Source organism: Triturus cristatus, chromosome 11 (assembly GCF_964204655.1).
Source record: "Triturus cristatus chromosome 11, aTriCri1.1, whole genome shotgun sequence".
NCBI lineage: Eukaryota > Metazoa > Chordata > Amphibia > Caudata > Salamandridae > Triturus > Triturus cristatus.
Window position 1 is genome coordinate 874,989,880 of NC_140594.1, and position 72,089 is coordinate 875,061,968.

Here is a 72,089-nt window from a genome sequence, read left to right on the forward strand (position 1 = left end):
ATATGCAATAATCTGTCAATTTATGGAAAAACAGATGGATAAATAAGTAATTGAAAGTAGGGATAAATGAATGAATTAATGGATGAGTAAAGAGGACAGTGAGTACATAGATGGCTACACAAAAGGGTAAGAGTGAATGGATAGGCGAATGAGTGCATTGATTGATGGACTGAAAGGTATTGAGTAAGCACATGGACATATTGATGACTGGAAGGCATGCCTAGCCTGCAGAGTAAAATGCAAGAGAAATACTTCTGTAACCCACCCATTATCATTTTGGCTTACCATTCACAGCTTTAGTTTTGTGGAAGTACATACGGATTGGTCGGCACAATATGACACAGATTGCTATCATGACATCAGTACACCATAGATTGCCATCACAGATAATACAATTACAATTTGTTCCGAGCAGGGAGTCCCAAAATATTCCTTGACCAGGGCCCCAAAAATCCTTAAGATGGCACTGCTTGGCTGTGCTCCAGTGAAGCAGTCCAGCCCAAACTGCCAGGTCAGGTCCTCTCTGAACCGGAAAACAAGCAACCCATTATTAGGGCTCATTGGTCAAGTGTAGCTTGGCTCAAGTGGCACAGCGTGCCCGGGATCCATTTCTGGACATGCCTGCCCAACGTATGGCACCACACTGAAGTAAACATAAAAGTGATGAATGGAATACTTGACATAAGCTCAGCCACTGGTAACTACTCAAGGGTGAACCCAGTTCATTGTTATTTTACTCACCATGACTCCTCAGATGAGACCCTGCCATATGCAAATCAGCCTTGATCCTGCTTCAGTGGAAACTGCCTAGCCCAGACTGCTATTCCAGGTACCCCTAAAGTGCAGACCTTCCACTGATGGTAAGAGGTAGGATCTAGCGGGGGCATCACATGCAGGGAAATCATCTAGACATTAGGTTAGTCTGCTGCTATTTATTCCCTGCCTATTCTTGTTGCAGCACTCTACCCCCTCAGACCTCATTCGAATCTATGTATGCAAAGGGGCACACAATGAAAAACAGACAAGTACGCAGCTTCTTTTCTTTCTCCTGGCTTTTATGTGCAGAGGCTGGAAGAATGAAAATGAAAGATACATTTCTGAGTACACCACTCTTTTCTCCTTATCCAGACACAGACGGTTTGGAGGTTGAAGGATTGCGAGTAAAGACTGCACGCTCCTTGACCTAAGAAAGGTCCTTTCTTGTTATTTTTCATAAATCCCTGATGTTTAAATTACTTACAATCGATTGGCCCAGCTGTCACCTTCAACAGTTTATCCTTTTGAGATGTTCAACTAGAAAACGATGGGAATCTGTGCCATTTCAGGAAAACACATGGGATTTGATGCCGCATAAGCGTGGTTAAAATATCTATCATACCCTTACTCCTCTAACCGTACTGGGCACTCTACGACTTGACAAATTGCAGCACTTTCTTTAGCACAGAGGCGATGATCCTCTGATGAATCCTTCTCCGTCAATAAGAGGATGAAAATTAGGGTGACCAAACACCACGTTAGCTGTCCAATGAGGACCATCAACTGACAGCCAACTCACAAGTTAGAAATCAAATTTAGGTACACCACTCTTTTAACATACTCTATAAATTAGGAATAGCAACAGGAAGACCCAGCCTCCCAAAGAAGATAAGTAAAGTGAGGATTATGCAAATCAAAAGCTCTGCAATAGCAACACAAAACAGGAGAAGTAACACCTGATGTTGTGTTACAGGTCCGTGATTCTTACTACAACGCATTTAAATCTTTAGTCACAGTCTAAATAATCATAGACTCATATAGATATTTGATTAAATTTGGTTATTGTATTATAGATGCAAAGTTCATAGCAACAAGCAATTTCTTAAGAAGTTCAGTTAAGATATAACAGCTTTTATACCAGTGCCAAGTATTTAAACAGGCGTTCGAGTCATCACTAGCCACAGAGTTACAGAGTCCCACCACCATTAAGGCATAAGGATAGTCTGTTGTCTAACAGCTCACATTTTAAGAAATGGGGAAAGGTTCAGTTTAGAGTTCATTAAGGGTAATTCCATCAGCATACACAAGATTTAAAGAAATGGCAAAATAGGAATTGACTCAGTAAAGAAGGTTCAGTCCATCAACTACCGACTGTAACATTACCTGGGCAGTCCAAAAGCAATGAAGAGTTCAGAATTGATCACCATAGCATCCTCTTGTGTGGGGAGAGAAAAAGACAAGTAAACGTTGCCCCTCCTTTGCAGTTTCTTCTTTTAAAAGGTGTTTAAGTTTGTCCCAGTGAGGTGGCATCACACCACCATCGAAAGACTATCACATGTCCATAGTCACATAGTGCCACCTAAGACACTCGCAACATCAAGATGGTTTCCTGTGCTATTCATGGGAAACAAAAGCTTGGGATTTTATTCAGCCTAGTATTAATTAAAAAGGTACAAAGTAGTCTGCCTACTGAATGCGATAGCTGAAATTCTCTTCCCACAGGAACATTTCACGGTGCATGTTGAAGAAACATTCAGGAATGTCGGGTTGTAAGCATATACAGGACAAATAAGCAACATTTCACTCGTAGTAAAACGATCTTTGCATTAAATCAGGGGAAAGGTCAGCACTAGAGAAAAATAATTTTAAAATAGGGCTTTAAGTTAACATTGCACATTTAAACAAAATGAGCTTTGACTTCACTTCAATATAATAAAATGAAATCAATTCAAATAAAGAATTTATAAACTTTCCCAAATTATTATTACATAGAAATGGCTAACGTTAGAAATATCCTACAACTAACAAATTTGCTTTTAGTATTTCATAAACTATAAAGTTTCTAGTAGTAAAATATCAAGTTTGTATTTTATTGCCATACAATTTTGCACCCACTTTTCTAACTGGTGCACGTTGACAGGAAACATCCAAAAACACTAGGCTACTTTACTTCAACATCAACATTTTATTGGTATACGTTAATAAGCGACATGTGCATACGAAAATCATTAGTTCAACTTCATTTGTGTGTATTAGTATTCACTTGTATGTGTGTTTTCTTCATCTCACGTTTTAAAGCACGCTTTTACTGTGCTTCTACTACACTTGTCTCAGTTTCATGTGTCACTGTGTCTAACATGTGCAACGTGTACTTTTAACTTTATGTGTCTTCTGTGTTGTGTTTATGATTTTTAAAATCATGCTGCATCAAAGGAGAACAAGGAAAGGGGCTGGAGCCCTGAGCATTGGAAAATAACAACTCACTGCATTTTCCTCCTATTGTAGGTGAATATTTTACGTTGATAAATATATTTTCTTTTGTTATTGTTGAACAAGTTGGTCAGAAATCAGATGTCATCAGCCTCCCTCAAACCCACCACCTGTAAATCTCTCTACTGGCTCACTTCACCCTATAATTAAGAAAAGGACCCACAGAAACCTTTTACATCCAACCCATTTAAGATGAATCAATCCTAAAAGGTATTGTTTTCACCCTTTGCCATAGACAAGGTAAGAATACAAATTAACTTTAGGTCAAGTTCGTGCTTTGACACGTCTAGTGAAATGTATCCGTTATCATTGGTCTCCTCTTCCCCATCATGATATATATATTGTATTGAATACTCACTGGAGCTCTTAAAGTAATTCTGATATATCTATCCTTTTAAAACTCTTGTATCTGATCATCTTCACTTGTAGCATATTCTTCTGTTCTATGATGCAGTCATTATGACATAAATTGATGATGCATCTTCATTCTTCTAGGAGTGGCAACAGCAGAGTACTCTGTTCATTTCTAAATGACCACCTTTCTGGAAGATGAAGGATATGATGGTTTGTGATTTGATTTACGGTAAGTTAACTTGTAGAGAATGTCATGTGCAGTGAAAGATATGGTATTATTCTGGTGGCCAGTTGCCAAATCAAGGCTGGACTGATCAAATTCACTTTATTTAGGCCTTCTTGTGAAGCTTGTCACATGGCCCTAAAAGACTCAAGATATCATTGTAGCACTGTAGCTTGCTATTTGCCTTTAGGGCTTGCCTGTTGGTTCTTATAGTGGAAGGTGGGGATGGAATTCTAATGGCGTCCTGGAATTGGGAAGAGGCGGTTGGATTGTGATGGTGTGGAGGCTGGTGGTGTTCCTAGCTGCTGTAGGGTCAAGTGCTGTAGATTCAACATCTAAGGTCTTTGAATTCAACCTACTGAGAAATGGTGAATTATTGTACTACAATTAGGCAATGAGTGAATGATCCTATGGACCACCATTAATGTGTTCAGAAAGCAGCAGACGCATGCTGGAAAGAGGCTCCAGTATTTCTCTGTTGGCAGGCGTAACGGAGAATCCAACTGGATACAGTTGCGGTGCGAGGTTTTTAGAGACTGAATTTTATACATGGTGTTCTTGCACCAGGTAGGAGTTTTATACCTTATCGTACTTGCATGGTTTAAAACGATTGTCAATGAGGTGTACCATCTGTTTGCTGTCCAGCAGCTCTGGAGCTCTGGTGGCGATAGGGGCTGTGCCTTATGTACAAGGCAGCGTTAAGCCACTTAACGTGGCTTAATGCTGCCTTGTACACAAGGCCCCCTTTCACGCTATGGTTAGCCTGAAAAGGGTGGGCAGTGGGTGTTGCGGTGGCCGTTCCCCCGCAACACCCCTTCATTTTGACGCTGCCCCACATTTACAAGGATGGCATACATAGGAGGTAGCGCCAAAATTAAGACCAGGTAAAAACTGGTCTTAAGATGGCGAAACAAGGAGAAATGCATTATTTCTCCTCATTTTTGCTTTTTCCATGTGTGCTGCCTTGTGCAGCACACATGGAAAAAGCAAAATGCTATTGTTTGTTTGTGTACAGGAAGGTGTCCCTTCCTGCACATAAACAAACCAAAAAATATAAAATCCATTTTGCCAGTGACAGAATGGCATTTTAGGATTGTTTATGTGCAGGAAAGGACACTTTCCTACACAAAAACAATTGTTCCCTGCACGTTGACACAGTCACACTCTGGTGCAAGGATGCCTGCGTTGGCGCTAAGTTCCTAAACTTAGCCCCATCACAGGGGGAAACGCAAGGCTGCACTATATCCTTGTAAATATGGTGCAGCCTTACTTTTCAGAAGTGGCGGAGAGAGGCGTTAAGCCAGGAAGGCTAACGCCTCTCTCCTCCACTTCCTTGTACATATTCCCCTGAGTGTCTTTTGCTGACTGCCAGTTAACTGCATGAACCACAGTCATATTGTCTATTCTAAAGAGTACATACATGTGCTGTAACCATGCACACCACATGTGACAGCTACAATCAATGGTAATAACTCAAGAAATGCAATACTTCATCCTTCATTTTTTAAACAGTCCGGCCATTCCTCTGTACACCAGTGTCCCTGCCAATAGAAAACCAAAGCCTATGCCTCCTGATGCATCCAAAAAAATCTGCACATCCCAGTCAAAATCCTGCTGTGTCTGAATTGGAACGCTGTTGAATGAGTCCAGAAAGCACCTCCACATCTGCGGATCTGCCTTCGATGGTGCGGAAGGGAAAGCCCCCAAAAGCACTAAACCTAACCTCTTAGAGTGTCCTACCTGCACTCACCACCCTGCATGCAAAGCTTAGGTGTCCTGGGAGCCCTTGCACCTTCAGAACAGTGACAGCATTGTGTCCAATTGCACATGCATTCCCAACTTCTTATCATGTGGAAGGCGTGCTATCATAGCCACCAAATCCTACTTAATTTCTAAAAATGAAATGATGGTCACCAGTCCCACCATTTTTACCAGGGCCAAGAGAACCCCTATGACCTCCATGAGCTCCTGAAAAGTTACCAGCAGACGCTGGAGTCCGTGATTATAAAAAAGTAATTGAGATAGGGTTCACTTTCTTGTGGCCTGTTACTCACAGGAAAAGCCAATGCAGGAAAGTGCTGAAATGCTTAAAGCAAGTGCATGAAATCGAGCATCCCATTGAGAGAGTTTTGTACACATACCAGGACCCCTAAAATATATACCTAGCAAATGAAAATCATCCGGGTGCACCGGTAGTAAACGGAATGCTGATTTTATGCCACATTTTGCCATATAAGCTCCTGGTCCTGCCTGTTCCACCATAGCTAAAGCCAAAACCACATAGGAATAAGACACTAATGCCAGCTCTTCCCCAATGAAGTCATTAACTGATTGGTCTTCCGGCAATGATATGTGTTGAATGAGCCTAAACAGCCCTGCCTCCTTCTTGGGCACTACCCCTATCGGGGAAACAATCAAGTCCTTCATTGGCCACGTGTCAAAAGCCCGGCCATCCTCCCTTCCTGCTTCTTCTTCTGTAACTTCTTCCACACCACCTGTGGATATGCTTTTGCTGATCTCAAATTCTCTGCCCAACGCTGCACGGTCAGGCCAGTATACCCCAACCTGAAACCCCATGTGAAACCTTCCTGCAAAGTAAGGGCATCTTCCTCGTTTGGGTAAGACCCCAACCTAAATCAAAGTCTATCTCACTTAATTGGTGTATGAACTTTTGCCATTGAAGTCCTTGTGCTCCTCTACCCCCCTCCCCCCATAACTCCCTGGGTTTGATGCTCCCACCTCCTTGAGTTCTGTTGCCATTGGGAACTGTGATCACCCTGCAGGTCCCTGACGTACTCCCCAAGCACTTGGAGCATTCGTGCTTGAATCTACAATACTTTCTGGTGCACAGTCCTTTGTTGAAATCCCAACAAGCCACTTGTGTACCTCCCTGGTTCTACTGGAAGTTTCCACTCCTCCTCTGGTGGGACAGACCTGAAAGGGGGGTATGTCATTGGGAAACTGCTTGCTGTGTATATGTTCTTATCAAATTTGACTGGGCCCATTGTTTGCTGCCATAGATCTGTATCCAACTCCACCATCTTGCTTCGCAGTCCCATGCCATGTGCGCCCGGAACTCTTCATCATACTTAGCTCAAGCATTACCACCATAAGAGATTTCAGCCCTACATACGGCACTCATATACTTGAATAATGCTACACTCCTCTCTGGGTATTTCTCACAGTAGACGCTGGAGTATATCAAGAATACCACCGTCCAATTCTCAGTGGTCATGGGTACCCGTGGGTGTTTTGCTCCACTTTTGAGCCTTCTTTTTTCCTGAGTTCTCTATGCAGGAGTTTAAGCATCTCTACATACTCACCTTTCCAAATTCTTTCCTTGGTGGACAACATCAGATGTGCCCCCAGTAGCTTAGTAACCCCTATGCATGGGATTTTGTGTACTTTGAGCTCCTTACTCTCCTTCCCTTCTGCATCATCAGCCTTCCCCTTATCCCCTGTTTGTCCTCCTGCCCTATGTCTGTTGCCGTGGCTTTAGCCATCGCTAAACCTGGATGTGTCCCTCTATCTACATGTCCTCCCTCATTGTCAATCCCTGATGTCTGCCATGCCTCTTTTCCTTCGCTTCCTTTCCTTCATTCTCAACCCTGTGTCCTTGACACACATACCCTTCTGCAGTCGTCCCTCCTGTTCCCACTTGCACCCCACATCCACTCCCATTGACACTATGACCAGGCCTGGTACCTTAATCGCATTTGTACTCTTACCTGGCCATAAGGTTGGTGCCTACTCCAAAGCCTTCCGCCTTGCCAGTGTACTTTGTCTCAGCGCACCTTGTGCATCTGTAGATTGTTCATGTTCCCTGATAGGAACCTGAAAAACAGCACTAGAGGTGGGATTGGATAAACCCCCTCCCACATGGTGCCCATACGCTCCTTTGGGGGCCCGAGAAACCCTACACCTATGCGTCAACAATCTCTCCTTCCTCAAGACTTTTGTCTCCTATAATCCAATACTTCTTCATGCCAAGTGAACTCCTCAGGACCATTTGTCATAATAGCCACACCTTGTGGCTCCTGTAGCCCTACCATAGGGATACCTTCTGCTGTCTCCCAAGGGACCATAGCAAACCCTCTCATGCATTCTTCTGATGATGGCCATCTGGACCTGTGTTGCTCCCACATCATAGATGCTCCACTCCGCTCTTATGATCGTCATAGTGAGGCCCCCCTAGACATTCTTGTGCCATATGTGGCTGGGACCCATGGTGCAGTCCGCTGACTATTCTGCGCCATGCCTTCTTTTCCCCCTGGGGTATGCAAGCCCCACTGTGCTCTCCCAGGTTCGGAACCTGCTGTAAACTGGACACCTGCAACGAAGAAATTAGGCCCAGTGTGCAGCACCTTGAGACACCAGATCATTGAACCTTGAACCCGTCCTTCCCCTAAAGGCTGTACTGCCCTATCACTCCACCAACCTTTCTGACCCCTTCTAGCCTGCCTGGCATAGACCCTGTGGGGTTTCAAGGAAGGGGTCCCCCTCTCCTCCGCTGGCATCTCTCTAATCGAGTATTGCAGCGACAATATTGGATGCCCTGCCACATTGTGCCGCCTGTGTGGTGTCACTCACCACCAGAGACCTGTTGCGGTCACTATGTCCGCCCTCTCACCAGTCCTCATTTCCGGTATGTGCCAAGGCCTGCCACCTCTCCTGCTCCTCCTCCGGGGTCTGTTCTACCTAATACCACCCCTTCTTACTTCCTTGCTTGAGGGATACCCCCTGCTGTCTTCCTCACTCTCTAGTTCCCCTAACATGTCCTGTGCAGCAACCCCCGACTCCCCAGTCACCTCCACTGTGCCCAGACCGGAGACCCTCCAGGCTGTGGTTGCCCCTCTAATGACAACAGCAGTTCTTACCCCTCCTCAGAGGCCTGCTCATCCACCAAATCAATGCCCCCAACATATCCTGTTGCACTCCCCCCACTGAGAGGCTTGGTTGCTCCACTACTGCACTTTATCCGTGGCCTGCCCCCTCCCTCTTTGACTGCCGAAAGCTAACAGCCTTAGTCCTCCTTCCGCGACCCCGAGGCGCTTTTGATGGGCCATGACTAGCTGATTGCATGCAGCTCCCCCCACCCACTCATGTCATGAACAACGCCGCACACCGCACGCAGCTCCTCCCTTCCCTGGGTGCTCGCAGGCAGCCCCAAACATTCATCTGGGCCGGTGCTGGGTCCTGCAGAGGCGAGCATGCCTTAATAGGCAACTGTTTGGTGGCACTCCCCTCAACCAGGAGTTCCAGGAACCCGGCTTCAGTCAGCAGCCATAGCGCCTCTCGTCCTGCATCGTGCAACCTACCAACTTGGCAATAAGGTAAGGGGATGAAATGCATTTAGAACAACGCTGGGCCTACCTCAAAGTGATGCCTGAACAAGCAAAACTCAAAAAACTACTGCTAATTGTAGCATTGCTTTGAAACGCTAGGCGCTAGGACCTCCTCATGTGAGGAGGCGGGTTGAGGGTGGGATAAGGGAAGAGGCGGAGTCATGCCCAGGAAAGGGCATTAGATAGTGGGAATCGGAAAGGGAAGGTCGATAATAAAGAAGCTACCTGAATCCTGACCTTGCGTCCGTGTCCTTTGTGGCTAGGACACTACAACTGGCGACGAGGGTGGCCACGGCCCATGCGATGTGGTTGCATGCCCTGTGATTGCGGCTGCCGGACGGAGCTGCGTGAGCGTGTGGAGCGTTCTCCAGTATTCACATGGAGTGGTTCGGGAGCCTACCCCGACCGCGTTCATTCCGGCGCGCTGCGATCCAGGTGCCCATCCCGGTCGTGTCTGGATTGCTGACGGACTGAGGGGTAGCTGAGAGCCCCCCCCGACGCTGGAGTAGCGTAAAGAGTGAGGGACACCTGCGGGTCCTCCTCGACGTTGGAGTAGCGTGGAGGTCCCACGTTCCCTGCATGTAACGACGATCTGGGTGCCCACCCCAGTCACGTGTTTCCTGAGCCCTGGTACCTGTAGGTGAGTGCCTTCCTTCGTGTCCGGGTACTGGGAGAGGCCCGGTTGCCTGAGAAGCTGTTGCCGGTGTGTGCAAGGCTGAATCTCGAGGGGCGCGTGAGTTCGTGGCGGCCATCTTTGAGTCAGGCGCCTGCACCAATCCCCTGCGAGGAATCCCTGGCGGCCATTTTGGAGTCAGGTGAAGTTCATAAAACGGCATCAAGCACTGGTAAATTCAACTGAAAAGTGCCTAAAAGTCATCAAGCATTGGTACATGTCACTGAATGATCTGAAATTCATCAAGCACTGGCAAATTCAACTGAAAAGAGCCTAACAGTAATCAAGCATTGGTAAATGTAACTGAATGATCTGAAATTCATCAAGCACTGGCAAATTTAACTGAAAGAGCCTCAAAGTCATCAAGCATTGGTAAATGTAACCGAATAACCTGAACGTCATCAAGCATTGATACATTCAACTGAAAATGTTTAAAACTCGCCAAGCATTGGTAAAGTCAACTGACAGGCCGCTTCATCACCATGTCTACCTCACCATCTCGTCGAGCAGGTCCGGCGCAAGCCAATGCTGGACATATGGGGATGCTTGGAGTGTCGTTTCTGCGTCCACCTGAACCGTTGGTCCTCGAAACAGGAGGAGGTATGGGTCTTCGGTGGAAGGAGTGGCTTGAGGATTTTGAAGACGTCATAAAGGGTTCGCAAGTGACGGACGCCGGTCAACAGCTGATAGCACTATGTAATTTAATAGGAAAAGATGTCGGCCAAATCTTGCACAAAAAGAACATTGATTATGAGAGATACACGTTTAACCTGGCGGCTCAAGAAAAAGAAGAGCCCATGTGTGCCTTCATCATTCGCCTTAGACGTCTGGCACGCTATTGCGAGTTTGACTCTTTCTCGACCGAAGATGCCCTTCGTCTGAGGATTATTGAAGGATGTCAGTCCGAATCCTTAAGATGGAAACTGTTAAAGAAAAGCTATTCGCTGGACGAAATTGAAGAGATGACACGGGTGCATGATCAGGCTGAAGAGCATGCCAAAAAGATGGAAGCAGGGAGAAGTGAAAAGCGTGAACAAGCGTTCAGGCTTCAATCCCGCAACACACGCAGATATTCTCCAGCGAAGCCGAGGTCATCGCGGTCCAAGATGCAACAGCAGCCTGTGCACCAACGACGTCATAGCTCCAGTCGAAATAACAGACGGCGGGAGCGTCATCTCAAGTGTTATCGGTGTGGCTATGATTTTCCTCACACGGACGGGTGCCCTGCTATGGGTCAGAAATGCCGGAAGTGTGGAGGGGAGAACCACTTCGAGAATGTATGCGGAACTTACAGAAAAAACAAACAGAGAGATCAGGAAAGGTCATCTCGATCTGTGAGCACGCGTCATCAGGCCAAAGCAGTACGTGATCACAGAGACTCGTCAACAGGATCCTCCCGCTCCAGCTGCCAGTCTCTCCGAAGCTATTGATCTCGACACACGTCTTCTCAAGAATCAAGGTCACTGTCTCCCATCTCGCAGGACAGTGATGAATATGTGTGTATGGTCGCTGACCCCGACCGACTGAAGAAATATCCTCGCCTCAGCATCCAAATCGGCAAGCACTGGACCAAATTTGTAATGGACAGCGGAGCTTCTCTAAACTATATACCAGTGGCGGAATATCAGAGGATGAAGCCACCACCGCGACTAAGCCCTGCTCATGTGAGAGTTTACTCTTGGATGTCCAAAAAGCCACTCCCGTGCTTGGGGAAGTTCTCAACGCATCTCACATATCAAGATCGCACCATTCCTGCTTACATCCATGTCATTAAAGGGCCAGAGGCTGATTACCTTCTGAGCCTTCCGACTGCCGTGCGGCTAAGACTAGTGGACATTTTGTACAGGGCTGATGACGAACTTGATGTGGCTCAAAAATTTCCAAAGCTATTTGCTGGCCTGGGAAAGATGGCTCATTGTCAAATTCGATTACACATTAACAAACAAATAACTCCAGTAGCTCAACACCATCGACGGGTCCCCTTTCATCTCCAACACGCAGTTGAACAGGGACTACAAGATCTGCTCAAAGCTGACATCATTGAAAGGACAGATGGACCTACACTCTGGGTTTCTCCAGTAGTCGTTGTGCCGAAAAAAGGTGAACCTGACAAAGTCCGGCTGTGTGTTGATACTCGGCGCCCAACACCGCCATTGAAAGAGAAAGACACCCCGGGCCACATATCAGCGACATGATTGCGTCACTCAACGGAGCAAAGATATTCTCCAAACTAGATCTCAATAAAGGTTACCACCAACTGGAATTACATGAGCAGTCGCGTTACATCACAACTTTTTCAACGCACATTGGCCTCTTCCGATACAAGAGACTCAGTTTCGGAGTGTCTTCTGCTGCTGAAATCTTTCAAGAAGCCATTAGGAAAACGATTCATCACATCCCCAATGCCCTAAACTACAGCGATGATATCCTGGTGTATGGGTCCACAACACAAGAACACGACACCGCCTTAGAACGAGTCTGTCATGCACTAATGGAAGCCAATCTCACGTTAAATAAAGCCAAGTGTGAGTTCCACAAGTCCACGTTGAAGTTCTTTGACCATATCTTCTCCCAGGCGGGAATGAGACCAGATCCAGACAAAGTGGCGGCGCTGAATGACACCCCCAGCCCCCGGGATGCAGGAGATGTTCGCCCCTTCTTAGGGATGGCCAGCTACTGTGCCCGGTATATCCAAGATTATGCAACCATCAGCTATCCCCTGAGACAGCTCACAAAACAAAGTCACCTGTTCCAGTGGTCAGCGGGATGTGAACAAGCCTTCAACGAAATCAAAGCGGCTGTGGAGTCAGCCGACAACATGGCTTACTTTGATCCGAAGAAAAAGACAGAAATTACTGTAGAGGCCAGTCCCGTGGGGCTGGGAGCAATTCTTGCTCAATATGACTCGGAAGGTGATCAACGATACATAATTGCCTATGCAAGCAGAAGCCTGACTGAGACGGAGAAAGCATATTCACAGCCTGAAAAAGAAAGCCTGGCTGTTGTCTGGGCCTGTGAGCACTTCCACATCTTCATATACGGAAAACATTTCACAATGATCACCGATCATCAGGCCCTCATTACCATCTTTGGTAATCCTCGAGCTAAGATGCCACCGAGAATAGAACGCTGGGGCCTTCGCCTCCAAGAATACACGTACAGAATTGTGCACAAGCCCGGAAAAGCAGAAAACCCTGCTGATTACATGTCAAGGCACCCCAAAGAAACAACCAAGTGCAGATCGTCTGTAGCCGAGGAATACATTTGCTTTGTGGTGGATCAGGCCCGACCACCAGCAGTCCTGTTGGAAGACATCTTAGATGCCACTCTTGAAGATGTCACTCTGCAAGAGGTAAAGCGCCGTATACAGAACAATGACTGGAGACACTTAGATGTCGACACTGCAAACAGCGCAGTTGACAGACATGAACTTGCCGCCTTCAAGCACGTGAAGGAGGAACTGTCAGTAGCCACAAATGGTCTGCTCTTAAGAGACAATCGAATAGTCATCCCGAAACATTTGCGGCAAGGCATTATTAATCTGGCACATGAAGGTCACAGAGGCATTGTGGCCACCAAGAGAGCACTGAGGGAGCGAGTATGGTTTCCGGTCCTAGATCAAATGGTAGAGATCACATTGAAGGACTGTCCCCAATGTCAACTGGTCAGTCGACCTGATCCTCCCGCACCACTGCAAATGTCCTGATTGCCGTAGGGTGTGTGGCAGCATATTGCTGTAGACTTCTTTGGGCCATTTAAGTCTGGACAATATATCCTGGCTATCATGGATGAGTACTCACGGTTTCCGATTGCACAACTCATTGCGTCAAGCAAAGCGTCTAGCACAATACCTGTTTTGGATGAAGTGTTTGCCGCCTGGGGCATTCCCAAAATAGTGAAAACGGATAATGGGCCTCCATTCAACAGTCAAGATTTCGCAGACTTTGCCAAGCATCTCAACTTCAAGCATCGCAAAATTACACCTCTGTGGCCACAGGCTAACGGAATGATTGAGAGATTTATGTCCACATTAAAGAAAGCCATCCAACAGGCTGAAGTGTCGCGACAAGACACTCAAAGGGTCCTAAATGAAGTCCTGCGGGCCTATAGAAACACGCCTCATTCCACTACGTGTAAGTGTCTCGCGACCCTAATGCTGGGCCGGCCAGTGCGCACCAGAATACCCATGGTTGACTGGACTGATGGAGCAGTATTCCGTGATTCTAACCCAGATGACATAGCTAGCACTGACCGACTCAGGAAGGAGAGAATGAAGACATATGCAGATTGTCGTAGAAGAGCTGCACCGCCCTTGATTCACGAAGGTGACTGGGTACTAGTGAAAAACAGAACAGCAAAAGAAGACTGATTGCCGCTATCATGAAACTCCCCTAGTGGTCACCAAACAAAAAGAAACTATGATCACTGCGGAATCGGATGATAAGAGAATCACCAGGAATGTGGCGCACTTTCAGAAGTGTAGTCCTAAAGTGCAAGAACTACTCAATGGTCCTACCACTGGAGAAACGAGACTGAGTGCAACTGAAATCAGCGACCATGCACCGAGAGTGATTCCTGGTGACCGCTCAGCTTCTGAGCTCCGTCACTCCTCTTCCTCCTGCCACCTTTGCCTGCTCGCTGCCCTGCTGACTCCGCCGCCTCCTGCCTGCCTGCATTTCAGCCCCGCACGCCGCTGCCCAGCTGATCTGTTTCCCGCCGCTGCCCCCGGCGGCCACGCCCACGTGTCCTTCCATTCGCCGCCCCGCTCCCGCCACCCAGCTGACCCTCCCTCCCGGCTCCTTACTTATGACGCCCCCAGAGCGACCGCGCAGCGGACGCGCGCAGCGGGAGCACCGATTGAGCGCCGAAGGTGAGCCAAAGGTAAGCCCGTCTGCGCCTGGACCGCGCCCAGTGCCAGGACCCCTGGCCCCCGCAGACCCCAGCCCACCCGCCGGACGTACGACGCCGCCGCCCTCAACGCACTCAACACCGGCCGAATCCCGGGATGCTACCAAGCCACCCCGAGACGAACCCACGGACCCTTCAGCTGCCGCGCCTGCAAGTTCACCTGCATCCGGACCAGCCCCGCACCAGCACCCGCCAAGCCGAACACCAGCAGCAACCACCTCAAGTGCATCCTACTCAACACCCGCTCCGTCCACAGACACGCCATCGAGCTCTGGAACCTCCTCGACACCACAGCTCCTGACGTCGCCTTCCTCACGGAAACCTGGATGAACGACTCCTCAGCGCCCGACATCGCCATCGCCATCCCAGAGGGCTACAAGATCACCCGAAGAGACCGCGGCAACCAGACGGGACGAGGGATCGCCATCATCTACAGGGACACCATCCGCATCACAAACAACACCGACGACACTCTGACAACCGCCGAACACCTACACTTCCAGATCCACACGGACCCTAAGACCACCCTCAGAGGCACCCTCATCTACCGACCCCCGGGACCATGCACACAATTCAGCGAAGACATCGCCGACTTCATCAGCCCGCACGCCCTCCCCTCCGCTGACTACATCCTCCTGGGGGACATCAACTTCCACCTGGAGAACAACAACGACCGCAACACCACCACCCTGCTCGACAACCTCGCCAACCTCGGACTCAAGCAGCTGGTGACCACCCCCACCCACCTCGCCGGACACACACTCGACGCTGTCTTCTCTTCCAGCAAGGACATCGGCTTCAGCCACGCCACCGGACTCCACTGGACGGACCACAGCTGCGTCCACTTCACCTTCAGAAGATCCACGATCCACCACCACCAGCAACAGGCTGCCCGAAGAAACTGGAACAAGATCACAGCAGACCAGCTCGCCGCTTCCCTGAGCCAGCACCCTCCCGCCAGCTCAGCGAACCCCAGCCAGGCCGCCGACAACCTCACGAAGTGGATCAGCGACTGCGCAGACGACCTCGCCCCATTGAAGACCCCGCCTAGCAGACCCGGCAGCAAGAAGGCCCCATGGTTCACCGACGAACTCAAGAGCTCCAAGAAGAACTGCCGAGCCCTCGAGAAAGCCTGGAGAAGGGAGCCAACACCAGACAACATGACCACCCTCAAGCTCGCCACCCGGAAGCACCATCAACTGATCCACGCCACCAAGAAAACAGCATTCAAGGACCGGCTGGACAACAACGCGCACAACTGCAAGGAACTCTTCAACATCGTGAAAGAGCTCTCCAACCCCAACGCCGGAAACAACGACATCACCCCGTCACAAGACCTCTGCAACTCCCTCGCCTCCTACTTCCACAACAAGATCGCTGACATACACAACAGCTTCAGCCCACAAACAACGCTCCCCACGACCGCACCAACGCCCCCCACCACCACCCTCAGCGCCTGGACCCAGATCAACACAGAAGACACCATCTGCACGATGAACTCTATCCACTCCGGATCTCCGACCGACCCCTGCCCCCACCACGTCTTCAACAAGGCCGACGCTGTCATCGCACCCCACCTGCGGGACATCATCAACACCTCCTTCGACACCGCCACCTTCCCTGAGAGCTGGAAGCACGCCGAACTCAGCGCTCTACTAAAGAAACCAACAGCGGACCCCACCGAACTCAAGAATTACCGCCCCATCTCGCTCCTCCCGTTTCCAGCCAAAGTCATCGAGAAGACCGTCAACATGCAGCTGGCCGCCTTCCTCAAGACGAATGGATCCCTCGACCCCTCACAGTCCGGCTTCCGAGCCAACCACAGCACCGAGACCGCCCTCATCGCTGCCACCGATGACATCCGAGCCCTGCTGGACAACGGTGAAACAGCGGCCCTCATCCTCCTAGACCTCTCCGCAGCGTTCGACACTGTTTGCCACCGCACCCTAGTGCAGCGCCTCAGCAACATCGGAATCCAGGAGAAGGCACTGGAGTGGATCATCTCCTTCCTCGCTGGAAGGACACAGAGAGTCCGCCTACCACCGTTCAGATCTGCAGCCACGGAAGTCATCTGCGGCGTTCCCCAGGGCTCCTCGCTCAGCCCCACCCTCTTCAACGTCTACATGAGCCCCCTTGCGGCCATCGCACGCCAACACAACCTCAACATCATCTCCTACGCCGACGACACCCAGCTGATCCTCTCCCTGACCAACGACCCCGCCGCCGCCAGAACCAACCTCCACGAAGGGATGAAAGACGTAGCCGAGTGGATGACGACCAGCCGCCTGAAACTGAACTCAGACAAGACGGAAGTCCTCATCCTGGGCTCTTCGCCCTCCGCCTGGGACGACTCCTGGTGGCACCCCGCACTGGGCACCGCACCGAAACCGACAGACCACGCACGCAACCTGGGCTTCATCCTGGACTCCTCCCTCTCCATGACCAGACAAGTCAACGCCGTCTCCGCGTCCTGTTTCAACATCCTGCGCATGCTATGGAAGATCTTCCGGTGGATCCCCACCGAGACCAGGAAGACGGTCACCCAGGCACTCGTCACCAGCCGACTGGACTACGGCAACGCCCTCTACGCTGGAACCACCGCCAAACTCCAGAAGAGACTCCAGCGGATCCAGAACGCCTCAGCCAGACTCATCCTCGACATCCCCCGACGCAGCCACATCTCCGGACATCTGAGAGACCTGCACTGGCTCCCCGTCAACAAGAGAATCACCTTCCGTCTCCTCACCCACGCACACAAAGCCCTACACGACCAAGGCCCGAGCTACCTCAACAACCGCCTCAACTTCTACGCTCCCAAACGCCACCTCCGATCGACCAACCACGCCCTCGCCGCCGTCCCCCGCATCCGAAGAGCAACAACTGGAGGAAGGTCCTTCTCCTACCTGGCCGCCAAGACCTGGAACACCCTCCCGACCGACCTTCGTCTGACCCAAGACCACCTCTCCTTCAGGAAGAAGCTCAAGACCTGGCTGTTCGAGCAGTAGCAGCACCCCCCCCCCCCCCCCCCCCCAAGCGCCTTGAGACCCTCTGGGTGAGTAGTGCGCTGTATAAATGCCTTGATTGATTGATTGATTGATTGGTGGAGGAGAACTAGACTGTCCAGACGTCAATACCCGTCCCCGCCGAACCATTAAGAGACCGAGTCGTCTGATCGAAGAACTGTAACTATGTAACATTCCTTTTGGGTATTTAGTGGAAAAAGTGATCTAACTCCTTTTGTTAAGAAAGGGGGAGATGTAGCATTGCGTTGAAACACTAGGCGCTAGGACCTCCTCGGCTGAGGAGGCGGGTTGAGGGTGGGATAAGGGAAGAGGCGGAGTCATGCCCGGGAAATGGCATTAGATTGTGGGAATTGGAAAGGGAAGGTCGATAATAAAGAAGCTACCTGAATCCTGACCTTGCGTCCGTGTCCTTTGTGGCTAGGACACTACACTAATCTAAGGGCTGCCATTGTGTTCCCAGAGCAACGAAATGGTGGGTGGCAGCCCAAAATGGTGAGTTATAAAACCATTGGGCTACATCCTTTACCGGATGTAGCCCACCAAGCCCAGTCATCTAGATCGTGCCTGCATTCACAGGCACAGCTGGGCAGGCCCTGCTCTCGGTGTCTCGGTATTGGGTAACCCTGGCCAGGTGACACCAGCTTGTAGTGACTCAGCGGCACGGGCGGGAATCATGAATGCAGGCTTGCAAAACTAGAATACATTAGAGCAGCACAACTGTTAGACTCACTGCTGCAGCGCCCCGACAAGCCTGCGGGAGCAGCTGGTGCAGGCCACAGGAGCGTGCTAGCAGCTGCCTGGCGTGGCCACAAACTGTAGTTTCAGCGCTGGTGTGACAGCTGAGACAGACATTACATCTAAGAAAACAAAGCTGTTTTTCAGCAAAACCAGTTTGCTGCATTTTATTGCCACCTAGTGGTCACTAGAAAAAACTGCAGCAAAAATGTTGAAGATTGTGATACCACAGAGATCTTGACAGACATTGAAGAAAGACCACTAACATATAACCATTGGCAACGCTAATCTTTCTGGCTTGTTTGTAATGACAAACGAAACAGACTTGTATTACTATTGCTTGTTTGCAGAGCTGGTTGATGATTTGTCACCTTAAAAAAGATACTTAATTGTTCCTGAAAAGATCCAATTTGCAATAGTAATTTTCGAGAAAACACAGCAGAAATGTTTGACCTTCATGGTGTCAGGGACTGCTAGAGTTGTAAGGGGGGGCAGGGTCAAATCTGTGGATGGAGAGAGGGAGAGGACAGGAAGAGAGAGAGAGAGAGAGAAAGAGAGAGGGAGAATGGGTGAAATACACAAAGAGCACATTTCCAGCCGGAGAATGCGAGTATGAAGAGCCAGTGCTTAAGGACATGAGAGAGAAAGAAAGAGCCAGAGATTGAGGAGGGTGAGCGGGAGAATGTAGAGTCAATGATAAAGGGGTAAAGGGATGTGTGAGGGAGATGAGATAACCGGTGCTAAAGGGAAGAAAAAGTAGATCTGATACCAGAGTGGGCAGGAGAATAGGGTAGAACTGAAAGTGATGTAAAGAAGGCCGGTGACGTAAGAGTAGAACCTGGAAAGTTTGGAGTGATAACAGGGAGAATAGAAATCTGTATCATGAGTGACGAGGGAATACTACAAAGTGAGGAGAACAAGGTTGAGAATTGAAGGATGTTCAAAGGGGAAAATAGAAGGATTATGACTGGAGGGTGAGGAGGAATGGAAATGAGTAAGGGCTTGAGGGTGAGGAGAAAAAATAAGAGTTGAACATTAAGCATAGGGTCCGGAGCACTTGTGAAAATTCAAAATGTTTTCAACTGTGATTATTTAATCTCACTTTCACTGGGTATGCACTTACAGAGTGCACTGTGATGTTGTAAACAAACTAAGGTGCTGATTACGAGTCTGGCGGTCGTAAGACTGCCAGACTTGCTGTGGCGGTGGTCCGTCCACACACTAGGACTTCAAAAGTCATTGCAGCGGAGGACCACCGTCTGCCCCAGGGAACAGTTATTTCCTGGTGGTGGCGGAACTGCGCTACAATGCAACATGCTGAGCGGGACTGGCGCAGTCCCGCTCCATGGGGATACTTTCAGAGGGTCAAAACATGTGCCCCCTGTCTGTATTGCACCAAAGTTCTAGCACGGCATGGACGTCACTGTCCATGCCGTGCTTTAACTTTTTTTGCCTTTCCCATGGCTGTGCGTGTTTTCCAAGCACCGCCATGGAAAAACGAAGGACTGTCCGCCTTACATGAGTTCAACTCGTAATAACATGGGTGGTTCTTGCGCGGCTTTGGCACAGCTGTGACAGCGGTGAGCCGGTGCAACTGCGCCAAAGTCGTAATCAGGCCCTAAGATTGCGGAGTGCTATCACGCTAATATGGCTGTTGACAAACAAATACTCTATTCAGACATAAGAACCCTATGTTTGCTCTCTCTCCCAGCGGATCCTGTACGGCCTGAAGAAGTGCTGCAATGAGGTAACACATCAGAGAGTAAGAACGCGGGCGTTCACCATTCTTCACTGTTACAGTATGTTGTGGAGCAGTACGAAAAACCATACACGCTCCAGTGAGAACCACTACGTGTAACTGGAGGAGACATGCGTCCAGATGGTGGCTCTACTTCAGAGAAAACAGGTACCAAAAATAACCCTCAATATAAAACTAATATTGGTGTTGTCATGGAATGGAAATGTTAAAATCGTATGAACTTTCTCAACTGTCAATTTCACATAATACATTGAAAATTTCGACCTAAAAAGATGGAGAAAGAAAACAAAGAAACAATGGGCCTGATTCACAAAGCTATCTCCAGCTGTAAGTCAGAATACATATGCAAATTGCCTGTTTCTGGGTACCAAATGGCTTTTACTATTGCTAAAATGCAAATGGTTACTCGTAAAGTGATTTACTCAAAGAGAGATTTCGATATGAAATTTGTGTGTAGGGACATGGTATTCGAGTTAGGAATGTCCTGGCAGTATGTGAACACACACAAACCCGCATGTTGAAATATCATTCCCAATCCATTCTCACCTAGAACTGGTTGGTTGGTTATTTACTTCTGCCAATAGGAGGAGTAAACCCCTTTCCGCTGTAGCAAGGAGAAGAGAACACCCTAACACAATTGGTGGGGAAGAAGTTTCTCCTTGGGGAAAAAATATTTTCACAGTGGAAAGAAAAACCCAAATTAGCCAGTTTGTTTGCATTTTTATTGGAATGTGAAAATATATGCATGTATAATCTCATATCCAAATAGTGACTCCAATGATGTTTTCTAGCGGTAGCTGGAAACCTGTGACTGGCGTAGATTTGCTGAAATCTAGAAAAAGTTTGTAAATTTCTAAAATTACGAAATGTACCAAGTCAAAACCGGTGTGTGCAAATATCTGGCTTTTTAATTTTTTTTTAAAGAGGATCAGGATTAACAAATTAAAAATGTGAAAAATCCGAATTTATGTTTTCAGTCTTAAACTTGTTTCACAACAGTAGCAGGGGCCGCTCCTCCGTTATAGCAGAGGAGCGACACCCCACTGAAAAATAAAATGATAATAAAACCACTTTATTATCATTTTAATTTTCATTACTCCTGGCTGAGGTTAGGGCGGGACCATCCTAATCAGCGTCTCGCTGCCGGAGGAGTGTTTATGCTCTTGTAAGTGCGCATGTCTGTTTGGCCGGCCGTCTCAGGCCGGCCAATAGATATGCGCACTCATCTTTCTCCAACCCAGCTGTATTGTACAGCCGGGTTGGAGAAAAGGTCCAGGCTCCCTGGCTTGAGTGAGCATCAAGTCAGCCCCCTCAGGCCAATCAGAGCGCTGCTCTCATGCTGGTATTACCAGAGAGCAGTGCTGTGATTGCCCCCTGGGAGCTTGTGCACCATGACCAGCGTCAGAAGAGTAGTTCCAAGGCCGCAGCCGTAGGAGCAGGCAAGTTCTTTTTTTTCAATTAACCTCCACCCCCCGCGCTGCCTCACCACCCCAAAATTTGAGCAGCTTCCCCTGGCAGTAGGAGCAATGCAAAATTTCAATGTAGCTTTTGACGTGAGGAGGATGAGCAGGGATGTGCAGGGTTAGTCGCTAGATATGCAAACCTTTCTGGAAGCGTTTTGAGACCTGCATCTACCACCACCACAGCCAAAGTACGCCCTGCAGAGAAACACAGCCACCTACCTCCAGTTCTTCAGGCTTTGGCAGTGGCACTTTAGAAAAGTTATCCAACCCAGTTTGGGACTTTTTTACAATTAGCAAGCAGGAGGATAAAATTAAAAATTGCTCCATTTACCATGTGAGTGTTTTTCAAGATAAGCCATGTTAGCTCTACGGTACTGGAAGCCCAACATCCCATCTGAGAAACCTCACACAATCTGGTGGGAGGAGCACCTTAAATAGATAGCTCCGGTTCTTCAGGCATTGGCAGTGGCATCTAAAACAGTTATCCTCCCCAGTTTGGAATTTCTTTACAATTAGCAACCGTGAGGATAACATTGCAATATGCTCCATTTGTCATGCAAGTGTTTTTCGAGGTAAGCCATGTTTGCGCTATGGTACTAGAGGCCAAACGTCCCATCTGAGAAAACATCATGCAGTCTGGAGGGAGGAGCACCTTAAAAAAATAGGTGCTGGTGGTGATTGTGATAAGAGAAGGGAGCACCTCAGTTCCAGAGATAGAAGAAGAAGGTGGTAACGAGGAAGAAGAGGATGACAGCATTACATAAAGCAGCCCTGTCCCCTGTAGTGTGCCACCATCACCCGTATCAGCAACCTTCAAATGGCACAAGACTCAGATGCAGACACTGCTGCATACGGTGATTACCGCAAGATGCACATTGAGTCTACCAACTCCTGATTCTCTCCAGAAGTTACCTGTGTCAGTGGCACCACAAAAGAAAAACATCCAAGATACTATTATGGGCATGTTTAGGCAGGAGGGGCCCTATGAACTCAACCACCCAGCAGCATTACGTCCTGGTCAATTAAGAATAAAGTGCAAGTGCACAGTAAACCACAAGAGTGAATTAATAAAAGCTCATATAATCAAAACAGCGTCAGGGTTAGAGTCAAAGACCATATACAAGATCACTGAAGCAGCAAACTGTACATTTCATAAGACATTCATAAACAATTCTCCTAAAAAATTATGAAGGTCCCCCCCAGTATTGAGACCTTTAGGCATCTTAGTATCCAATAACACAATAAAATGAGATTCAAGTTGGCTCAGTAATTTCTCCCTATTGCCTCCACAAACTGATTTAGGTACAGACCCAATTACAAAATATCTCAGATCGTTAAGGTTGTTGTTATGAACGTGTTTTAGATGACGAGCCACTGGATAATTACGGTCAGAATTTACCACAACACGGAGGTGTTGAAGAATTCTATTAAAAACCTAAAGTTTTGTGCTGCCAACATATTTAAATTGGCAGGTGCATTCTAATGCATATACTGCGAACTCAGTTCAACATGTATAATGACCCTGGATTTTAATAGGGTTATCATCAAATGCAGTTGTGTACTCATGGTATTCCTCCTAAATTTGTAAGCTCTACACGAACTGCACTTAAAAAAACCTGTCCTAGTTGATAACCAGGTATTGGAGACATTCACTTTGGGACTGTTTTTGACCAGCGCATTCCTCATTGAGGGAGCGCGTCTGAACGTGAGAGTAGGAAGAATAGGCACAATCTGTGACCATGTCAGATCTGATAAAATTATCGGCCAATGTTTGTAAATAATCTTCCTTATTTGTTTATCCTGGCAGCTATGTGAAGTTATTAGTCTGACAGAATCGGAGGTATTTGATGACAGTTGCAGATGTAGCTTTAATAAAAGCAGTTTGACCCTGTAAAAATTCCTCCCTGTTATGACTATTAGCCCTGGTAAGGACTTGTTTGAGATCTTTGATTTTGTAACCCCTGGCTTAAACTCTCTGGAGAGCTTCTGCCTGGCAAATATTGAGGTCTGCTTCAGAACTGCAAATCCTCCTAATTCGCAGAAATTCTCCATACGGGATGGTACGGATTAGGTGGTGCAGATGGGCACTGCTGCCATGCAGGATAGAATTGCCAGCAGTGCTTTTCCTGTGAAGTTTGGTTTGGATGGTGTTATCATCTTTATACAACTCCACATCTAAAAATTGTACACAGTTATTGTTGATGTACGCCGTGAAAATCAAGTTTAACCCCTTCAGTGCCCGCCCCTTTCCCCGCCCAGTGCCGGCCGTTGCATTAGCGGGCGGGGTCTATGACGAGCTGGACTCGTCATGGGCACAGCGCCACCACGGCCCATGACGAGTCCAGCTCGTCATGGGCACTGAAGGGGTTAAATCATTGACATTGATCTCATTGACAAATTGATGTGCAGATTCCTCTGACCCCTTCCATATGATACACACGTCATTATAAATCTCCACCAATGGAGGAAGTGTGAGTCATAAGTGGCTTTGTGGGCAACCCTGAGGACATGTTCCTCCCACCAGCCAACGTGGAGACACGCATAGCTGGGAGAGAAACATGGCCCCATCGCCACCCCCCATAGCTGTTGGTAAATCACTTTGTTAAACAAGAAAAAGTTGTTACTAAGACATGTCTCAATCATTTTTAGAATAATCATATTGTGCTCATATAGATGGATGTTGTGATTACCCAAATAATATTTAACTGCATTGACACCATCAGAGTGGTTTATGCTCGTATACAATGAGCTGATGTCCATCACAATAAAGAGGAAATCCTATTGCTACTCGACATTCTGCAGTTTGGAAAGAAAGTGCCCAGTGTCCTTGGTGAATGACGGAAGGCTCTCCACAAATTCATGTAGATAAAAGTCTACGTATTTTGACATTGGTTCTAAAAGACTGCGTTGAGCCAAAATAATGGGTCTCCCAGGCACTGGAGTAAGGCTCTTATGTACTTTCGGGATGAAGTACAGAACTGGTGTTATTGGGTATACATTTTTGAAATAACTGAATTCATGTTCACTGAGCTGGCCCATACGTTTCCATTGGGCCAATTCTTTAAAGACAATGTCTCTTACTTGTGTAAGCTAAATGGGGGAGGCTTTCCTGTAGCACTCATGATCATTCAAATGACGTTCAGCCTCCTGCATGTAAAAATCCCTAGGCCACAGGACAATGTTGCCCCCTTTGTCTGCCTGATTTAATATCAAGTCCTTATTGTTCCTGAGTTCTGCATGAGATTAGAGTATTGTGTATCTTGATGCCTCCTGTGGAACTTCCTGCGCATGACCTTTCTATTCAGTTGTTTCAAGTCCTCGGTGACACAATCACTAAAGACGTTGATGGCGTCTTTGGGCATCATTGGGCCAAATCTATATGGCGGACGAAAGGGGCTATCTGTGGAGAAACTGCAACTGATGCCAATGTCCGACAAGTCCATTTGTGTGGAACCTGATGTTCTCTCATCTTCCATTTATAAAGACTGCAAGATTTTCAACGTGTTGATGTCTGAAACCTGTAGAGTGGAACATGTAGAAGAAGATTGCTTGGTACCCAGGACTGTGTCCGTTGTGCTCTTAAGTTTGTAGAATTTGAGCAACTTTAATTTTCTAATAAATTTTAACACGTCCACCCTAGATGGCACGTATTTGAAGCTGTTTGGTGGGCAATAAGAGAGGCCTAATGATAGAAGCTGAACTTCAGCAAAAGACAAGATGGTATCTGAAAGATTGATTACTGTGTTGTCAGTGCTACTCATTGCTGGGACCACTTCTTCTTGTTCCTCCATCCCCTGTCGCGATTGTTGTTTCCGGAGGTTGCGCCTTTGATTTCTGCACTGATTTCTCCGTCGCCTGGTTTCCTGGCAGGATTCTGTGGTCGTAAGGTTTGGCGCTGATCTCAGTATAAAAAAGTGAGCTCCTTCCCGGGTGTAAAATTTGAGGGCACCTGTTCCTGTGCAATGGCACCTCTACCTTATGTCGGAGTCACTATTGCTCAGATCGGAACTCAAATCCAAAGTGGAAGGGATTTGAGCCATTTGACCCATTTGAGCAATAGTTGATGTACTTGGTGTGTGGTTTGTCAGTTCTTGTCTTTTCACAGTATTTTTTTTTTTGAGAATGTGAATACCCTGCCGGTTTCATAGTCTCTTTTGTCTCTTGCAAACTTGTAAACTTTATGAGCTTTTATGGTGTCCTCCAATTTGTTTAGGCGAATATCGATTTTGTCTTGTCCTTTCTTAATTTGATCTTTGTTTTCGTGGGCATCAAGTAAACCATTAATTCTATCGATTTCTTTGAGGATCTCAATCCTGTCTATTTCTGCATATTTCTGTATATTTTATTAAGATGGACACCAAATTACTAGTTGCCCACTCCCTCATCATCAATGGGTTAGGGTTTTCAAACGTTGGTGCAATCATTATTCTTAAACCCCGTGGAATTCTCTTTGCTTCACAGTATTTTTCTAATGATTTTTTCTCCCACCATTTGTTTAGTTACTTTTCCAAACTATCCTGCCACTTTGCTCCTCTTCAATGTCTGGCAAATTAAGGAACAGGGCGTCTGCCACAGCCTCTCGGTCCCGCAGCGAGTCTGCTGAAGACATGATGCCTAAATATACTGCAATTTAGTAAACTGCATGGTGGTGCTCTTAAGATGTGTTAGAAAGAGCACTTGTGAACACAATCCCTCCTCCTGTCAATATCGTAAGTTATTATGCCGCATCGGCTTACCACTGGTAGACACGCATGGCTCCCTGGTGTCTTTCGACCCCTCGGGTGTCACCGAATACTCCGTAGGCAACACCGGCGCAGCAATTACTCCTGTCTTCGATGACGGGGGGCTAGCCTCAAACTGACCCCTTCTGGGTTACAAAACGTTTCGCTTCCGCGAATTCGGCTGCACATATATATATCTATATTTATGTGTATATATATTTTTTTTCTTGCCTACAGTGATGCAAGGAATGTCCTTCATCCAGGCTGTGGCTCGTATGCGGGCATCACCGCAAAATATATTCTGAAAGAAATGCGCTTTCAGCTTCCAAAACCATAGACTTAGCCACACTATCCAGTCAACTGGTACAGATATTTTATTCCAGCAGATAGTCCACCATAACTCGTTTCGACCCATCAGGGTCTTGATCACATGACTATGACTTGAGGAGAGGTAGTTGCTTTATAAAGATGCAAATAAACAGGGAGAATGACTACCAGTGGATATAAAATGGCATATAAAGCAAGAAGGCAGACAATGATAGCAGGTAATATACAGATAATAGGTTAGCTGGACATATAAGGTATCTTTTTCTCAGTATCATCCTGAAGAGGATGAAGGCAATTGGTCAGATTCAACTCAGTTAGCTGATGACCCTCTGGGCTAACTCCCTTATTTTGAGGACAAACTCTATTTCCCCAGTAAGTAGTTATACTTAGGACCTAATTTCTATAGGAAAAGTGTTTTTTGTTTTGCTAATAACCTTGGTGCTGTCAGACGAATTTTCACAACATTTTCAAAACTAGTATGCCACTTGCTTCAGCTGCTGTCTAGAAAGTGTTGTGGTGATTTGTCAATCACGGGCCGAGAAAAAGGGGGGGGGGGGGGGGGGACCCAAAACAATTTTTTTTCCATGCATATTGATCCATAAGGATTTTAGACAGAACAACAACCCGAACCACTGACTGGAATTACACCAAATTTGGCAGAAAGCTAGCTCTTGGTCCAGAAAACAACCTTTTTGTAGTTTGGTGAAATTCCTTCAGTAGCTTTGGAGATATTTAAGTAAAAAGAAATATAGATATCTAGGGACGCAAATCCTCTGCGGATCTGACAGATCTCATGCTGTGATCTGATTGGTTGCCAACTCTTTAACCAGGACGTCTTGGCAGCCATTTGTGACTCGGACTCAGCTGAGTTGTAAAAAAAAACTACAAAAAAATAGAAGGGATTAGGTAGGAGTACCCCACCCTCTAGACCTGGTGGTGGGGTGAAGACACAATTATTTCTAAATTGCAGTGAAAAATGTGGAGGAGACACAAATCTCGGCCAAAATAAAAAAACAAGTGCAGTCTCAATCTCTAGTTACATTGGGGAGAGGGGTACATGCGACCCCTCTCTCCCTAGGCCATATTCTGCCCTGTGGACCACCGCCTCTCTGGGACAAGGTCAATGTTTGTAAGGGGATGGGGCCATGCTTCTGGGCCCATTTCACCCCCAGGGACCAATACCTCCCCGGGGCCAGGCCAATTTTCTATAAAGGGGGCACAAACCCCCCTCCAGGGCCATTTACGGCCTGGGTATAACCACCTCCCTGGGGCCAGTATGATTTTGTGAATAGGTAGGGGGGACCAGGTGGCCCCCCCTCCCGGGCCATGCAGGAAAGGTATCCCTTCCTGCACAAAACCACTACTCCTTGTTACGCAGGCACTCTTGCACCATGGTACGAGGGCACCTGCAATGGTGTCAGGCTGCCTGAAGTACGCTAGCACAAGGAAAGGACAAGAATGCACAATATGATGTTAAATACAATGCATGTTTGCCCTTTCACGTAGCACAGCAAGGTGGCTCACTGCTGTGAGTGGCGTGAAAATATGTTAAATATGCCCTTTAGTACTGGAGTTGTTCTCTGGAAGGAGAGATTGTGATTTTTGTGTATGTTCTGCCACTTAGAAGACCCCCATTAGTGGTCAATAGTTACAGCGGGTTGGACAAGGGAAGAAACAATCTAGTATACAAGTATCACAGATAGGTGGCTAGGTGCTGCATAACCTCATTAATCAATAAACTCAATCACATAGGGCCTGATTCACAAAAGTAAACTTACACTTTGTGAAACTGGCCCATATACTATAGTGAGTCTTCTGTTCCCACTCTAGTATTGGGGTATACTGGACAGCAGGAAGAGGTGAGTATACCGTGCTGAAAAATAAATATATGGCAAGAGATTTCAGGTGGGGAAAGTCTAATGGGAAAAGTAGTTGTACATATGTGTGACAATTTTAGAGGACAACTTCTTGTCTCACTCTCATAAACCACAATGCTGCACTAATTACCAATGCAAATACAGATACTAAAGAAGATAAAGGCCCCTTTTTTATATGAGACACCCACCTTATCCACCCAAAAAAGGTCCATTACCCTAAAAAAAATGCCCCAAATCTCCTTCCCATCCTCTCTACCCATAACAGGCCCACCCTTCCCAAACTAAATCTCCCAAATTCCCCATTCCTCAACTCCCTTTCCCACCGTCTCCACTCACAACAGGCCCATCCCCCTCCCCAAGTAAAAACAGACAAATTCTGCCATTCCCAAACTCCCCTTCCCCTTCTCCACTCACAAAAGCTGCACCCACCTCCCCAAGCATACACCCCAAAATTCCCTTCCCACCCTCTCCACCCACAACAGACCTATCCACTCCCCAAGCAAGGCCACAAAAAATCCTCATTTCCAAATTCCCCTTCTCACCCTCTCCACCCACAACAGGCACTTCCACCGAATACAATGTTCAATAACAGAGGTCTCTGAGGAGAACCATGTCCTTTTAGACATCGGCCACATCCTAGGCCAGGTTCTGCTGGCCACGCCTAATGAGCGCCAGCTCATGGAGGATGAAGTGGTAGTTGAGTGGCGGTATTAGTGGGTGACTCGGTGTATAACTGGGCATATGGGTTTGCAAATGATGTGTTACTGACTGAGTGCTGGGTACATGCATGGGTGTATAGGTGTGTGATTGTGTGTGACAGTGCCTGTATGGGTGTGTGAATGACTATGTAAGTGGATGAATAGGTGAGTAAATGGGTGTGTGAAGGGTTTTATGGGTTTGTGACTGAGTGTGTCAGTCACTGTCTGGCTGTATGAGTGGTGGTTACGTACGGGGTTTTGTGGGACTGCAAATGGGTGTGTAAGCGCTTGCCTGACTTTTTGCGTGCCTGCAAATTACATACTATAAGCAACCACCCACATCTAATTTCTAACGCATTTATTCATTCTGGCTTAATAATATAACTATATTTTCAGTATAGCAATTTCCCTTCCTCCTTTGCTGCTCACGATATTTTTAGATAATTTTCTCATCCAAGTGCCATTTTATTTAGCCTTTTACTGTAGTGTCTTGAATCTACACTTTTTCTTTCAGCTTATATGCACTCACACTTTTTCAAATATACTTTTCAAAGGTACAACCTAATTAAAATGTGGGTAAATCTCTTTCCTGTTGTCCAACATCTTAGTGTAATTTCTGTTAACATCTGTTTTCCATTGCAAATCTCATGTGAAAACTATTACAATCCTACTCCACTCTCAGTAGAAAAGTACCTACAATGGCTGTGTGTGAGTGGGTCTGTGACCCATGTGCTCTTACTCATACACCTATATCTAGCAAATCACAGACAACCTTCATCTTTTATTTTTGTAATACCACTCCTAAATGGTCACTAATTTCTAACCCTTTCCATGTTTGCTTCAAAGAAGCCTAATTTGGTAGTTTTTGTTATGGATCCACTGGGGTGCTCAGCGCAGGGCCCCTTGTGAACCCATGTTGGATCCGCAAATCCACACATTTGTTAAAAATATTGTCAATTACAAGACATACACTCCCTACTGAGCAATTTGTGTACACCAGTCCGCTTTTCAGTTTCAGATTGCAGTCTCTTTTGTTCCCTTGCCCCCACACACTTTTAGCTCAGTTTCCTTAGTTACCATGTTTCCAATAGTCTCTGCCTACCACTAGGTGAGAAATTCACAAGACTTTTCTCTAAACAGCATACTAGCTTCACATTAATTGTAGCAGGTGTGGTTGACTGTTAGCAATTTCAAGCATATCCCAAACAACATAACCTTTCTTTATTTTTCCAAAGTCAATTTCAGAGGTAGTTAAAGTTGTTGTTAAAATAACGACCTAATTTCAGTCCCCTGCACATCTCCACTATCCAATCAAATATGTTCTTTTATATTTTATTTGCTGTCTCCATTTTGGCTGCCTTTCATCTTGAAAACTGCCTCATACGTCTGAAGTCTTTTCCTGTGTGCTACTCCTGCTTGTCTCCAAAATAGTCAGAATCTGGATTGTGGGCCTTAGTTTGTGTCTTGGGACAGAGAGAGTGCTAGAAAGAGCGACATCGACAGGGACCTTGGTGTACCAATGTAGACATTACTCGGGTTGACCAGAGAGGGTTAAAGTGGCATCAATTGCTGCCGTTGGTTTAAAGCATTGCACATTGCCAACATCCAGATCTCATGATTGTGTACTGTGGTGGCAATGACATAGGCACAATTACTGGGGTAGGACTGGATATCCAAATGAACAATACCTTTGGTACATTAATGCCACTTTTCCCACATACTGCCTTTTTGTTCTCCAACATTTGCCAAAGACAGAAATGGCAGTGGTCAACCCAATTTTGTCTGCAGTTAAAGAAATCCATGAAACATGTCAATACAACTATTACTGAATTTCTCAGAGACCACAACATGGACTCTAAATACCATAACAAGTTAAGCCTCAACCTGTAAGGAATAAATCGAAAAGATGAGTTAATTTCACAGACACAGGTAACAGGGTGTTCCTCAACAACGTAACAGACTGCACCCGGTTCTATGTGTAGTTATCATCTATACACCATAAACACAAAGGTTCTTTTTAGAGGCAGCCCTTTTCTAAAACACTGGCTCTTTTTGTTTTCAAATCCCGTTTTCTAATTTCTCACTTGGATACGTGGATCCGCTGTGGAGCCTTGGCCAAATAAGGGGTGTGCTGGCTATGATGCAGGAGAAACTGCGATGGATCTGCAGATCCGTCCCAATCAGAAGCACACATTCAATACAAAACAACAACACTTTTAATGCAAATATATCCTATTACAATTTACACAACTGTATCACTGCCTGTATGTGTGAGTAATTGTGTAAGAAACTATGTGGGTGTGTGAAGGGCTATATGGGTGTGTTAATGGCTCTGTTGGTGTGTAACTGGGTGTGAGAGGGACTGTGTGGGTGTGTGAGCGGGTGTGTCACTGGTTTTTCTGCATAAGTGTGTGTGTGTGGGAGTGTAAGTGGCTGTGTGGATCTGTGAGTGGGTGTCTAAGTGGCTATATGGGTGTGTATGTGGATGTGTGAGTGGGTTTATGAGGGCCTGTTTGGATCTGTGAGTGGGTGCGTGAGTGGGCCTCTCAGCGTGTGAGTATCAGTGACTCCATTGGTGTGTGAAAGGGTGTTTGAGTGAGTGCATAGATGTGTGAGTGGGTGTGTGAATGGGTGTATTTTGTTAATTAGGATCTGAATCTTTGGATCTGTTTCTGATTCACAGAGGGCAGTGTGTGAGTGTCTTTATGGGAGCGCAAGTGGTTTTGTGATAGTGTGTGAGTGGCAGAGTGGGTCTGAGTGAATGCGAAAGTGGTTCTGTAGGTCTGTGAGGGGCTGTGTTGATCTGTGAGTGATGTGTGAGGGGTTATATGGATGTGTGAATAGATGTGTGCATGGTTGTGTGGGTGTATGGATGTGAATGGGTGTGGCTGTGGCTATATGGGTGTGTGAGTGGGTGTATGAGGGCCTGCGTGGATCTGTGAGTGGGTGTGTCAGTGGGTCTCTCAGCCTGTGAGTGGATGTATCAGTGTCTGCATGGGTAAGTGGTTGTGTGAGAGTATGGGAGTGGCTGTGTGAATGAAAGTTAGTGGCTCTGTCGGTCTGTGAGTGGGTGTCTGAGTGGATGTGTGAGTGGCTGTGTGGGTTTGTACGTGGGTGGGTGTGTAAGTGATTTTGTGGGTGTGTGCCAGTCGATATTTGAGAGGTTGTATGGGTCTTTATGTCGGTGTGTCAGTGGTTTTGTAGGTTTGTCAGTGGGTGTATCATTGGCTGGATGGATGTGAGTATGTGAGTGACGTGTGGGTCTGTGAGTGGTTGTGTGAATAGGAGTATGAACGGTTGTGTGGGTGTATGGATGTGTGAATGGGGGTGTGACAGTGTGTGAGGGGGTCTGTGACTGGTATATATGGCTCTGTAGATACACCTCAGATTCACTCTGGGAGCCACAGTGAACGATGCAGTGGATGTGTGGATTCTTGTGTGCGAAAAAAACTATGTTTTCACAATTTCTTTCCAATGAGAGGTTCTTTACAGACCCCTCTATCAGACCCATGGGGGCCTAATACCTCTAACCTGACCCTTTCATTCAATTTTATCTGTTATCTTTGCCACCCAGGAGTTGCTGTTTGCGCGTGAATCAGCGTCTCTAGATATACATAAATATTTTATCTTTATTAATTACAAAACTACAGAACAGATTTACACCAAATTACATAAAGCACTCTTTCTCGACCAAGATCTAACTTTCTGCCAAATTTGGTGTTATTCCATTCAGCAGTTCGGGCTGTAGTCATGTCTAAAATCCCTATGGGAAATTGCATGGGTCAAATGCGTTTTTGGACCCCCTTTTTCTCTGCCCCTGCTTGACAAATCACCACAAAATGTTCCAGACAGCAGTTGAAGTGAGTGGTAAACTAGGTTTGAAACATTTGTGATGATTTGTCAAACAGAGCCAAAGTTAATATCCAAACAACAAAACATTATTCCCATGGAAACTAGGTCCTAGATATAACTACCTATGTACCAATGGGCGACCACCAGTAGGATATATATAGATATATATATCTCCACTCACGTAGTCCACGACATACAAAACTGCACACTCTGGCTCGATTTAAATCAAAAAAATGTATTCACTCCAGCTCATTTTCAAAAGTGTCAACTAACAAACACGTTTCAGCCACCTGGCCTTCGTCAATGTTAGTTATCATTCGTATTCATTTGCCTTATAACAAGGGCATAAATCATTGGTTACAGATTAAAAGCATATATATATGGTCCACTATAATCTCACAGTCCCCAGCCCTGTCGGTAGTGCTGCAGTAGTGGGTGTGAGAACCCAAAATAATGCCATACCCACTCTCCACCACAAATGGAAACATCCACTCCAATAAGTTGCTTGAGAATTGAGTCCATTTAGATACACCACAGTGTACAGGAAGGCTGATAAACACCCAAAGTGTTTTGGCGACCAGTCGACTTGCTCACAGGTGAGTGGGTACCACCCCCCACTAAACTTAAAAGGTTATACCATCATACTCAGTTGCTAAACATAAAAGACTAAGAAATCCACAGTGTCACTATGGCAGTCATCTTAAATGTCTCAACTGAACATCGTAATTACAGTAAGAGACTACTTCCTATATAGTTCAACACTACAGTCAATAAGCATAATATTACATTTTCATATCACTAGTATGCATATTTTCATAATTCATACATTACAGAGTTATGTGTTTTGACAGCAAAAGTACACTTGCATTATAGCGGACTAAGGTAATACATAAATAGCTTCATTGAGTGACACAATGGCTGAGGAGATTATATTCTAAACACATTTTGGCATTAAACACAAAACTCCAAGTGGGCCTGAATTTGGATGAAGAAATGAATGTACATTTAGGTTGCTACAATGAAGGTTTATTGTGGTAACTTTCAATTCTTTCCTTACGCAGCATACCAAATACTCAGGGAAATGATGTTTAGTAGTAGTGTGTGTAGTGAGCTGTCAGCATGTGACTGTAGTCTTCTGAAACTGCTTGGATTTTAATTGCTTTTAATCAATCTGTTTTGTTTCTTTTTTCTCTGATTTCTTGCCTCCCCTCTTCTATTTCTTCGCGTTCTTTCTCTCTTTGTCCTGCACTCTGGCACAGGGCTTTTGGGTCACATGGAGCACATAAGTGGCGCATCAACTCAAGTTGAGAATAGTCAGTGTAAATGATACTGTGGAGTCATGTGCCAGCCAGGTAGAAGGGACTATTGAGAAAGATGTGAACGCCTGTTTAGAGATATGGGTGAATTAGTATTGAAGTCATTGGAATAGCCCACTTGGGATAAATTGTTTTGCATGTATTCTAATGTGTTCTACATGCTAATCATACAAGGCAACAACATGTATTGAGGATTACTATTGTGTCACTCACTTGGGCAGGATCGTGTTTTGTAATATTGTAAGTTGCTGGCATGTCTGTGTCATATGCTACATTTGCCAGGCTGTTGTTTGATATACTCTTTTAAACTGCATGATCGCTATTTTTGCATGCAGAACTCCTTGATGATACCCAGCCATTGTGTCACTTAGAGAAGCTAGTCATGTATCACCTTAGTACATTTTCTGTCAAAGTACATAATTCTGTTATGTATGAATTATAAAAATATGCATGCTCATGATATGAATAGTCAATACTATGCTTAGTGACTGTAGTGTTGAACTATATAGGAAATAGCTAGTTATTGTAATTACGGCAGTGACATGACCGGCGATGTTTAGTTGGGACATTTAGGATGGCCGTCATATTATCAGATAAGGCACTGGGGATTAGTTAGCCCTTTGTTTATGTTTAGCAGCAGAGTATGGCTGATGGTATAGCATTTTAAGTTTAGTTAGGGCGGTACTCACTCACCTCTGAGAAAGACGCCTGTTTGCCGAAATGCAGCGGTTGTTTATCGCCTTCTTCTACACTGTGGTGGATTTATATGGATTAAATTCTCAAACAACTTATTGGTGTACGCATTTCCATTTGTAGTTATGGTATATATATATATATATTCCAGATCACCACGTCGCCATCAAAGAAACCACGCTGCGAACTCCAGCTCCATCATGAAAATTATTTTATTCTTGTTTCTGAGGCAAATTACTAACACACGTGTTCCGGCACCCTGGCCTTCGTCAGTGTTAGTTTGTTACACATTTCATGACCTTTAAATAACAGGCTTAATCACTCGGGCTATTAATCAACATAGACAAAGGACTTTACAATGCATCGCACTGGCTCGCGTAAACATGGTGGCCATTTTAGCCTAGGTAAAATACACTAAGTTGCTATTTAAAACCTGTTGCAGTACATGATTTATGTTGAAAAATTCATACTACAGAAAATAAATAGATGAATCAAGTTTTCTTAGATTTTTCACATTTTTCAATTGATCATTGCCACCATTATGTTAATAACTATTTGATATGCCATTAAACAACATAATCATGGCTACTTCCACTGTCTCCTTCAACAGCACTAAGTATTTCATTTTTCCAAAATTAAGCCCTCAAATGGGCTATCATTTATTGGTTATAATTTCAAAACAGCAACTTTTACTGGTCCAAATGCGCTCTGTGCATCGTTTGTGTACTAAATCCTGCAATGCTTCTGGGGATGTTAAAAAATAAGTGCATTAATGGGATAACTTATTAGAGAAAACCTTTTTGGGGAAAACAAAAAATATACACAAAAATACCGAAATTCAAAAAATTGAAATGATTATGAAAAAGTCATTAGCAAAGATTTCGTTTATGGAGGAGTTCAGAAAAGCATTCTGAGCTACCTTGGGTGTTCAGAATAGACGTCAATCATCTGAGTAGTTTAACCAATGAAGGACCACAATTTCTCCTCCATGTTCAACCCCCCAGGAATACGTGTTTGGAGCTCAATGATATATCTTGCTTCAAGCTGATGTAACTGTTTCACCCTGTCTCCCCCCCTTCCTGTTGCAGGCACATGATCCAGACAAAATTAGCTAAGTCTGTCACTACGTGATTCATGCATTTCTGCGAAATGCCTCACCACTGGTGATTGCCCGTGTGTGCTCCAATATCTGTTTCTTAGCAGGATGGATAGTGCTTCCAACATATTGGAGACCACACGGGCACACCAAACAATAAACAACAAAACTAGTGTTGCAATTCATCAGTTTATCGATACTGCGCTTCCCCTTTCTTCCTGGGATAGAATATTCTTTTACTTTGTTGCTATTCTTGCATGCCTTACAGGCAGTGCATGGATAACAAGCATTTGCAATGCAATAGGTCTCGCATTTATGCGTTTGAGCTATTGGCATTGTAAAATTACAATGCCTTTTATTTATGTTTTTGTTTTAAAACAAATAAAAGGCATTGTCATTTACAATGTCAGTAGCATAAACTTGCATAAAAGCAGTGTGTGGAGTGCAGCAGTGTGCAGCAGTGTGAGGCGTGCAGCAGTGTGTGGCGTGCAGCAGTGTGTGGCGTGCAGCAGTGTGTGGCGTGCAGCAGTGTTTTGTGTAGCAGTGTGAGGCATGCAGCACTGTGTGGTGTGCAGCGGCGTGCAGCAGTGTGTGGCATGCAGCAGTGTGCTGCGTGCTGCAGTGTGCTGCGTGCAGTAGTGTCGTGCAGCATGCACCAGTGAGTAATGCAGCAGTGTGTGGCATGCAGCAGTGTGCGGCATGCAGCAGTGTGCGGCATGCAGCAGTGTGCGGCATGCAGCAGTGTGTGGCGTGCAGCAGTGTGTGGCGTGCAGCAGTGTTTCGTGTAGCAGTGTGTGGCGTGCAGCAGTGTGTGGCGTGCAGCAGTGTGTGGCGTGCAGCAGTGTTTCATGTAGCATTGTGCGGCGTGCACCAGTGTGTGGCGTGCACCAGTGTGTGGCGTGCAGCAGTGTTTCGTGTAGCAGTGTGCGGCGTGCAGCAGTGTGCAGTGTGCAGCAGTGTGCGGCGTGCAGCAGTGTGCGGCGTGCAGCAGTGTGCGGCGTGCAGCAGTGTGTGGCTTGCAGCAGTGTGCAGCGTGCAGCAGTGTGTGGCGTGCAGCGGCATGCAGCAGTGTGCGGCGTGCAGCAGTGTGCGGCGTGCAGCTGTGTTTCGTGTAGCAGTGTGTGGCGTGCAGCAGTGTGTGGCGTGCAGCAGTGTGTGGCATGCAGCAGTGTGCGGCGTGCAGCAGTGTGCGGCGTGCAGCAGTGTCGTGCAGCATGCAGCAGTGAGTAATGCAGCAGTGTGTGGCGTGCAGCAGTGTGTGGCGTGCAGCATTGTGCGGCGTGCAGCAGTGTGCGGCGTGCATCAGTGTGCGTTTAATTTAAGTGTGAATTTAAGCTAATGATTTTTGGTTTTTTAAAGCGCAATATTTGGGCCAAACGCAATACAGATGTTTATATGAGCACGAGTTACGTTACAGAGGGATAAAAGAAATATTATGTGGTTACTGCAGCATGCCTAATATTAATGCCAGCTAACTCCACCTCAATAAATGGGAAGTTTGCCTACAACCCTAGCATATGATGTATTCCAGGAAGTACAGTACAGCTTTCAGTGGTCTGATGCTCTTGCATGACCTAGCAGGGTAGCGTCGGGGACTAGCATGTGTATTACGGTAGGACAGGTGCTGCTAATGTGACAACAGTAGGGAGCATCAGAAAACGTGAGGGGGGCCCCGTGGAAGATATGCTTAAGGGGCTCCTTGCACTCATTAGTACATGTTTCACTAGAATGCTGTGTGTGCAAGTAGCAAAAAGTCAATTTGCTATATGGATAGTGCTGTTTTGCTTGTGATTTCCCTATATATGCATTAATGTAATTTTTAAAAATTCCATTGTGAATTTAAGCTAGCGATTTTTGGTGTTTTAAAGCGCAAGATTGGGCCCAAACGCAATGCAGCTGTTTATATGAGCACGAGTTACGTTACAGAGGGATAAAAGAAATATTTTGTTATTAGGCAGATAGTGATTAAGTAATGTGCTTATACCCACAAGAAGTATTTCCGAGCCAAGATTCGAACTTTGCTCCCAGGGACAAAGTCTGCAGATGTTTCCCTTAAGCTACATTTTCACTGCCTATTGCCAGGGCCGGCTTTAGGGCAGTGCGACTGGTGCTGCTGCACTGGGCGCTGACATGTGGAGGGTGTGTGCTGTGTTTAGCAATAACTTGTGATTGAAGCGATGAGGGGTACTTTTGCCGGGTATCAATGAGTAAATCCGAGAAGGAGTTTGGTGGGGGCGCCAAAAATAATTGTCGCACCGGGCACCACCAGTGCTAAAGCCGGCCCTACCTATTGCTAATAGTAAAATACAGCAGCATCCTAAATTTGTACCTATATCAGAGCATGTCACAACCTCAGCATATTATTAATGGTGCAATACAGCAACCTCCCAAAATAAGTAATAACATTTTGAGTGATTAAGGCTAACTCCCATGCACTTTAAATAAATATAACAGACAGTTCCGTTCCTGCTTTTTATGGTGAGTTCATGTTTACTATGCGAGCAAAATAGTGAGTAAAGCATTCTGCACTTGCATTTTTACATGTAAATGTTTGTGTAAGCAAAATGTAAAAAGAAAGCTAGCAAAGGCATTGAATTAACTTTGGACGTTGTTTTATAAAAAATAAAGGATAAAAAAAAAAAACAGTGTGCCACTAAGTCTGGAGTGGCCTAACAGCTTTAAATTGTTTAGGAATCTGCTGTGAAAGGAAACAGCAATCCTACAATAAACTGAAAGTTAGCCTCCTAATTAAGATAGTTATCAGTGTTGCCGTGGCAGCCTTTCAGCCGGATGTGTTTGAAAAGCGTTCACACCTTGGTATCGGAAGAAGACCGAATGATGCGCCAAGAAGTCTGGAGTGGTGTGAAATGTTTGAATAGTTTGTAGATGTGTTTGATGTGTAGTCTTCAGTGGTACAATAAAGAGAAACGCCGCCTCCTGGTTAAGATCGTTATCACTGGTAGGAGCTGTATATGCGGCTTTCATCAACTTGTACATATTGATGGAAACAACAAGGTGGGAAGTTTCCAACTGAGACCAGAATGTTGTTTTAGAGTTCCCTTTCCGTTCCCGCTCTATGGTTCAGCAGATTTGCGCATACTGGGAACCAGTGCTGCAGTCGTTTATCTTACGACTAACTTTGGGCTATGTGCTTTATCTTAAATGCAGTAACACGTGGGTTCAAGTGAATGCCCAGAACACACAAGCTCTTCTCAGCAGTGTACAGATTGACACAACTGCTGCAAATGTAAGCCCTAAAAATGTGTTTCCATACCACATATATCCCTAGTCCTTTCTTTAAAATTGTATTCTGAAATTTTGCAGTAAGAGCTTGAGGCTTTGCACAAACCTTGTTCTGTTTACAATTCAGACTAGTAGCTCGGCACTAGATGGATTTTGCAACTTCTAGTGAACCTGCACTCGCGGGACTAAATGAAGATGTAACATTTGCACGTTTGCCACAGAATGTAGAAAATCCTATTAAACACGTTCAGAATGTAGTATTTTATACATCTATATAGTCACTCCTGAGGATGAACCATTGATAATTATGAATAATTGCACACGACGCAGTCCATTCCTATGATACGTTCATTTTTTAGATAACGAATGCCACTCTGCGTTCGCTTTTAGCCAAGAGAGGCTAGTAAGAGCTGCTGAAGTGGAATTGTGCAACGTATTGTACTTGCCAGCAGGGTGGCTCATTGAGCTTAAAGCTTGCCATTAACATCCGCTGAGATATGGGTTCACACGGTCGATTTCCAGCAGGGTCAATTGAACCTTCCATTTTTCTGTTGTCCTTAAACTGTGCAATAGGAACAACTAATTTTAAAGCGCCTAGAAATTGTATTATTGCAGTATAAAGTACAATTAATAAACACATTATTAGTGTTGTAAACTGTTAGGCATATTTACCACGCAATCTATGGTTTTCTGCTGTGCTGTCTTATTCCTGCAGCAACAGTTTTAAATTAGTGCCTGTATATGGTGGTCTCTTTAGGCAGACATCTCAGCTGACGGTGATTTGCTTAAAAAACATTGGCACTAAGGAGAAGGAGTCAGAGTATGTTCCCATGCACTTCAGAACCGGAGAGCAACAGTGGGGGCAATGGGTGGACGTGAAAATATAGAGTGTGGGAGAGGCCGTGCGGCCCACGAAAGTGAAAGCAAACGAGTGCTTTCAGGCCTCCAAATGGTGCGCGCGCCCGGCCGACGTACATGCACTGTATTTGGAGGCCTGAAAAGCCACTGTTTGCACTTCCAAAACTCGCTTACTATAAGTCTCGCCAGAGCAGCGCTAAATCGCTGTCTCAGACGAGACCTAAAAACCAGCTAATGTGTTTTTAGAAACACTCTCAGAAAAATGGCTTCGCACTAGAAGATCTTTTAGTGATTTACTCTTCCGGTACGTGATCTCTGGTCTACTTGATATGATATTGCCAATTGCATTGTCTGTTTGTAATACTTTCCAGTTTCTCTCCACCAACTTTCTGATGGCTACTGATTCTGTGGAGAATCCCAGGATGAGTCGTACACTCTCTGCGTTCTCACCATCTTGGACCTCTGTCATTTCTTGAGATCCCAAGAGCGCCTGTCTATCAATGGCCTGTACCCTCAGAGCTGTCTCATTTAAAAGACGGCCATTGTACCCCCTCTGCCTGAATCTTCCCAACGACTCGCTTGCTGCCTGTACACAGTCTGAGGAGAGTGTGCAGTTTCTTTTAAGTCGCAACACATCTCCATAGGGGATGCTATGGATGAATGTTCGAGGGTGTTGACTTTTGTAGTGAAGAACTGTGTTCCCTGCAGTTGGCTTATGATAAAGCTTCGTACAGATCTTGCCATTGGCCACAAATACTGAAAGATCTAGAAAAGGCACCTCAGTTCTACTCATGCAACTGGTAAACCTTAAATTCAGTGTATTATTTTTGAGAATATTAATATACTCTGCCGCCTCTTCTGGTGTTCCTTTCCAGACAATGAAAAGGTCGTCAATATATCGTGCCCATAGGGTAATTTTCTCGACTCACCCTTCATTGTCTTCCGCCCAGGCCACCTGCTTCTCCCACTAGCCCACGAACAAGTTCGCGTAGCTGGGGGCGAAGCACATGCCCATCGCGGTTTCTTGGGTTTGTGAATACAATTGGCCACCAAACAGAAAAATATTATTACATAAGCAGAATTCGGCAATTTCAAGCAACATTTTACTATGCATCTGTATTGTATATGCATTTATTTAAATCTGAGATATCTCTATGGCCACCTCTATTAACAAATGTACTAAATTGTGCTAACGCCTCTGGCTTTATTTCAACTTGGTCAGAGGCAGTGGTTATACCCATTTTCAAAAAAGGGGATAGGAACAACCCCGTATGCTACTGACCTATATCCCTTTTGGATGCCTTAATGAAGGTTGCGGGCAGGATTATTCTTAATAGGCTCCAGGTTTGGGCAGAGGATCAAGATATCATATCAAATTTACAATATGGTTTTTGCAGTGGCAAGGGCACAATTGAACAGGGCTTAAATCTTGCTTCGCTGACTGCAAAGTACACTCAAGCCAAGAAGGAAAGCCTATTTATTACATTCGTGGATTTAAGCTCCGCGTTTGACTGTGTAGATCATTCTATGTTATGGAAGACGCTTAGTGACATGGGTGTAGACCAACAGATCATTCTATGTATTAGAGAATTATATAGGGATGCGGGGGCCAGGGTACATTACGGGAGAGGGGGGGCTTGTTCTGATAAATTTAACATCAAGAGAGGATTTAGACAAGGGTGCATTTTAGCACCCTTCCTCTTCACCCTATATATTAATAGCGTGGGACAACATCTTAGGGACTTTCAGTTCGATTACCCCGCTGTTGGCAGAACATCCATCCCCATTCTTCTGTATGCGGACGACGCAGTAATAATGTCACGTACCTTTATTGGCCTACAAAGGGCGGTGGTCGTATTCTCAGACTATATGAACACTCGTGGATTAGTAATTAACGTCTCTAAAACATATTCTATGACACGTAGCACCTCTAGAAAACATAGTAAGGCAATTTTGCTGAAAAGAGATAAGATTAAAAATACTGACAGCTTCTGCTATCTAGGAGTTAATTTTGATAGCAGAGGGAATTGGAAAGGGGCAGTGTTTGCCAGAAAATTGGCCTTCAGTAGGGCCAACGGTGCTCTGTTAAATTTCTCTAGGAAACCAGGTGGCCGACCAGTCAAGGAGCTTGTACAAATTTATAAAGCAAAATGTATTCCTACCGGCACCTATGGCGCAGGACTTTGGGGGATTGTCAAAGCAGACCAGATACAACGAACTGAAAATGATTTTATTTGTTATTTGTTGGCAGCCCCCAAATCCATGTCTACTTATTTCAGCCATAGTGAACTTGGGATACCTTTTATTGATGATACGATTAAATCTTACCCATTGCTCTTATGGCATATAATTTGGGTAACACCAGAAACATCCTTAAACAGAGATGTAGTTTCTGACTGCTTAGCTTTAGATGGAGCTGCAAATATTAAGTGGTTACATTACATCAAAACCATGGCATAAAGAATATTTTGAAAACCCAATTTGCCTAGAAACGGTCCCAAAACGCACACTTAAAAAAATGATCTTGGAATTTTTACAGAATAAAAGGAGGCTTGCTGAAAAGGGTAAATGCACAACCCTGGAAAACCATTTATTGATTTTTCATGTAGGTATTCAACCGTATTTATTGTCAGAACCTAGTCCTTTTTTGAGGTTGTTGTTGACCAGGTTCCGGGTTGGCACTTTTTTTCGACTGTTAACATTTTCCAATTGTAATGATTGGTCCAAATCACTAGTGAAGTGCCCCTGTGATGATTTAGCCGATCAGTCTAACATTCACAGCATTCTTTATTGTAAATTCTATGAGATTGCGAGGAAAAGGTTTTTGAAGCCGATCCTTATAAAATGGGGTATTAGGAGTTGTAGAGCAGCATATTGTAAACTGAAGCAATTAGAAACAGCTCTTGTGGTAAAAGCGGTCTCCTCCTATTTGAGATTATCAATAGGAGTGAGGAATACCATGGGGGCAGGGGCAACCTAGGCTGCAGCGTTTGAAATTTGATTTTTTATTTTATCTTTTTCTAACTGATTACCCCTTTCTAATTTTAGCATTGACAATGCATAGTGATAGGGATGTGTATTTCGATTTTTGTTGAATATGTTATATACGTAAACATGTGACGATATTTTATTATATAAAACGTTTTAATGTTTTTATCTATTGTACTATGAAATATGTGCTTTTATGATTTTACAACAAAATCGAATATAGCTAATTTTTGACTTTTTGACTGTACTATGCATCTGTAACTTGAGAGGTCTGGTTTTAAGAAAATACTGGAGTGCTTCAAGCTCACTAATGTTCGCTATGCAAGTTCATAAACTGGTTATGTCCATAGTGATGAGGAGCAAATCAGGTTCCCACTTTATATCCTGGATGCGTTTGATAAAGTCCGTAGTATCTTGGATAAAAGAGCTTAAATCTTTGACCAGAGGAAATAAAAAATGGTCCACATAAATGGAAGCTTTCTCCAGCAGGCTTTCTTTGCTGGAAACAATCGGACGCCCTGGTGGTCTATGGGCGTCTTTGTGTACTTTGGGTAAGTGATAGAATGTGGGCAACACCGGACAATCAAAGTTTATCCCTAAGATGCCATTTGATGCTATTGACTGTTTCCACGAGACTATGATTAAAGATTTGAATAAATTGAGGACGGGGAATCATCAGCAAAAAAACAAATGCTCCTTTAATCTTTCGAAAGCTCAGTGGTTAGCTGTCAAAGCTCTCAAAGAGGACGTCACCATCATTATAAAGCAATCTGATAAAGGCGGTGATGTGGTGGTGATGGCAAAAGAGCTTTACAAGGAGGAAGCGTTACGGCTGCTTGGGGACCGGATAAGCTGCACAAAAATCAAAAGAGATAGATACAACAACAGTGTGCTACTGTTCTTTGACTTGCTTGACAAATGGAGGATAAGTGGTATTTTGGAAGAGGATGAGTTTCAGTTCATGAAAGTGGATTTCACTTTAAACTTGCTTTTACCACTGGTTTGCTCAATACCCAGGTTATTGCCACCAAGATCTTCATCATTCAATTCATTTAGCGTAGTATCCATATGTAGTGCATGAAGTGTTCGTAATGCTTCAAGGTCATGCCCTGTGAGCTCATCTGTCACCTCATGCGAGGTTGTAGATCCAGATACAATTGGAAGTAGAGTAAAAGTTTTTTCCAATTTTAACTTACGTATAAAACGATATAGTCCCATTCTGATGTTGGACAGAATGTTAACCCCATCTCTAGGACTTTGATTTCAACATCGGATAATGCCCTTGCAGACAGGTTGATCACAGCCAGTTTATTCATTTTTTGTTGTTTCCCCGTTTGCTCCTTGTCATCCGGGGCGTGCCACCTCCTCTTCCGGTTTTCACCCCCTCTCCTGGTTTTACGCTGTTTTTGTCTGGGGGTTTCACTCTCTGTGGATATCTTCTCCACGACTCCTTCATTACCTCGTATTCCTTCAAAAAAATTGGTTCCTGGTTTGTGCTTGTTCCTGACTCTCCAGGAATATTTTCAGCCTCAGATTGGTCGATCTCTATTTCTGACTCCGATGTGTCCCTTGGGTCTTGCTGTTTGTGTCAGGAATCGCCGTCCGTGGTCCTCGGGATTGTGCCGATGCTCAAGGGGTCCACCTCTAAACTGCCCCAAGTCCGAAGAGCAATATACTCGGACTGGTGAGATAGTTAAGTGGGGGAAGGAAAGGATGGGAACAGCAGGGAGGGAGATCTAAGGAGACACAAGAAGAACCTGATTAGTCCTGGCTGTTCTTTTCACCTACCCCACCTCCCCTCACTCCCCCTTCTGACAATTGATCTTTAGGTGAACAGTTCTCCCCTACCTGAAACAAAACAAGGGGTGAATGTTGAGACTGGAAGAGAGAGGAGAGGGAGCGCACACCGTCGTCCCAATACTATAGAAAGAAAGAGGAGAAAGAGAACACCTTAGGCAAAGGTCTTGAGCCCGTAACACTTTCCCTTAATACCCCAGGGCGGATCCCTGATTCCTTCAACCTACCCAATGGCAAGGACGGCTAGGCGGATGTGTGCACCTGAGGCAAGGCCCTGCCCTCCCAGGTTTCTCTCTCCTAGTAGAAGTAAAACATAAAAGACAGCTCAGTACAGTGTATGTCCCCCTCGATGACTCCGGTTCTCACACCACAGCACTACAACCAGTATGAACCGAGACAACAGACTGAGCCACTCAACGGTGCAGTTCAACTCTTTGGGTAAAATATCCTGTCACCGGTATCTTGATAAGTTTGAGAGAGCTCTCGAGGGGAAGTGCACGGAGGGATCCTCACAGGGGAACCAACACAAGCATACCAGGGAGAGGGTCTTTATCCATTCATGTGTAGCCCCAGTATTGGGTTGGTTTAAGTATAGGTGGGGAACGGTACTGTTGTGTTCAGAAGCCCAAGGGTAAACGTTTCAGAAGAAGTAGGGAGAGCACCAACTTAGCATTCATTTCCTCTGCCAGAACCCCAAAGTGTTAGGCTCGACAACAGAAGAAAGATCTACTACATTACTGGTTAGTGCTTTCATGCTCCTCCGCACGAGACGCCCACCGGCTGTCTCTCCAACGGAGGAACGGAATGTACAGCACTTGCACGCGACGGACAACAATACGTGCAAACAGCTTCAAAGGTGTAAAAGGGTTCCCCCACACGAGACGCCCACTGGCTGTCTCTCCAACGAGGGAACGAAAGGTACCACACTTGCACGCGTAGTACAACAAGACGTGTAAACTGCTTCAGAGATGTCCATAGGGTTCCTTCGCACGAGACGCCCACTGGCTGTCTCTCCAATGGAGGAACGAACAATCGTAAACTCACAAAGCGAGGTTCGGAGGGCTCACAAGGAACCACAGAGAGAGAACTACTGTCTCCCACAGAGACTCCTGGAGGAAGCCTCTCCCCAAATACCCAGCGCCTTAACCCAGTACTCTACTACGCTTGACAACAAGAGTTGCGCATACTCACGGTAACGCTTCTCAATGGTGTGTGGTCTTAATCACAGGGATCGTTCCAGGACCTGGCTGCGGTCGGGACGCTGCTTCGGTCGAATCATCGGCAGCGCTGACTCTGCCTGGAATCCCTATATCCGGCTTACGTGCGTAGCGGCGGTCACATGTGACGTGACGCCGCTAGGCTTCATGGGAATCGTAGTATACTGCTAGTCTGGATCGTCGCAGTAATCTCCTGCCGCGGCGCCGTCAGTGTTCACCGGGGCGTGATCCTGACAGTTTGCTCCTCTGGGTTGCTGATTGGAGTGCTTTCCTCGGCGCTTCATATTTTTTGGCAAAGGTTAGCACCCTGCCCTACTCGTAGTCCTGTTGGTCTCTCGCAAACTTGTTTTCTTTGCGTCATTTAATATCGTTTTCATACAAGATGAGCCTCGTTTTCATCCTTGCTCTGAGGTTGTCTACCTCTGTTTGCTCTTCAAAGGCTAAAATTTGTTGTTCGATTTCCTTGATCTCATTCAGCAGTCTTGCTCTGTCGCTTTTAGCATACGTTAATAAAATCTGGACCATACCCTTCGATGATGCCACCGTATGCTCCGCCCAGTCTTTGAGAAGATTGGGGTCTGGATTTTCATATGAGGGGATTGTATAGATCCGAAGTCCCCTGGGTATGTGCCCCACGTCGAGGTATCTCTGGAGGGAAGTGGCCTCCCACCACTTCCTTACTTCTTTTTCATAAGTGCGTTCCAATTTTACGTACCATCCCTTTAAACTATCTGGTCCTTTGTCAGTGCTTGCGCCTGCATCCGGCATCCTTGATCACCAAATCCGCGGCTTCCTGTGTCTCGGTGTCACTGAACATTTTGCACTCGGAAACATCGGAAACAGCAATGTTCAAATATTGTTTCACAATACCGTTCTATTATATATATATATATATATATATATATATTCACTAAAAAAAACATAGGTTTCAGGCACGTTATAGTTAGAAATTAGCATTTTAAAAACCTTAGAAATTCACTGAAAAAACCATAGGTTTCAGGGACGTTATAGTTAGTTGGACATTTCACTCGTACAAAACCATAGAAATTCCCCTGTTATAGTTAGTTCAGCTAACTATAACTCGCGCCCCCGCAATGCACTGCTGATGAAATCACATATTACAGCATTCATGACATGGTCAGTGACATCACTGATGACATCACTGATGGCATCATCCAGTGACTGTGTGTTTCTGTAAGGTTTAAATATGTTTATATATATATATATATGCCAAGGTGTATTGAAGAATGAGTGGGTGTATAAGTGTCTGGATGAAGGATTTAGTAGGTGCGCGACTGACTGTATAAGTGAGTGATTAAATGTGTCTTACTGAATGCATGGGTTAGTGACTAAACTGAATGTGTGTATGAGTATGTCTGTTGTTGTGTAAGCTGCTGCATGTGTTGGTCAGTAGCTACATGAGTGTCTATATGGGTTATTGATTGGTTGCCTGAGTATTTGTATGGGAGACTGAGTGTGTGTGTGTGGGTGGGTGGGAGGTGTGTGACTCTGTGAATAGATGTGTGAGTGGTTGATTCACTGGGTGTATGGGTTGAACAGTGCATGTGGAAACAGCTGTATGGGTGGGTGAGTGTGTGTATGGGTGTGTTGGTGAGAGATTGGATGCCTCAGCGGTAAATGTCCAAGTAACTACATATGTAAAAGGCAGTGCATGTGAGAGTTGGAGTATATAAATGACTATATGTGAGAGTCAGTGATTGTGAGAGTGGCTGTATGGATGAGTGTGTACTTGTATCAGTGATTGTATAAGAGAGTAAGTATGTGTTAGTATACGTTTGAATAAGTGAGGTGGTGTGTGTATAACTATAGGTGAGGAAATTGGAGTGTGATTGATTCTTTGCATGACTGACTAGGTGTGTGAGTAACTCCATGGATGAGTGTTGGTGTGTGAGTGTCTGTATAGGTGTATGAGTACATATGATAGGGTTGTATTGATGAGTGACTGTATGTATGAGTGATTGTATGGGTGAATGAGTGGATGTGTGTGTAGACCTAGGAATCAGTGAGTGTGTATGTAGTAACTGGTATTGGTGTGTCGATGGTTTCGAAAATGGTAGTCTGTATTTTACAGACTACCATACTCAAAAGTTATATTAGAGTGTGAGGAGGTGCATCAGATTTTGACGTGGCTGATGTCATCAGTGATGTCATCAGTGATGTCATTTGAGATGTCATCAGTGATGTCACTGACCATGTCATGAATGATGTAATATGTGATGTCATCAGCAATGCATTGCAGGGGCGCAAGTTATATATGGCTGAACTAACTATAACGGGGGAATTTCTATGATTTTGTATAAGTGAAATGTCCAACTAACTATAACGTCCCTGAAACCTATGTTTTTTTCCAATGAATTTCTAAGATTTTTTAAATGCTAATTTCTAACTATAACGTGCCTGAAACCTATGTTTTTTTGAGTGAATTTCAATGTTTTTTCAAATGCTAAATTCTAACTATAACGTGCCTGAAACCTATGTTTTTTTCAGTGAATTTCAATGTTTTTTTAAATGCTAATTTCTAACTTTGCCTATAAAGTTAGGACATGTGAAGAAAGAGGAAGAAAAGCGCAGAAAGAAGCAAGACAAATGCAGAAAGAGGCAACAGAAGTACAGAAAGACGAAGAAAAGTGCAGGAAGAAGCAAGAAATGTGCAGAAAGAACCAACAGAGGAGCAGAAAGTCCTCCTGTACCCCCAACTTTTTAGTGACGGGTACTGGTGATAACTGACTCTGACTAACCAGGACCGGAGCCAGTGCTATGCTAAAAGACACTTAGAATACAGTGTAAACACCTACATACACTAGGGAACACTATGCGTTGGGGTACCCCTGTAATTAGCATGACCTCCTCTGTATTTGCCATTAGTTAGTGCCTGGGTCATTGCATGAGCACATGGATAGTGACTGGATGATTAGAGTGCTGCAAGGACAGTGCATGGTGATTTGATAACTGCTTGGGTTTTGGCGGAGTGATTGGATAAGTACATGATGCTGGATCGGTGATTTGAGGAGTGCATGGGTAGTGACAGAGGGATTTCTAGAGTGCATGGGTACAACCTAGGTAATTGGAGGAGTGAATCAGTACTGTGTAGGTGGTTAGAGGTCTGCATGGGTAGTGCACAGGGGATTGTAGCAGTGCATGTGTTAGTACCTGGGTCATTCCATGAGGACATGGGTACTGACTGGAAGATTAGAGTACTGCAAAGAGAGTGCATGGGGAATTTATAAGTCCGTGGGTTTTGGCGGAGTGATTGCATAAGTACACGCATGTCACATCAGGCCCCGCCCCCTCCCTTCACCACTGTGCAAACGCGCCCCTTGGTGGGTTTTAATTTAGGGGTTTAATTCCCCTTGAATCCTCAAGGTCCCTGGGGGCCAACTGACCCACCAGGTACCTCCAGTAAGCGCCACAGAGCTGCGTTGCAGAGAGGTGGTCCGTGGCCACGCCCCTTTTTACACCTCTGCAACGCAACTCTGTGGCACTTACTGGATGTGACTGGTGGGCTAGTTGGCCCCCAGGGGCCCTCAGGATTCAAGGGCACATTTGCACACTTGTCACATCAGGCCACGCCCCCTCCCTGCACCACTGTGCAAAAGCACCCCCTGGTGCACGTACCTGGTTGGCTAGTTGGCCCCCAGGGACCCTCAATATTCAAGGGGAATTCATTACCCAACTTGCAACACGCCAGGGGCGCGTTTGCTGAGGGCTGCAGGGAGGGGGCGGGGCCTGATGTGACATGTGTGTACTTATGCCGGCTTTTAAAAAAAAATTCTCTTTCCTTTTTTTGGGCCCTGGGGACCTTATCCCCCAGGGCCTGACCCCTTTCTTTTTTGTTTTTTAAATGTAAACGGGAAGGGGGCCGTGAGGCCCCCCTCCCTAGGCCAATTTCGGCCCCTGAGACACCATCCCCCGGGGCATGGGCATCATTATATATTTTTTACATGTAGAAGGGGGTCTGCGTGGCCCCCCTCCTGAGGCCTCTATTAGCCCCGGGACTGTGCCTCTTTTTTTTTCTCTAATTGAGGAGGGGGGCCGCGTGGCCCCCTCCTAGGCCACTCATGACCCCGGGGACCCCATCCACCCGGGGCCGGCCTTTCCGTTGGGCACCATAGGGGGACCCTAATTTCCCCACGGTCCCGCCAGCTCACCACCTCCTGTGGGACCCGGCATTGCTTTTCCACACGGGAGCTGCTGACATGCAGCTCCCCTTGTGGAAAAGCAATATGGTTTGGATTTTGTAAGCGAGAGCAGGAAACCTGCTCTCGCTTACAAAATCCAAACCAGTGTTTGCCATAACAAACAGCAGTGTCCCGGGGTGGGCACCCCGGGACACTGCAGGAGCCGCCCTGGGGGGTGGTGGTCCCCAGGGCCATGAAGGGCTCCATGAGGGGGACCGCGCGGCCCCGCTCCCTAGAAGTGCAAAGCCCCGGGGAGGTGGTGGTCCCCGGGGCTTGGGGGGAAGCTCATGCAATCCCCACACATTTTTTTAAACTGAGCCCCAGGGAGGTGGAGGTCCCCGGGGCTGCGTGGCCCCACACCTCATAAATCATGCCCCGGGGAGGTGGCGGCCACTGGGGCTGCGTGCCCCCCCGCAACTCATAAATCTTACCCCGGGGAGGTGGCGGTCCCTGGGGCAATGTGGGGGGGATTGGAGCCACCCACAAATTTCTTTCGGTGCCCCCGGGACCTGGCCCACCAGGGGGCTTAAATCCAACGAAGCGCGGGAGGGCGCGCTTGGTGTTTTTTTTTTTTCTCGGCCGGATTCGCGACCCCAGCGTGAATTCGGCTGATTTTTTTTTTTTATATGCTTTTATTTGGCCCTGGGGTCAGGGTGTTTCTACCCTGCCCCCTTTTCTTTTTTTTCACCTTTGTTTTTCTGTTTTCTTGTGACTCGGTTCTACAAGATTTATGTATATAAATAATCACGTAAAGTTACCTGTGCTGCTTGAAAAAAGTAATAATTAATATTAGAATTTTTAAAAAACAAAAATATCACTTATGAGGCCCTCAGTGTCAACGAGTAGCAGGTCGAACATTTCCTGTTCCCAGTACAGGATGTCCACCCACTGGCCTGTCAGCTGCTGCTGGGTGCACATGATGCTGGTGGTGTGCCACACTAGCCCCTAGAACACCCAATTCTAACACAAGGCGTAACTGTTCCGGGATCTGCTGCCTACTGTCAACTTGCGGGGAGGTGTTGCTGCACCTAAAAGATAAGCGCAGCCACATCTGCCTCGACAAAAATAGGACGGGGCTGCAAGCTGCCCATCTGCGTCACCCACAGAGGTTGCAGGCAGCGCTGCTTGCTTCTGCCCTTTGGGACTGGGTTGAAGTTGGACTTGTATGGGAAGAGAAACCGCAGGACAGAGAGGGCAGATCAGGAAAGGAAAACAAAAACAAAGTAAAAAAAAAATCACAAAAAACATACACTGACGTACATACAGACAGGGAAAATCAGAAAGTAACAAAGAAAAGGTGGGAATGATTAAGAAAAGTGAGGTGGATTGGATGGGATACAGCATTACAGATTCAGAAGAAAATAGCAGAGCATGCTAGATAAAACAAAATGGGCGCCTTTATGAACCATGTGGTGCCATAGCACTGATTTTTCAGTGCGGAACGCACTACTGGAGCTAAATCACAGCGTAAGCAGACAAACATGCATTTTCTCAGTTCTGGGAACTCCACTGAAACTTGTGGAGTTTTTATGTAACTCTGCAGAGTGATTTTCCACCCAGGCCTATTAAGGCGAGGCAAACAGTACATTATGGAAAGGTTCTCTGGAGGTGGTGAAAGCTCTGGTACAATTACCTCCACCTCGGAGATAGTAGAGCTGATGTAATTCTGTCATAGCATACTCAGGCCTTCAGTTTTTGCATTCCTTCAACAAGTTTCAAAAAGGAGGAAAGGTGAAAGTTGAGTGAACAAAAAAGAGTCAGTAAATAGCCTTTTAGAAAAAGTATAAATAAATACACAGGGCAAAATATATTTGCTTTCACAAGCTAATCCAAGTTTAAGAAATGTTTTTATTATATGCACAATAGGCACATTTGTTTCTGATACAAAATCCTTATAATCCACAGATTCCGAAAGTGATGATACTTCTGATCACACGAGCCACAACAAGTTATCCAGTCTTGATGATGTTTCTCAGAACCATTGTGACCCTGAGACACAGAGTGAGGAATGCACAGAGCAGTGGTCTAGCAACTTGAATGAGGCACACCATGAGAGGCCTGAAACTGATGCATTGGGGTTGACCAACAGCGACAGTAATGATGCCAGCACTTTGGAGCGTGCGCGGGACCTAGAGTTGGTTTTAGAGAGAGGCCTATCAAACATTGGGAGTCATTTGTTAATGCAAAGCAGATCCACTTTTCAGCTGGCTAAAGGGGTGGAAAGATGTGCCAGCACCATGTGCCAACTTGCAACTAGAATGCTGAGCTGCCAAGAAGAAATGCGGCATACTAATGTCCAAATTAGCCATTCCCTGCAATGCTTGTTAGATCTTATCCAGTCTACCACTTCCGAAGCACCTGACCTTTCTGAAGCCTGCAGTGCAGTGATTGTACCACCTCACGAACATGTAAGAACAAGAAAGAGGCGTCCTGAAGACTTCTTGGAAGATCAGAGCTTACTGCCGGACAAAAAGAGCAGGCCTGATAGTCAATGAGACATCATGGTGTAACATTTTAAGTTGGTGACTTGTGCCTATTAAAACATCTGTTTAATGTGGCATTAGATTTGTTATCATTCTCCCTGAAGGAAGTGGCACCTTGATGTTTCAAAAACATAGCATGTTTGTTTCAAACATAACAATGTAGAATTATTGAACAAGTTACTTACCTTCAGTAACAATATATCTGTAAGAGACATAGATTAGTTATAGATTCCTTACCTTAGAATTACCCCCATGCGTCACACTGGATGGGAAGAATTTTGTTCATCAGCAGTACCCCTGCAAGTCGAAAGGTGGCGTTGGTCGGCTCCGCGTTCGTCATTGGTGACGTGGTCGCCAGGATGACGTCGCGGTAGCTACTTAGATGCCGCACTCGAGTGCTGACGTCAGTTCTTTTACACGACATTCCACGCCAGAAGCATAGAGCCATGCAAGACACTGACCACTGGTGCACAAAACTAGGGCCCTGAAAGGGATTCCCGGACCCTAGAAGTCAGTTCGCAGAACGGGGAGGATGGGTGGGACGGTAAGGAATCTATATCTAATCTATGGCTCTTACAGATATATCATTACCAAAGGTAAGTAACTTATTCATCTGAAAGAGACAATTAGTTATAGATTCCTTACCTTAGAATAGATCCCCAGCAATACCAACCCATGGGTCTGCAAACCAAGTTCACACCAGAAAGTCGTGGAGAACAGAACAGCCAAAGAAGCCGTCTCTCCGGACTTGACTGTCCAGGCTGTAGTGTTTTGTGAACGTATGAAGAGATGCCCACATAGCTACTTGACAGATGTCATTGAGGGGAACTCCCCGTCCCAAATCAATGGTAGCTGCCGTAACCCAGGTGGAATGGCACGCAGTCCAACGGGAGGCTCCTTCTTTGCCAAAGAGTAGGAAGCTTTGATGCCCAAAACGACCCACCTAGAGATGGTCCATTTGTGCACGGCCCGACCTTTTCTGGCACTCACATAGCCAACAAAGAGCTGGTCATCCACCTCGAATTGCTTGGTGCAAATAAAAGGAAAGCGCACGTTTGGATCCAGCTGGTGGAGCCTCTCTTCCTCCTTAGAAGGATGGAGAGGCGGAAAGAAGGTAGGCAAAGCAATTGTTTGACCAATGTGGAAAGAAGTAACCACCTTGGAAAGAAAGGAAGGTCTGGTTCTGAGGACGACCATGTCCGGATGAAGAGCCAGAAAAGGAGGTTTGGAAGAAAGAGCCTGGAGTTCAGTCACCTGCGAGCAGAGGGGATGGCAACCAGAAAGGCAGTTTTAAGTGTCAGATGTCTGAGAAGACAGTTATGAAGCAGCTCAAAAGGAACGACGTTCAAGTCCCACCAAGGAATTATGAAGGGAACAGGAGGAAAAAGATGAGTAATGCCCTTAAGAAAGTGATTTACAACAGGGGACTTGAAAAGAGAAGGCTGATAAAGAAGCCTAAGAAAGGATAAAATGGCCGAAAGGTAGCCCTTAAGAGTGCCCAGAGCAGCGCCCTGCTGGGCCAAAAAAAAGAAGGAAGAAGAGAACCTCAGAAAGAGGGGCAGAAAGCGGATCCACAGCCTTTGCTGCGCACCAAGCCACAAATTTGTTCCACCTGCAGGCGTATACCGTCTTAGTGGAGGGACGCCTGGCTGCCAAGATAACATCACAAACTTCGGGAGGCAGGTCAAAAGCCGTCCACTGCCACCGCTCAATCCCCATGCAAGGAGGTGGAGGCTGGATAGGTGCGGGTGGAGGACCGTCCCCTGCTACTGCGACAGAAGGTCCTCCCGAAGAGGCAGTCTGATCGGAAGATCGATGGCCATGTGTAGCAGCTCGGGATACCAGACTCCTCGTGCCCAGTCCGGAGCCACAAGCATGACTTGGGCCCGGTCGTGCTTGATCTTCTTCAGCACTCTGGGCAGAAGTGGTATAGGCGGAAAGGTGTATAGAAGACCGCAACTCCCAGGCTAGAGGCTGAAAGATTGGAATCATAGCCCGAATATCCCAGACTCGCTGCTCCGGAGGATAGACCCAAAACTGAATCGTGCCCAGACGGCTCTGATGAAAAGGAGCTTCTGAGAGGGAATCAGGTGCGACTTCGGCACGTTTATAGAGAGTGAATCAGGTGCGACTACGGCACGTTTATAGTGAACCCCAGCGAGTGTAGGAGGTCCACTGTAGTCTGCAGGTGGGAGGCGACTGCCTGGGGCGAGCCTGCCTTCAACAGCCAGTCGTTGAGATAGGGGAAGACTGGAACCCCTGATCTGCGCAGATGAGCTGGGACCACCGCCATCATTTTCGAGGGGCATTGGTAAGGCCAAAGGGGAGCATGGTAAACTGAAAGTGCTCGTGGCCTACCGTGAACCGCAGGTAACGCAGGTGGGCCGGCAGGACGGGTATGTGAAAATAAGCATCCTGCAAGTCCAACGCTACCATCTAGTCTCCAGGCTCAAGGGCAGACAGGACCTGATAATTTTAGACCTATCTCCAGACTACCCCTTCCAGCAAATATAATTGAAAGGAATATGAACGCCCAACTCAACCAGTTCCTAAAATCATCTCCGGCTCTGAACCCGACTCAATATGGATTCTGAGAGGGCCACAGAACGGAAACGGCGCTCATAAAGTCCCCAGATGAAATAAGGACCATTCTCGATCAAGGAGGTAAGGCCGCCCTGATCATGCTGGACCTCTCGGCGGCATTTGACACAGTCCATCATGCTTTACTGGTGGGCCGATTAGAAGAAATAGGAGTGAAGGGCACGGCCCAAAAACTCCTTAAATCCTTTCTCTCAGAAAGAACCCAAAGGGTCAATCTGGAAAAATTTGAGGCTGAAGCATTCTCCTTTCTCTGTGGAGTCCCACAGGGTTCTCCATTGAGTCTGACACTTTTTAACATTTATGTGTCCTCCCTAGCCCCCCTTATTGAATCCTTTGGGTTTAACTTGACATCCTACGCAGATGACACCCAAATTGTGGTGGCGATATGACCTGAGCTGCTACAGGACACCACATCCAGACTACAAGACTGCATGAACGCGGTAGGAACTTGGATGGCACAAAAGTGTTTAAAGCTAAACTCCAGCAAAATGGAGGTTGTGCTCTTCGGCACCAATCCAACTTTCTGGACCCCAGACTGTTGGCCGAACTCCCTAGGACCACTGCCCTCCCCAACTAGAAAGGTTAAGAACCTAGGAGTATGGATAGATGATGCACTTAGTTTCAAGGACCAGGTCAACTTCGTGGCATCTACTACTTCATACATCATTAGATCATGCAAAAAAATAATGCCTCTCCTACCTAAAGATGCACAACAGATGGTAGTTACAGCATTAGTAATGTCGAGGTTAGACTATTGCAATAGTCTCTACCTCAAGTTACAAGAAGGAGCAATGAATAAACTACAAATGCTGCAAAACGCAGCGGCCAGACTCCTCACGGGCACTCCTAAATATGCATCGCTTACAACAGAAATCAAAAAACTTCACTGGCTACCAATTAGGAAGCACACCCAATTCAATGTGCTATGCATGGTCTTCAAGGCCCTCCAGGGACCAGGCCCAGACTTTTTAAAACAACACTTCCCTTGGTACTCACCTAAAAGAGCACTCCGGTCCTCAGATGCCTAAATTGGTGATGTTACCCCTGATGAAATAAGCTAGCTGGGGTGGTAAAAGCTTCATTGCCAATGCTGCTAAAGCATGGAATACCCTCCCAATACATCTAAGACGCATGGCCAATCTGATGGCCTTCACGAAGGCTCTTAAAACTTGGCTTTTCTCAGACTAGCTAATGCAACATACTAATCTTATTATCCCTCTCGAGAGCTTCACCCTAGCGTCAGGACACCTCCCGGTAGCAGCTGCGCTCTACAAATGTAATTAACATTAACATTAACCTGCGCTAGCGTAAAAATGTTGAACTTCTCCTTCCGGAGGAAGCAGTTGATGTTCCTGAGATCCAAGATAGGACGCAGGCCTTGGTCCTTCTTGGGCACCAGAAAGTAGTGGGAATAGCAACCACAACCTACTTCTGGGGCAGGATCTCGCTTGATGGCTCCCTTGGCCATGAGTGCTGAAACTTCCTGTTGGAGAAGGGCCAGTTGATCCTCCGACATGCGATGGTACTGAGGTGGCATGGATGGAGGGGTAGTCTTGAAAGGGAGGGAGTAGCTCCTTTGGCCTATCTGCAAAACCTACCTGTTCGACGTGATGATGAGGCAGTGGGGGAGGTGATGGTGAATACTGCCACCCACTGGCGATTGGTGGCCCTGAAAGTTCGGACTAGGAGGGTTTGGAGGCTGCTGCAGAGGGGGCTGTGGTGGACTGGCCCAAATGCTGGCCCCCAGACCCAGGGCGGTGGTTCCCACATCCCCGAACAGCTTGTGCTGGCATGTGGCTCTGGGCAGAACGTGGCGGGCACCCCTTTAAGAAAGCCACAAAAGGAACGAAAGGCAGACTGTGCAAGGCGGTTGGTGGAGAGGCCAAAGGACTTGGCTGTAGCCTGAGAGTCCCTAAAGCGCTCTAGTGTGTTGTTTGCCTTGTCGCCGAACAGGAAACAGCCATCGAAGGGCATGTCCATAAGAGTAGCTTGGACATCCCCTGAAAAACCAGTCAACCTCAGCCAGACGTAGCGTTAAAGGTCTACCGACGTGGTAATCATCCTGCCTAGTGAGTCGGCGTGTCCAGTCCACAGCGAATGGTAAACTTGGCTGCGTCTCTCCCCTCGGCAACTGCACAGGAGAGTACGGCCTGGGCCACCTCCGGGCACTGGGGCAGTACTTGCACCACCGTATCCCACACGGAGTGGGTGTAACGGCCTAACAGACATGTGGGTATTTACCGACCACAGTCCAAAGCTGGAGGAAGAAAACATCTTCTTCCCAAGGTGGTCCAGCTAATTGAATTCCCTATCAGGTGGTGCGTTTGGGAATGTGCATTTGGACGTGGAGGCTTGGACCACCAAGCTCTCAGGGAAAGGGTGTTGGGAGAGGAAAGAGGGGTTGCCCAGAGCCCGGCGGTGGCATCGGGCGATCATCCTATCCACAGGAGCCCCTGTGTTGGGCCTGGACCAGGTGTCCAAAAGGATGTCAGTGAGGGTTTCATTGAATGGCAGCAGGGGCTCTGAAGAGCTCGCAGGAGGTTGAAGCACCTCTGTCAGGAGGTTAGTCCTGACCGCCACCGTAGGTAGCTCGAGATTGAGAGCCTCGGCCGCCCTACGCAACACCACTGCGTAAGACGCTCCCTCCTCCATAGCCACGGTAGGAGGAGACAACATGCCACGGTCTGGAGAAGTATCCAGTCCACTGGCATCCCCCAACTCCTCTCGCCAGTCCGGATTATAGTCTATATGGTCAGTTAAAAAGTCTCCAGACCCCTCGCAGTCCTCCTCACCCTCCTCTGGGTGCCAATCTAGCCTAAAAGAACCAGGGTGGAACAAGGGCACAAAAGTACCTGTCGGCGTTGGAACCGGCGTCAGTCGACGTCGGTCCGGCTCCGTGTCCACGTCGAGGTGGAGGCTGGGGTCGACGCCGGCTGGGGACACAACCGGCATCGGCTGTGGACATGGTGCTGGTGGAGTTGGCACCGGAGGAGGTGTAGTCAGGTCGACCGGCTGAAGCCACTAGCGTCGAAGATCCAGGGCCCCCAGCTAAGTCTGCGGGGCCCAAAGGCGCGCCAGTGGAGTCAGGCTGCCCAAAGATGGCATGCATTGCCTCGTAGAAACTCCAAAGCTGGGCAGGGTTCGCACCGGGTCCTGGGAAGAGAGGGAAACCCGGAGTCAACCCGGCGGGCTACACACTCAGAGCTGCAGGAGGGGCACCACCCACATCCCTCGTCGCATCAGCCGACGGATGGGGAGAAGTCGTAGAGCGACAATGCTTCTTCGACTTCTTCTTGTGCTTCGAGTTACCGGAGGAGTGCGAAGACTTGGAAGAAGATTGGTGGTGGTGGTGGCTCCGCGACCGGTCCCTTGACCTCCCACATGACCGGGACCTCAAGCGGTGCGGAGTGAACTGCCGGGCCTCGAGAAGCTTTCGAGACAGCTACCACAAAAGATTTCGGGTTCATGGTGGACAGCTTCCAAACAGAACAGGCACATGCGGTCCGGATCCGTCACCGACATAAACCGTCGGCAGGAACTGCAAGCCTTGAAACCGGGCATCCCTGACATGCACCAGAAGTCGAAGACTCAAAAACAACGTTCGAGAAAAGTCGACAAAAAGTCTGTCAAACAGTGACTGGAGGTACCGCTCTCTCCGGATCTGCGCTGGCTGGCGCAGAAAAAGAAATAACTGATGTCAGCACGCGAGGGCTACCGCAACGTCATCCCGGAGACCATGACGCCAGCGACGAGCGCAAAGCCGACCGATGCCACCTTTCGAGGGGTACTGCTGACGAAAAAATTCTCCGGATCCAGTCTGACACCTAGGGGTAATTCTAAGATAAGGAATCTATAACTAATTGTCTCTTTCAGATTTTGGGAAGTAAGTGTGTTTGTGTAGTTGAGTTGCAACACTTGCCCTATTAGCCAGATTCTCGGTTGGCTCTTATCAGTACAAAAGCAAGCTCCTAACCTTCTCAAGTGTGCAACATATTTGTGGTATTTACTAACATGAACATTATTCCACATGTATGTACATATTCAAAAGCTAGCTTACATAATCACTTTTACTCAGCTAGCTGGGTGCAATACTCAGTTATTTCAGTGTAAATAATTAAACGGTGTGCATACCACAGATATTGGAATAGTTGGATAAACACATAAGTAACTCAATCAACCAGCAATAGGGGTACATTCACTCTCTATGTGAGTAATCCATAAGTATCCTTATACACCTGCTTGAGATCAGTAGAAATGAGGGAAGCAACACAAAATAGTGTACAAGGTGTATGGTCAACCAATCCTATGCTCACAAAACGTTCAGGAAAAATTGGGTGGGCTTAGAGCTTAAGGCTTAGAAACATGTGGATTTCTAACTTAACTGAGGACCACGTCAGAAGCAGGGACACCACTGAACAGCGGAGGAAGGCCTCACACAAACCCTTAACTCAGCTAACAGGATTGGTAGCCCTGTCAGTGGTAAGCCACAGACGTCTGTGAACTTACTCCCCAAACAAAGGTCTTCAAGCACAGAGTCTACTTGTTTCTTTCTAAGTCCTACAGATTGGGGCTGGATTCCTCTGACCTCTTCCTTGTTCCTCTAGAAGACCAGCTTCTGGGACCAAAATGATCGAACAGAATCTACACACTGGCAACTTGGACCTACCTTGCTTTGGAATGTCCTACCTTTAGTTCTCTGAGGCTCTGGTCCATCAAGGAGAAACCACTCCCAACTTCAGAGACCTCTATTGAAAATAAAAATATCCTGACTCATTTAATAAATCTGGGCAAGTAGTAATCTAAACTATGAAAGCACTGTACTTCATAAACTCTAAAAGAAATCACACAAAAACTATTTCTAAATAGAAGTTCTGCTTTGCTTGAACAATGAGGGACAGCATAAATTACTTATACATACTGTGAGTTCTATTTCAAAGACAGGCAAGGAAAATAACATCTGTTAAATACACATATATGTTGTACCCATGTAGATGTAAAGGTGTAATTACACTAGTATGACCATTTTTAAAATACACAGTGCAAAGTGAAATTAGTCATTAAAGGCTCATATTTTGTGGAGTTCTTCCTGACATCTGCTATAAGGAAGAGATTAACTGGGAGTTAGTAAGAAAGGTACTTTTCAACCTAATGAAAATATCAGCTCATCCAGTGAGTAGGTGTACTGTGCTCATATTTTTATTCTGATTGGTATATGCCTGGGTTTTTATACTATTGTATGATTACCCTTTTATAGCTGACTGTAAAAAATATCGCTTTTTATTTATTGGTAAGTTTTTTCACACATGATGTGTCACCTACAAAGTGCTTGAAAAGGAAAAAAACAATTTGATAATAGGAGAGGGAAGTTTGAGTCTCATCTGGATGGTAAGACATGTTACCAATATTCTTTGATCATGATCCTTAGTCTATCTTGACTTACGTTAGCGCCAAGTTTAACAGAAGTTTCAGAAAGTTTCCTGAACTGATTGTGGTTGGGTTCAGATTTCAGGTTAACGTTCAGGGCATTCCAAAGTTGAGATATTTGCACAAAGTGATCTGCCTCTTTGTGTCCATTTCAAAATCCTTTATTCGGTTACATAACTATCGAAGGTAAAGAACATCCATGTATTACATGATCAATTCATAATACATAAATATACTCTCATAAAAAATTTAAAACTTAATTATAAAACAGCCCAGCAGCCCAAGTGCAGTGCCACTCCAATCTGGCTGTTTTTGTTGGAATATCAAGAGAGCCCCTCGGATTAATAGTCCTATCTCTATATATCTAATTTATTAATTAAAACTAATCCTAGTTTCCAAAAATAAAAAAAAATCACGATAATTTATAAAATATAATATTGGAAAAAGTGCTTTAAAATTGGACTGGCCAACCCAATAACAACTGTATAAAACACAATTTACCAAGACAAATATAATTAAAAGGGTCCCACAGGACTACCCATGTATAAAACTAGTGGATTTACAATAATTTCAGAATCTTCTTCCACTTTATCCAGATATTGAACAATAACTGGCTCACGGAAAGTACAACCAGGCCAGATGTTTCAGTTGTCAAGATTCGTTTTATCTCTCTAAAGTGTGGTACCTCTAAGGCCCGGCAGTTTCGGGCGCAACCATTTCCTACGCACACCACGATATTCAGGACAGACAAACATAATATGGTCTTGAGTCTCAGAATTCATGACACAAGCTGAACATGAGTCAGGCGACGAAGTATTATTCCAGTTTTTGCTGATCGATCTGAGGGGCAAACAGCCTGCCCTAAATCTGGTAAACAATCTCTCAGCCAATGGTGGTGTTATATTGTCCATGTAACCTTCAAAAACAGGAGTGGGTTTAAATGCCAGAAACTGCTCGGTAAGACGGCCCAGCGTGCCCCTGGTTGACCTCCTTGTGTTGTTCTATTAAACTATCGCTTGTTGATCCTATTGGCAGACAATGAGTGACGGTTTCTGGTTGGGACATAGTGAGGTTTGATATAACAGCTTCTGTAGCTATACCAGGTCCTTGGCTTAGTGTGCTTTAGGCATATTGCACAAGATGTAAAATTATATCCTGGCACATGTTAGTAGTAAGGGAAGTGCTTCAATACCAGGCTTGATAAGGACCTGCTTACAGTGGTTAAGGCCCTTTCTGACTGCCTGGTACTGAAGTCTTTGAATCCTGGCAATAAGTTTAGTAGGGAGACAAAAATGTATGTTATAATGAATGAGGAATGCCACAATAAAGGTTCTTGTTACATCAGCTCGTAGGGTAATGTGGAGAAGTGTTGGTGTTTTGGACAATAAAGAGCTGCATATGTACAACTATTGCCACTGTTTGACGTGAGAGGTCATAGTGAGTTCGATATCAAAAAGAATCCTCAGATTTCTTACTCTTGGTGAGGTGTAAGGAGCGGCTCTGAGGCCTGAATGGCAGGCTATGGTTAGTGAATTGGACTTAGTGCTTGATTAGGATGTCGCGGAAGCATGACCGCCCGACTTAGGAGTTGGAGGTCCTGCTGTCTGCATTACGTTGCGACCACCTTCAGGGCGGCCGTAATATGTATATTTTGTATTGATGCGTGTGCTGTGGGCTGCAGTACACACTGCAATACAAAAAAAAGCACATTCAAAATATCACTGCACTGTGCGGAGGTGGTTATGACACTGGTTTGTCGGGAAAGAGTAGGGTTGATGATGTTATGATGGATATCGATCCATGAATGTACATGTAAATATGATTTTTGTACTTTTTTTACAGATGTGCCCCTGATGAAGGGACGTTGGTCCTGAAATACATTGAGCAGATGTTAATCAAATTGTATTACACGGGTAATTGAATTGCTTGTACAAAATTCAAAGTTGATATTTGTATAGTGTCAATATACCTTGAGAATTATTGTGAAGAATTACCTTGTTTTTGAATCAAGGATGATTGCATTAAAAGCAAAGTGATAAATGCCAACAAACTTTTTTGTTGATATGTTTTAAAATGTTTGTATACCAATAACGTTGTGCACACCTTTGCCCAAAAGCTAGTTGGCTTTGGGACCTATTTACATATCTCACTGTGGAAGGTAAACACAAAGAAAGGTGTAGCACACGGATCATAAAATCCTGATTAAATTCTAGACTAAGTCATCTTTAACAAGGAGTGCACGATTTACACATAATTTTTAGGCACCATGCAGTACCAACCACATGGTGCAGGGATGTTTAGGGGGGTACCAGGGCCCATAGCGGAGGGCCAAGGGGGGAAAAGGGTCCGATCGGGGCTCTCAAAGTCACTTTTCACCTGCCTTTTCATAGCGGGTTAACCACCATGAGACGTCTGGGGGAAGGGAAATTGAAATCCCTATGGCCACTAATGTAGGGATTGCAGTCCCGCCGATGGTCCCACGGGCTCCTTGAGCCCGTCGGATGCATGGCAGATGGTGTCTCCTCCAGCCCACCATCCGCCCGCCATCGTAATGTGCCAGGCGGACCCGCAGGGGCAGATGGCAGTGGGACCGCCACTGATGGCCAGACAGTGGCAGTCCCATCGCCGTCGTAATCAGGTCCTTAGTGTCTCTGATAGTAGAATATTAGTTTAGAGCCAGTCATTAATATGATGCTCTCCTTTGTCTAGTGGTACACATCGTTCACGCATGTAGTAACATCAGTTGGATTGACCATTGCAGGAAAAAATAATGTTCAACAGTGAAGTAGGTGACAGAATGATCAAGGAGAATAAGGACAGTTTTGCTGTCGCTCAAGGAGAGGAGCTCTTACTTCATGTTGGAAGAAGAATGTTAGTACCCCATGCAGAAGTGAGCATTTTTGATTATTGTGGAAAAGTTTATTTATATCCCTCATCCCTTCACTTTCCTAGATTTTTTTGAGAAAAGAAAGGTTGAAAATAGACTGTTTTGCCAGAATTTTTAGGTCAGCTGATGTTTTTTGGAAGGGAGTTGATGAAGGCAGGTTTCCAGGAACTAGGAAGTATACCAGAGAGAAGTGTCTGAAATAAATGGGGGAAGTTGTGTTTCTGATGTGGGTGATGGATTTGCAGGCTAAGTGTAAAAGGCTAATGGAGAGGAAAGATTTTCCAACCTTAACTTGAGTTAGAATTTTAGGCTGGCAGTTCAGTGTTATAGTATGAACATCAGGTCAAGAGAGAGCATTCCATTTTTGCTGAAACACTCACCAAATGTTTGAAGCTGAGGGGCTGCAGTTTCTTAAGGAAGTCACTGGTGGGATTGGTGCCTGACTTGCCAAACTGCAAGATAAATTCTCCTAGGATCACAATTTGTCTTTGGTCTGCAGAAATGAGCTTAAGAAGTTCCTCCAAGAAGCAGGGGCAGGGATAAACCACTAATGAATTTATGGATCTTGGGACGTAACTGCAGGAGGCCTTTAAGCACTAAAGGGATGCAAATATGGGGTTTGGAAATACAGCCCAGTTAGTTCTGACATAAGCTAGCACCCAGCCTCCCCTCATGTGCATCCTAGCTATTCTTCACAATGATTTTGTGGTTTTGAGGAAAAGAATTTGATGGGTGACTTAGGAAGCGTAATGTTAGGTGAAGGTACGGAGGAGGTGCATATAGTAGTAGCAGTAGTCCATTTGGGTTTTGAGGTCATGGAAAATCGCTTCAAAGGCCAGAAAATTCCTGCCATTGGCTTGGATCACGAAATACCAATTATTTACACATTAATGTATAGATTTCAGGAGGTGCTGCAGAGATGAGTGTCATTGACTCTGTGGCTGCCTTATCTTTTTAATTGAGTTTGGGTTGGAATCTACCACACTACAAGTCCAGATTGGTCGAGAAAAAAAAGAAAAGTTGAATCCTGGTGATTTGTGTCTTTAGTCTAATGTAATGCAAGCGTCAGGACTGAAGGTTTCTAGGTTTGATTTCCCGGTGGTGTTTTTCATTCGTTTTCTAGCATTGCTGTATGTTGAAGTTGTTGGCTACAGTATGGAGAAACCTGCATTGCCTATACATTGTGGTTGGAACCTGTCCTGAAATCTTGTATTTTCCATGTGGGAAAGAATGCCAAGATTTCCACCAAGTAGAGAGTTTGTGAGAGGAAAAAAGCATGCACAGCTGCAAATCGTGAGGGTTGCAGAGGAAAAATAAGAGGCAATTTAGTGAAGCTTTGGTGGAATCAGGTCTGCCCGAAAGAGATCATGTAGATGGAATACATTTCTGAGCAGTGGCTGCACTGAAATAGATTGGGCTCAGAAATAGGACTTATTAGTTGCATAGATTTGGCACGGTTTAGTCAGACCTGCACAGAAGTGTTGCTCAAGACTGCTTATATACCTTTTATCAAGTAAGATGCGCCACTTTGACATTTTTCAAAATCAAGAAGAGTCGCTTATAAGGAAGTAGCATATGATGCCTAGGATTGCGGGCAGCCTGTCAGTCTACCATGGGTATTTAGGTATTAAGATCTCTGCAGATATCGCTTTGTAATACTGCAGCTCACTCCACTCCTCCTCCAATGGTTTTCCCCTTTAGCATGTACTTAGAGTTGTGGTTGAAACAGCAGCAGATGGTCCCACCTCTTCAGCTAGAGTGAGGGTAAGTTAACCCAACGCCTCCCTGCATAGGAAGAGCTAAGCAGGGGGTAAGTTTCTACATGTATTATGAATGAACTCGAACCAACAGTATAATACTAAGCTACTAAACCTAGAATGTGCCGCCATTCATAGCCTAAAAAATCAATTACGCACATATGCAAACAGCACAAAAATACTCACATATGTAATTACTAGCACACTTCTATCTAGCTATATAGTTTGAATAAAATAACAAACTTAAATAAAAGTGCAAGAAAGCATTGATAGTTAAAACATTAAATAGACATGTATTTATTTAATTTCACCAGTCTACCTTAGTGAATATAAAGATGTCCCAAGTACTTGTAGCTGTAAAATGCATACATATATAGGTCAGTTCCTATTGTGAACTATAAAGGTCAGTTTCAGGATGGAGTGTTCATGATGAAGATAATTATCTATTTTCTTTGTGCAGGGTACCCAAGGCCTATAGGTTGTTGCCTGAATTATAACTTGATGCCTAAAGTGGTTTAAATGCTACTTCACTATCAGTTAAACTGTAGATGTAAATAACTTTTTTCCTTTACTCAAACAATACTTGTAAACCCTATTTTTCTGTATTTGCTTTCAGTTTGTGTGCACAAATACAAAATAATTCCCTAAAGACACTTCCTGCATTTAGCTAAAAAGAAAACGTTTTTTTTTCTTGACTTCACAGACTTAAAAGTGTATTTAACATGCCAGTTTGGAACAAGATAATTATTTCCTTCATGATTATTATTATCGAGAATTTAAAATTCATACTTTCCTTTCACTTTGAAGTCTTGGATGTTTCTATATTGGCAAGCTATGGCTTTCTCGCCGTGTGATGTTGACTTAATCATGACTGCTTGCACAGTGAAACAGACTATGAAACATGTCTGTTTCAAACAAAACAAGCATTTGCAATGCAATAGGTGTCGCATTTGTGAGAGTTAGAGCTATTGGCGTAGTAAATGAATTTTTTTTTACTTTTGTGTTTTGGTTTGGAGTGGATGTATATGGTGTGGAGTCAAGTTATGTGGGTTGCATTGGAATTGTGTGGTGTGTAGTGTATTTGAATAGTTGAATTATGTGGTGTGGTGGATAGATGGATTGAGAGCTGCAGAGAATAGATAGAAAGGAAGATAAGAGGCATAGGAAGTTTGTGCATGAAGTGGTGAATGAGCTTGAAATAGACAGGGGAGCAGAAAGACTGTGTGAGAAAGAGAAAGAAGTGAAGAGCAGGTCACAGACGCATATAGAGGGAGCGCAAAATCAATTTCACGTAAAAATCAAACCAATATTCTGATTTACCAGCCAAGTGAGGTTTTGCACCGCTGCATGCCTTCAGATGTGTTATTTGAGTTTTAATAAAGATTACACCCTCTACAATCCTTGTCAAATTAAAGTTCACAGAAAACAACAGATTCAATATCCTTCAGTAGATTGCGCCGGTCCCATGCTTTGAACTGAGAACATAAATAAATTGCCGTTTACATGGTGTGGGACACTGGCTCCCCGATGTTGTTAGCTTTTGACACACACGTTGTTGTTTTCTGCAGGGAACGCCCTCCACCATCAACAAACAATAATGAGGAAAAACAGCGCGGAGCAGCCGGCACAGCAGTGCCCTCACGTTTCATATGAGGGGGAAACTGCAGTATGCAATAATCAGCCCCTTACGAGGTCTGTCAGCCTGACACGCACGTCTCACATCTGGATACTTACATGCCTTACAGCTGCTGACCAACTTCTAAAAAGAAACAAGTAATGGCGTTGTAAATGACAATGCCTTTTTACCCCCTGTTGACCCCCGCATACAGACATACATAGAGTCCGCACTACAAACTGGCACACATGCATGCACATGCTGAGAAACACAGGCACCCCATGCGACAGACACACTAATACATAGAAGCACACGGGTGCACCGAAGCACATGATCACACACGCAGGCACACTGAGTCACAGGCACACTGAAGTTTTGGGTCTGAATGGGCCCGTTCAAACCTGGCTGAAGCCTGGTTCCACTACAGACATGACAGTTGACAGTCTACTTCTTGAAAATGTGCGTTATATAAGTATATTAATAGAAAGTTGTAAGCATTAAAAAAAAAAAAGTGTCTAAAGTGACCCACGGATTTTTACTGGAGCGCCCTATTGAGACCGCATTTTCCTTGCTTGACTTTTCAGGACAGCAAGCTTTGTCACCTTGGCTTTGATGGAATTAACGTGGAATTGATCCTCAGCTGGCTTGTATTCGCGTTTTGTTTTCTTGATTGTTTTGCTTTAAAGGCATTGCGCTTTCCCTCAGGCTGCAATTTCCTACTAACAGCGTGCTACTGCATTTTCGGCCTCGAGAGATCATCTTCGGTGCTTGGAAATAAAAATGTGCTTTCAGTGGGAGAATCAAAACAGTGCTTTTAAAATGCAAACGTATCACGACTAAAATTGTAATGTATTTGAAGTATAAGGCACGACCCAGTCTTCTCAGAGTTATGAAGTTGTTAGAATCAAGTAATCTGCAGTAAGCGCTAACACCTTCCTTTAAAGGGGCCTTACAGCGAATGACGTCACAATAGATCTCAAAACCTCAGATGACATCACAAAACAATAAAACATTCCAGAAGCCTATTGTTGCTGTTCTTTTTTTAAAATCTAAACTCGAGGGCCCCTTAACCAATATTTCACAGATGTATGCAGTGCAGCCGTCTCTGCAAATAAACATGCTTGCCTTCTTTCCAAACTCACTTTTGCTCTTTTTATCCGCATCAGAAAGATGAAAGGTTGCGTTGGCTTTGTTGGGATTCAAAATGGCTACACCACAGATGAGAGTACTGCCCTGGGCGCTTAATTCAACAAGGGCTACAGATCAAAGCACTTCACAGCAGTAAAACACTGCGCACCAAGTTTGAAAAGTACCGGTGTTTAGTTGTAAACTCGGGAAACGGTAATCTGATGTCAGGGAGTGGGGCGGAAGACCAATCTTCCCCCCCATGGAATGTACCAAGGTTAATTTTTGTTACACTGTAAATTGATGAGACTTGGTCTGAAATCCACACTGGTTCAAGCAGAGAAATACTATTTGAAATATGCACTGGGCATAATGGAGGCCCCGCGCCCCCTGTGGTTGCCCTCCCCGCCCCCCCCATACCCCACCCTTTCAACTTTAAAGGAATAAGAAAAAAAGCAGTTCGAAGGATTAGTGAGGCTGGCTGGGGTCTCCGAAGTGGCGGTAGCAGGGTCTGTAAAAAACAAGAAATAGAAAAAAAAATCTATTTCTTTACCTTTGGTATAATCGTGGCACCCGCACTTTACTTTTAATGTTATAAGTAAAGCGCAGGTGCGGCGATTATACCAAAAGTAAAGAAATATATATATTTTCTATTTCTTTACCTTTGGTATAATCGCGGCACCCGCGCTTTACTTATAACATCAAAAGTACAGCGGCGGGTGCCGCGATTATACCAAAAGTCAAGAAATAGAAAAAAACATCTATTTCTTTACCTTTGGTATAATCGCGGCACCCGCGCTTTACTTTTAATGTTATAAGTAAAGCGCGGGTGCCCTGAATATACCAAAAGTAAAGAAATAGATGTTTTTTCAATTTTTTTACCTTTGGTATAATTGCGGCACACGCGCTTTACGTATAACATCAAAAGTAAACCGCGGGTGCCGCGCTTATACCAAAAGTAAAGAAATAGATGTTTTTTTCGATTTCTTTACCTTTGGTATAATCGCGGCACCCGCGCTTTACTTATAACATCAAAAGTAAAGCGCAGGTGCCGCGCTTCTACCAAAAGTAAAAAAAGACAAGTGGCGTGCGCGTCACGCCTGTGTCTGGGCACGATTATTGCTCCTCCCACGGCCTATTGGTGTCTATTACGCGCTTGGTGCGAGTAATAGACACCAATAGGCCATGGGAGGAGCTATGCGCGCGCCTCGGGCCAATTGCGTGCAGACTTCTACAATACGACACACGCAAAGGCCAATGGGGGACCTCAAAAGGAAACGCACACGCACAAGCGTGTGCGATTCCAGGGTCTGTTTCGGAACCCTCTACAAAAGGACTCTCGCCTGCGCGAGCAGTGCTGCGCACTGCATCGCTAGGCGCGAGACCTAAAAATTAAACACCTACAGCGTATTTAGGTTAAAAAGCTTCAGTGAAGTGAGGCTAGTGTTACCTCTACATGTCTGATTCCAACAAGCTTGTTAGGTTTTTCCTACCCACTATGCTAGGGGTGAACAAAAAACATACATCACGCGGAACTCTTATAATTTATTCTGCCCTCTTTTAAATTGGTGGACTGAATCTTAGTGCCTTTTAAAATGAATTCTGATCTAACATCTCAAATACAGATAACTCAGTGAATTCCTCACATTGACACTAATATCCCTGGCTGTGATTTAAGAGCCGGCGGGTGGTCCGCCATCTGTTTGGGTAGTGGAGAATGGACTACCACCCACCATATTTTAAAATCACCACCAATCCTGCAGTGACATTTGTACTTTCAAATAACTACAGTCATGGTGGTTCCTCTGAAGGTGCCAAATGTATGGTGGATTACCACTATAGGTTTTGAGGGCTGTCCACCAAACATTTTGTTTTTCAAAAACAAATAGTTAAGGACGTTGTTCTGCTCGATTTTCCCGGCCTTCTTGTGAGGAAAGGTGATTGAATGTGACTTCAGTCTCTTACCATTCAAGTCTAAGGGTTAGAGTAGTGAATGGAGCCTATTTACTAGGCACTTCGACATGATCCTGTGCTCTTCCCCATAGATCAGGGCTTGCACACATAGCCTAGGGGATAGATTCGTTAGTATTAGGGATAACTTGTCCTGTAGTGAGGGTATTTCATGGAGCCGTGCTGAATTCAGGCCTGGTAGGCCTCAAACGGGAGAGACTCCATCTTTCTTTCTGCTCCGGCAGCTTGGGATGCTTCTAGGTCAAATGTAATGTTTTAGTTATGAGGTGGTATTCGCTTGGAGAGAACCGGTTCAGGCCGGCCCTTATCGAAGGATTGTATTTTTCTTCATGCCGAAGACACTACATCAGGCCGGCCGGCTGGGAACGTGTCCTTGGTACAGGGAGGTACAAGAATTTGGTGGGCGGCAGGTTACGGGCCGGAATTTTCCATGAGGAAACGCACCTCTATATTAGTGAAAGTCTGAGGCAGTTACATGTTCAGTCCGTAGGCGGCATCTAGCCGTTAGCAGTAAAGCTACTACTTATTCCAGGGAAGACAGACGCCATCTTGGAGGCGGAGAAAAACCGAGAGACAGATACTCTCCTAGCAGAATAGCCAGAGAGGAGAGAGTAGCTGATAAGGAAGAGGTCCCAGTGACTCGGAGAAGGGTGAAGGGAACAGCGCATAGTGGTGCAGACGTGTATCCGTGACTGCGGAGGTGTGACTTCCAGGCGAGCCGAGGCACAGACGAGAAGGGAACCTAGATGACCACTGAGTGCAGGCTACACACTACTAAGGTGATGTCGACCCTTTCTTATTAGAGTGCACAACTTAATCTTTCACTTTTCTTTGCAGGTTATGTGTTATATTGTAATGTTATGTGATTGCGTATGTAATGAGTAATAAAGTACCCAGTTTGTAGTGAACCAACATGTGCTGAGCGTTCTTGTATGAGAGGGTAGCCTATTCTTCTAGTCAGCTGCGGCTACATGAACAGATGTTAACCCTGATCAGGTAAGTGGTAACTGAATAAGGGAGAGAGGAGCCCCTCGAACCGGAGAACAGGCTATGCTCGAACTGGCAGTCCTTGTGTGATCTGATGACCCTTTTTGTATGTTAGGGTGATCATAGGATGAACTGTCGTATGAACTGTCGCCTGGGTAGAGAGGTCTGGATCCGTATGGGATCGCGAGGCCGCCGATTGTGCTGAGACTGCCGTCTGGGTAGAGAGGTCTGGATTCGTATGGGATCGCGAGGCCGCCACTTGTGCTGAGACTGCCGTCTGGGTAGAGAGGTCTGGATTCGTATGGGATCGCGAGGCCGCCACTTTTTGCTGAGACTGCCGTCTGGGTAGAGAGGTCTGGATTCGTATGGGATCGCGAGGCCGCCACTTGTGCTGAGACTGCCGTCTGGGTAGAGAGGTCTGGATTCGTATGGGATCGCGAGGCCGCCACTTGTACTGAGACTGCCGTCTGGGTAGAGAGGTCTGGATTCGTATGGGATCGCGAGGCCGCCACTTGTGATACTGTCGTATGGGCAGAGAGGTCTGGATCCGTATGGGATCGCGAGGCCGCCACTTGTGATACTGTCGTATGGGCAGAGAGGTCTGGATCCGTATGGGATCGCGAGGCCG

At 45.8% G+C, this 72,089-nt stretch overlaps 1 long non-coding RNA gene across 1 annotated transcript; it reads left to right on the plus strand.

Annotated features, from left to right (window-relative positions):
• Positions 1–3,781: 3,781 nt before the first annotated feature.
• On the plus strand, positions 3,782–53,130 carry LOC146785568 (uncharacterized). Its single transcript, XR_014970446.1, has 3 exons — positions 3,782–3,829; positions 20,219–20,413; positions 52,517–53,130. It is a non-coding gene; the product is annotated as an uncharacterized LOC146785568 (long non-coding RNA).
• Positions 53,131–72,089: the final 18,959 nt, after the last annotated feature.